At 39.6% G+C, this 72,089-nt stretch overlaps 2 protein-coding genes across 2 annotated transcripts; one reads left to right on the forward strand and one right to left on the reverse strand.

Annotated features, from left to right (window-relative positions):
• On the forward strand, positions 17,124-17,765 carry LOC109225922. The gene is made up of 2 exons (XM_019390728.1): positions 17,124-17,446; positions 17,597-17,765. The coding sequence occupies exons 1-2, from the start codon at positions 17,124-17,126 to the stop codon at positions 17,763-17,765; spliced, it is 492 nt and encodes a 163-aa protein (XP_019246273.1).
• LOC109225205 (dehydration-responsive element-binding protein 2A-like) lies at positions 28,318-30,606 on the reverse strand. Its single transcript, XM_019389796.1, has 2 exons — positions 30,372-30,606; positions 28,318-29,820 (listed from the first exon to the last, which is right to left on the reverse strand). The coding sequence occupies exon 2, from the start codon at positions 29,814-29,816 to the stop codon at positions 28,728-28,730; it is 1,089 nt and encodes a 362-aa protein (XP_019245341.1). The 5' UTR covers positions 29,817-29,820; positions 30,372-30,606; the 3' UTR covers positions 28,318-28,727.

Here is a 72,089-nt window from a genome sequence, read left to right on the forward strand (position 1 = left end):
CCCCGCTCACAATGTTTTGCACTTCTCAGATTTTGAGCTTACTACCTTGGAAGAAATGGCGGGCTATGCCCGGAGTACGGAGGGATTAAGACAGAAGTATCTGATATCTCCAAGGACCGTTACTCCCCACAAGTTTCTAGACCTACTGAAAATAAACAAGAAGATCAAGACTGAAAGTCTAGCAGGTGGAGCTTCCACTTTTCACTTTCTATACCAGCGGTACGGGCACTTAAGGGGATTTGAAAACCAAGAAAATGGACTCTATAGTAAAGTAAACCGGTCAAAGTGGGAGACGCATAGATGCTTTGCCTTCATGGTGGTATGTTTAGGCCTTTTAGTGTTTCCGAGGGAGGATGGGTGCATTGGTTTGCGTGTAGCCGGAGTTGTCCATGTTTTGACTACCCGGGCCAATAGTACCCTCGCACCCATGATCGTATCAGATATATTCCGAGCTCTCACGTCTTGTAAGGCCAAATTCAGGTTTTTTGAGGGGTGCAATCTATTGCAAATATGGATGATCGAGCACCTTTGTCACTATCCCCGATACATGAACTACGGGTCTACGGGGAAAAACTGCATCGAAGAGTTTCGTACACGAGTGATAGGATTCGAAATGCCGGAAGGGGTCAAAGATTGGATTACCCACCTTCGTTCTACAACCGCAGATTAGATAGAGTGGACATTGGGTTGGCATCCCTTTAGTGAGATCGTTTATATGCCTACCATCGGCCCCTACTTCCTTCTAATGGGTCTCCGAAGCATCCAGCCCTATATCGGGTTTTGAGACAACTTGGGAGATGCCAGATAGTTCCTACAGATGAAGATCTTAGTACTTATGTAGTCGAGATCCACTCCAATGGCCAATTTCCCAAAGAAGTGGTTCGCCAACTTGGAGTGATGTCAGTATTTGAGAGCAAACACCCGAGTACGTGATTTGTCTAGGGGCGAGACATTACCTGGTTATGCCGCTTGGTATGGAAAGAGAGTCGTAACGAATGATGAATCTGAAAGGCTGACTAAAAGGCATCATATCTAAGAATTTGTCGAAGCATCGCAGGAACAATGAGCTTGGTTAGCCAAAGAGAATGATTACCGGACTACCATAAGAAAACTAGAAGATCAAATCAGAAACATCAAATTTGATAGTGGTTTGCAGGCAATGTGGATGAAAGAGAAAAGAAAAGGTTGGCCCAAGAAAACAAATCCCTTCGAGCTCAGATTCAGAAGATGAAAATAGCCGCTGAAACCCCGGTAAGAAGCGAAAAAGATGAAAAACTCATAAGCAATCCAAGGCAAAAAGTGCATGATTATGGGTTTGATCTGGCAAAGGCCGAGGATGAATTGGCAATAGCTCGGGCAAATTTGGCAAAAAATGTGGAAGAACGGACAAGGTTTGCTCAGCAGTTAAGGCAAAATTATGACAAAGGAGTCACGTTCTTAAAGAAGAAGCTGACTACTCTTGAAAATGAAATGGTCCAGCAAATAAAAGCTTTCAAAGCGGAAAGAGAGTATTGCTATACATTGATTTCTCGATTGGAAGAAGACGTACAACAATCGTAATACCAAAACCATACTGCCACGCAGGTGTTGGAGGCCCGATCTCAGCAAATTGGATGCCTGCTTCAAGAAAAGGGTGTCATTAGAATGAGGATTTAAGAAATTGCTGATTATGTTGTAATGAAGTGCCATGAATGCGAAGTTATGACCAGGTCCATGTTCTTTGCTGCTGTGATGACCTTTGTCCGTTAGGTGATGGCTGACTTAGAGTACCTTCAAGAAGAGATTGCACGCAGGCCCGCGTCGAGATCGACTGATGCCCCGCGGGCTCCGAAGTAGCGTTGGAGGCTCTTATGTATTCCTAATTTTTGGCTTTGAGTCTGTATTTTACCTTTTTGAGTCTCTTTATCTTTTTCAAGTCTGTTTGTTTTTTCTATTTTGAGTCTGTATTTTTTTTAGTCGTCAGTATTTTCAAGCCTTTAAAATAGAAAAACCCAAAAAGATTTTTTTTAATGAAATATTGAATAAACCCAAAAATTTTCTTTTCTTTTATTCCGCATTTATTCCCTGAACTACCTAATGATCTGATTCGTGCGGCATCATGATACGTAGGCAATCCCTATCGGATTCGATCATAGCTATAGACAATCTGAGTGAAAAATAAACCAAAAAAGAGGGGAAAAAAGAGAGAGAAAGAAAAGGGAAAATTGAGTGAAAAAGAAAGAAAAGAGTGAAGAAAGAAAAGAGCGAAAAACAGCAAAAAAGGAAGAAAAAGAATCAGGATTGGAAATTTGAGAAAAGAGATAGTAAAATCCAGGATGAAGCACACAGCTGTTGCAAAAACATTTAGAAACGTTTAACTGTTCAGGTGCATTGCATCCACAATATACGATTCCCTATATGTTAAATGTCTCAAACTAACCAGTTTGTTGTGTGTGCAAATAAGACATGTCCTGTTTCAGGTGGTTGGTTGTGTGATAATCTGGCTTCCCATCCTTACTTCACAAGATCCAAAGGCAGTGTTACTATGGTGTCCGAAAGTCATCTACCAATTATTAATCCTTCTGAAGATAGCCCGGTATCGGTTATCCCACAGTCAGAATCAGCAGATGCTGAAGAAAATAGAAGGTTGCGGTGCCGTATGTTAGAGATGTGGGACGCTTGGTTCAATGGCAAAGAACCGCCCAGTACAATCCCTGGATTTTTTGAACTGCTTCTCAAGACAAGCAGAACCTCCAACGTTCCCATTCCCGTAACCAACCCATTCATCCCGTTTGGGTACCCCACTATATCAGCTAATTTCACCGGTATACCTTCTAAGGTTCGCCTACAGGCACCACTTTCGGGAATATCTTCTACAGTATTCGCCGCACCACCATTCTATACTACGGCACAGCCAATAGCGCCTAGGCCATGCTTCGAACCGTCAGCTTTCACTTTAAAAGTACCACTTTCAGCTAGACACAACTCATGTCACCCCAAACTCCTACCCTTAGCACCCGCAATACGAGTCTCCAGTAGAATAGGAAAGAACGGCAAGAAACCCCGAGCAAGAAGAAATGGCTCGGAAGATGAAAATTCTCGAACAAAGTCTTAAGAACATGCAAGGCCTGAGTTGCCAAAAGAGTGTTTCGTACTGCGATCTGTGCATGTTTCCTCATGTTCATTTTCCCGTTGGCTTTAAATTGCCAAAATTCGAAAAATATGACGGGCACGGAGACCCGATCGCTCATTTGAAAAGATATTGCAATCAGCTGAGAGGGGCGGGTGGAAAAGAAGAACTTTTGATGTCCTATTTTGGGGAGAGCTTGACGGGAATTGTGTCAGAATGGTACATGACCAGGACATCTCCCATTGGCATATATGGGACGATTTGGCCTGAGATTTTGTCAGGCAATTTCAATACTATGTTGATATAGCTCTAGATAGGAATTCCCTGACTAATTTCAAGAAGAAAACCGCTGAAAGCTTCCATGAATACGCTATCAAGTGGCATGAGCAAGCAGCCAGAGTGAAACCGCCTATGGATGAGACAGAAATGGTCAATATTTTCTTGCAGGCCCAAGAGGCCGTTCAAAACATGATGTCTGCCATGGGCAAACCTTTTGTAGAGGCTATAAAAATCGGAGAAATGGTAGAAAATTGCCTGAAAACTGGTCAAATCATAAGTCAATCTGCTTTGAGAGCCACCTCCCAAGCCATCCAAAACGGCTTGGGAGGTTTAGCAAATCAAAAGAAGAGGGAAGAAGGAGCCATGATGGCTTCAAGTTCGAGAGGCCCCCGTCTATCCCAGGATCATTCTTACCTACCTTCAAGAACCCCACAACACTACTACCCCCATCAAGATGCAGCATATGCCGTGGCACCGCCTCCCTCTGCGGTGATGAATGCCCAACATTATACATGGCCATAACAATACTACAACCAAAACCGAGCCCCACCTCCCAGAAATAATCATCCTCACCAAGCTCCATATAACCCCCGTCCACCACAAACAATTACCAACATAATACATGCCCCCGTGAGCCTCCCAGGAGAAACGACTTCATCCCTATTAGTGAGTCCTACTCTAGCATGTTTTCGAAATTAATCCAGATGGGTCTACTGTAATCTGTGCCTCCAAACCGGCAATATTCAGAATCTCCATCATATCGGCCCGGTACTAGGTGTGCCTATGAATTGGGGGCAGGGGGTCGTGATACGAAGGATTGTTGGACTCTCAAGAGGGCAGTTGAGTATTTGATAGAACGAAAACAAGTGGTGCTGAGGGACGAGGAAGTCCCCAATGTGACTAACAATCCATTACTGGCTCACAATAACGGGCCGGTCATTAGAATGATCTGTGATGATAAAGAGTTTGATCCCGCCTTGAAATCTATCATCGCTATTTCTGATTCAGAGGCAAGACCTAAAGCGGAGGCAAAACAAGCCAGAAATGAGAAGAAAATCACTCAAATCCCTCTAGTTGCAGAAAAAGCTGTAGAAACAAATACTGGGGCAGCACTTGCTAGGGACGCAATTCTCTATGTTCCTAGGGCCCTAAAGAAAGAACAGCTCATGTTGAACACTCCCAAAAGATTTGAGCAGAGGAAAGTTGTGCTAAATGTGCCAAAGTTGTATGTGCCAAAAGGGGCTTATGTGGCGCGGGGGCCGGTAATTTCACCAAGGCTGACTGAGCCCGTGGTTATCAGCCGCGCACCACATAGCCCTATGAGAGACCCACTGTAGTTTCCTTGAATTACAACAAAATAGTGGTTACTTACAAGGGGAAAGAGATTATGGGAGAGGTGAACGAAATGAACCAATCTGGGAAGTACCACAACCCGGAAGAGTTAAAGAAATCAAAACTGAACAAGGAGAAACGGTTTCCACCCAAGAAGCTTGTGAGTGCTGAAGAAGCAGAAGAGTTCTTCTGAAAAATGAAAACTTCGGAATATGCCATAGTTGATTAACTCCAGAAGACTCCTTCCCAGGTTTCGCTTTTATCCCTACTACTGAGCTCAAATGAACATCAGAAGGTACTCTTGAAAACATTGAATGAGGCATATGTCCCGGTTGAAACTTCAGTCGAACAATTGGAAAGAATAGCTGAACGTTTTTTCGAAGTCAACATGATTTCTTTCAGCCGTGATGACTTGCCCCTAGAGGGATCCGCCCACAACAAAGCCCTTCACTTCACTGTCAAATGCGAAGGTTATTATGTGAAGAGGGTCATGTTGGATGGTGGGTCCGGGGTCAACATTTGCCCTCTCTCAACGCTTCAGAGGATAGAAATTGGAACAGAAAGAATTCGACCAAACAATGTCTGTGTGCGCGCTTTTGATAGTGTCAAGCGAGATACAATAGGGGAAATCGATTTGATTTTGACTATCGGCCCCGTGGATTTCGAAGTGACTTTTTAGGTTCTAGACATGGATACGTCATGTAATTTTCTCCTCGGAAGGCCATGGATTCATGCTGCAGGAGCTGTGCCATCCACTCTCCACCAAATGGTCAAGTTTGAACATGAAAACCAAGAAATTGATGCCCATGGGGAGGATGAACAGTCCATTTACAGGGATCCTTCAGTCTCATGTCTCGAAGCTAGGAAGGGAAGTGAGCACATTATCTATCAAGCCTTCGAAATTATGCTCGCTGACCAATGCGAAGAAGGGGCCCCGTCCCTCAACCTTGCTTATCTAATGCATCGTTCATGGTTGCCAGTGAAATGATTAAACATGGGTACAAGCCCGGAAAGGGGCTCGGGATATCTCTACAAGGCATCACATAGCCCATCACTTCGACCGCCAATGAGAAGTTCTTCGCCGTAGGTTTCCAAGACACAAATTACCGATATAAGATGGGCTGATGAGCGCAAGAAAAATGGATGGGTCCTGCCCTAGCCCGTTCCGCATCTCGCCAAGTCATTTGTTAAACCCAAGTATGTAGAAGAAGAGGAAGAAGTGGCCTTCACGGCCGAGGAGATTGAGGATATTTGTGAAGCCATAAAATAAATGTTGTACGAGTCCCACATGGTCCAGCCTGGGGAAGGCCCGAGCATTGCTGAGGTGTTGTACATGGGACCAAATTCCAAACTTCAGAATTGGAAGGCTACCCCATTCCCTGTTAGGCGAGGATCCCGGTAGTCCAGTCTTGCCATCTCTTCTACATTACGAGTTATTTCAGGGTGTAACTCGTATGTTTTGATTTTATTGTCTTTTGATTTCGGTGTAAACCCTCCTGTCTTCAATTCAATTCAATGAAATCAATATCTCATCGTCAATGGATGTCTCTTTTTTTTTTCTTTATTCTAATTTTGCTATTTTTCTTATCTTCTTCTTTTCAGTTCTAATAATGCGGAGTTAAATAACATGACATGCTTGCGAACTTCATGCCCAGATCCTAAAATGCTGTCTAATTGTGAAATAATGAATCAAGAACCAGAATATGATGAAGATGAGGCTTTTAGGGAAATAAATCGAGAACTGGAACAATTTGAGAATAAGCCTAAGCCAAACTTAAATGAAACCAAACCACTTAATTTGGGTAGTCCAGAGGAGGTCCGGGAAACCATGATAAGCATTCACGCCGATGAAAGAACTAGAGATGCATTGATCCAACTTTTGTTTGAATTCAAAGACGTATTTGCATGGTCCTATGATGATATGCCAGGAGTGAGTGTTGATTTGGTAGTGCATAAATTGCCAACTTATCCCGATTATCCGCCTGTCCAACAAAAGTAGAGAAAGTTTAAGACAGACATCAGTGATAAGATCAAAGAAGAAGTCACCAAACAATTGAAAGCTGGTGTGATCCGAGTAGTCCGATACACCGCATGGTTGGCTAATGTTCCCAGTGCTAAAGAAAGACGGGAAAACCCAAGTGTGTGTTGATTATCGGGATTTGAACAAAGCAAGCCCCAAGGACAATTTTCCATTGCCAAACATCCACATCCTTGTCAACAACTGTGCTAAACATGAGATACAATTTTTCGTGGATTGTTATGCTAGGTATCACCAGGTTCTGATGGATGAAGAAGACGTAGAAAAGACGGCTTTCACCACACCTTGGGGCACTTACTGTTACAGGGTCATGCCATTTGGTTTGATGAACGCCAGGGCGACTTACATGAGAGCTATGACTGCCATCTTCCATGACATGATGCACCAGGAAATCGAGGTGTATGTGGATGATGTGATCATTAAATCCGTAACGCAAGAAGACCATGTGCGGGATTTGAGAAAGTTCTTTGAGCGCCCACGCAGGTATGATTTGAAATTGAATCCAGCTAAATGTGCATTCGGAGTCCATCTGGAAAACTTCTGGGGTTCATAGTCAGCCGGAAGGGTATCGAGTTAGATCCCACAAAGATAAAGTCTATTCGGAATTTACCACCTCCGAGAACCAAGAAAGAGGTCATGAGTCTGCTAGGAAGGTTGACTTACATCAGCAGGTTCATTGCTCAGCTTACTACCACGTGCGAGCCCATATTTAAGTTGCTGAAGAAAGATGCGGCAATCAAATGGACAGATGAATATCAAGAAGCTTTTGATAAAATCAAAGAATATCTATCGAATCCGCTAGTGTTGGTTCCGCCTGAGCCAGGAAGACCATTGTGTTGTACCTGACGGTCTTGGAAAATTCTTTCGGCTGTGTCCTGGGGCAACATGATGTGACCAGGAAGAGAGAGAAAGCCATAACTGAGCAAGAAGTTTACTAGTTATGAAACCAAGTATACTTTGTTGGAAAGAACTTGCTACGCTCTAACTCGGGTCACCCAGAAGCTCAGACATAATCTTTTGGCCTACACAACATACCTCATAACCAGAATGGATCCTCTGAAGTACATTGTCACGCCCCGAACCATGGCCTGGGCGTAACACGGCACTCGGTGCCTAACTACATGTGACCTAGCGAACCAACTGGGTGGCTAGATCAACATGTGGTATAACTGTCAGATGAATAGAAACATTCAACATGTTGATCTACTAACGAGTCTAAGTGAAATATCATAAATGCAGAAAGTACTGAAAAGTCTGCAAATATAAACGAGTAGCGGACAAGGCTAACATATAAAAGCCTGCTAATAGCTGACTGACTGGCTATAGTCTACGAAGCCTCTAAAGAATACTGAAATGCTAACTGTTTACTGAGACAACGTCCCCGGTATACCTTATTAACTAAAATATTATAATGACTGAAAAAGGAAGGGATAATGCCCCGAAAGACTTGGGCTCACCAATAGCTGATACGAGATGTCCTAGCAAGCAGAATCGTCAACCTGTAAATCGTTACCTGCATCGCGAGATGCAAGCCCTAGGCAAAAAGGGACGTCAGTACATTTGAATTGCACGGTATGTAAAACAACTGAAGGAAAGAATTGTAAATACTGAAACTGAAACTGATAACTGATAAGTGATAACTGAACTAAACATAGGAAGTAAGGTTGTGAATACTCCCTCTTCTGAATGATGAACCAACTGTTTATCTGAATAAATAGACTGCGGCCTCAGGCCCAATATATATATATATATATATATANNNATATATATATATATATATATATATATATATATATATATATATATATATATATATATATATATATATATATGTGTGTGTGTGTGTGTGTGTGTGTGCTCGCGCGCGCGCGCGCGCGCACGAACTGCGGCCTCGGGTCCAAGTATACGTATACATAACTGCGGCTTCAGGCCCAAAAATGCATAATGCATAAACTGCAGCCTCGGGCCCAAATACAGGTGTTCAACATTCAGGAACTTAGAATCAGGAATTGAGAATCATAATGTAATACATCATACTGAAATACTGAATCATACGGAGTTACATGATACCGGAATAATGAATAGGGCTAGACTGAGATGTGTATTCATAATAAGTTAATTTGTCATAACTGAAACTCATAGAATATTGAATGACTATGAAACTATGCCATCTATAGAATAGAAGTTCTACAACTATTCATGGAACTAAGGCATAATTACTTTCTGAGGAAACTAGTAATAGTCATAATTAATGGGACGTAGGGAGAATCATAGACATTCCCAAACGTAAAGAGTTAGCCTCACATACCTTAACTTCCTGCTCTTGAGCGTAATACAACGTTTTTCAACCCTTTCAACTTTAATCTATAGCAATACAAGTCAAAAGGATTCCATATTAGCTATGATACTCATGTTTTGGTCACTTAAGCATTTTATCAAACAATTGGTGAGAATAAAGCTTCATAGTCCTTATTAATGGTGTCTCTACACCCAATAACCCATTCTTTTGCTCCAAGATAAATTCTAAAGTCTCAAATGGATATAATCAACATCATTCTTTATCACCCATAAGGTAAACAACACCCTTAACCAATAATCAACAATCAACACCCCAAACCTATAACAGTTCATGCTTTTCTATCAAACCCATCAACTCATATCTCATGAACTAGAGTCTATAATCATTAATCCAATGCTAGAATCAATTAGAGGGTGAAGACATTACCTTTTTGAAGTTCAATCCCCTTGAATTTGAGTTCTAGGGTTCCTTCTCCCAACAATGATGTCCCAATCGAATATCTAATGATATGGAGGGTTTACCCATATTAATAAGATGTTGGGAAATTAAAATTAACTTAGAATCACCATTAGAACTTACCTTGGATGGTGGAGGGACCCTTAAGGAGTTAGGTTTTTGAGAGCTCCCTTTTCTAGAGAAAGTTTTTGTGTTTTGGGGGGTGTGGGGGACGAAGTAGGGATTTAAAATGACCCCCACCCCAAGTGCGCCCCCCATGCACCTGAAGGCCTGACCGCGCACCTGGCCGCGCAAAATGTCAGTAACACTGCCACAAGTGCGCGGCCGCGCACGGGGCACGCACTGGGCGTGCATATTGTGCATTGTTCTATAAAAGGCACATAACGTTTTGCACAGAGATCCGTTTGGGCTCCACAATATATCGTTCGAAAGCTATTTCAAATTCCTACAACTTTCATGTTTGGGTTTTCCCAAAGACCTTACATATTTTCACTAAATCCTGCTGCAAGACTGACCTTTTGTAAACTTAGTAGATTTTATCGAATCTTGTACACCTCACTCTTCGTCTTGATTCTAAAATAACTATTTCCACACATATTCATACCAATAGAACTTTACATGTCCAAAATATAATATTACTACTCTTTTAACACATTCATACCTAAGACAAATTTACGGGGTGTTACATTATCTCCCCCTTGGAATCATTCATCCTCGAATGATGGTCCTAGATGCAACAACGACTATCTATGGACATTAAATGGGTGTGATGGTGACATGCGAATACTGAAATATCATGAATACATGTATATCAAACTGAACGAGTATGTGATCACTGAATACTAAGCTGAGTAAATACTGAAAGACATGGAGGTTATAATATAAGGTCTAAATGGAAAGGTTAATTACCTTCCACGTTTGTTTGCTCTTCAAAGAGATGGGGATATCTGGACTTCATGTCCTCTTCGGCTTCCCACGTAGCCTCTTCAATCTTTTGATTCCTCCAAAGCACTTTTACTGAAGCAATTTCCTTAGTTTTGAGCTTACGGATTTGACAATCAAGAATAGCCACTGGAATTTCTTCGTAAGTCAGGCTATCTTTAACCCCTATAATCTTTGTAGGAACCACAAGTGATGGGTCTCCCATGAATTTCTTCAACATGGACACATGAAACACTGGGTGTACAACAACTAATTCTTGTCGCAATTCTAACTCATAAGCTACCTGCCCGATCCTTCGCAGGATTCTATATGGCCCAATACAGCAGGGACTAAGCTTCCCCTTCTTCCCAAATCTCATAACGCTTTTCATAGGCGAAACTTTCAGAATTATCCAATCATCAACTTGGAACTCTAAGTCTCTACGCCGCACGTCCGAATAGGACTTTTGGCAACTTTGAGCCGTCTTCAAATGCTTTTATATCAAGTTGACTTTTTATAGCCTGATAGACCAAATCAGGTCCTAACAACTCCACTTCTCCAACTTTGAACCAACCAATTGGTGATCCACACCTCCCATACAGAGCTTCGTACGGTGCCATCTTGATACTAGAGTGATAGTTGTTATTATAAGAAAACTCAATGAGAGGTAGATGATCATCCCAATTACCTTTAAAATCGATAACACACGCCCTCAACATATCCTCAAGAGTCTGAATGGTGCATTTTGACTGGCTATCTATCTGAGGATGAAAAATGGTGCTGAGGTACACCCTTGTGCCCAATCCCTTCTGAACGGATTTCCAAAAGTTCGATGTGAACTGAGCACCACAATCAGAGATGATTAACAAAGGAGTCCCATGCAATCGGACAATTTCTTGGATATACAACTTGGCGTAATCCTCGTCCGAATCTGTAGTCTTCACTGGCAAGAAGTGAGCTGACTTGGTAAGTCGGTCTACAATCACCCAAATCAAATCATGCTTCCGAAACGAGCGAGGTAGACCTGTTATGAAGTCCATGTTTATCATCTCCTATGTTTAGCCACGAAATCTGCTATATTCTTTTTCATATCGTTCCACCAATAAATCTCCTTAAGATCATGATACATCTTTGTGGAACCTGGGTGAATAGAATACCTGGAATTGTGGGCTTCTGACATAATCCGCTCTTTGAGCCCATCTACGTCTGGAACGCATAGTATGCCTCTGTACCTCAAAGTACCATCATCTCCCCTTGTTCAAAAGCCGTAGTCTTGTGATTGTGAATTCCCTCCATCAGCTACAATAAGTAGGATCAGTGAACTGTTTTCCTTCACTTTGGCTACTAAGGAGGATTCAGCCCTGTTGTGGAGAACAACGACACCATCTTCAGAGTCCAAAAGTCGAACTCCTAGACTTGCTAAGCGGTGGACTTCCTTCATCATAGTTCGCTTGTCTTCCTCAACATGAGCTAAGCTTCCTATAGAACGCCGACTGAGAGCATCAGCTACAACATTTGCTTTGCCCGGATGATAGAGGATATCAACATCATAATATTTAAGTAATTTTAGCCACCTCCTCTAACGTAGATTCAATTCTCTTTGCTTGAAGATGTACTGGAGACTCTTGTGATCTGTAAAAATGTCAACATGTACCCCATATAAATAATAGCGCCAGATCTTAAGCGCAAATACCACAACTGCTAATTCAAGATCATGAGTCGGGTGATTCTTCTCGTGAGCCTTAAGTTGTCGATCCGTAGGCTATGACTTTACCGTGCTGCATTAATACACACCAAGACCAACCCCTGAAGCATCACAATAAACAACGAACCCTTTGGTTCCTTCCGATAGTGTCAAGACCGGAGATGAAGTCAACCTCTTCTTTAACACCTCAAAACTTTTCTCGCAAGCATCCGACCATTGAAACTTGACTTTCTTCTGAGTTAATCTAGTCAAAGGGGACGAGATAGAAGAAAATCCCTCTACGAAACGCCTATAATAGCCTGCTAGACCCAAGAAACTTCTTATATCGGATGCTGAGGCGGGTCTAGGCCAATTCTTCACTGCCTCTATTTTCTTAGAGTCCACCTTCACGCCCTCCTCTGAGATGACATGGCCCAAAAACGCTACTGATTTCAACCAGAATTCAAACTTAGAAAATTTTGCATATAGCTTGTGATCCTGCAGTGTCTGCAACACAATTATGAGATGTTCTGCATGGTCAGTCTCGCTACGGGAATAAATCAAGATGTCTTCAATAAACACCATAACAAACAAATCAAGAAAAGGCTTGAAGACCCTATTCATAAGTTCCATGAAAGCTGCTGGTGCATTTGTTAAACCAAATGACATTACCAAAAATTTGAAATGCCCATATCGAGTTCTGAAAGCTGTTTTTGGAATATCAACTTCCTTAACCTTCAACTGATGACATCCCGATCTGAGGTCAACCTTGGAATAACACTGGGCACCCTGAAGTTGATCAAATAAATCATCTATTTTGGGAAGATGGTACTTGTTCTTGATGGTGACTTGATTCAACTGACGATAGTCAATGCACATGCACAAAGACCCATCCTTCTTTCGGACAAACAAGACCGGTGCACCCCAATGTGAGATACTTGGCCTAATAAATCCCTTATCTAGAAGATCTTTCAATTGGACTTTTAGCTCTTTCAACTCTGCTGGAGCCATTCTATAAGGCAGGATAGATATCGGCTTAGTGCCTAGAAGTAGATCAATTCAAAAGTCAATCTCTCTTTCGGGAGGGATTCCAAGAAGATCTTCGGGAAACACTTCTAGGAATTCATTTACAATTGGTACCGACTGGAGAGCGGGAATCTGAGCATCTGCATCCTTAACTCGAACCAGGTAATAGATATACCCTTTGGAGATCATCTTTCTGGATTTAAGATAGGAAATAAACCTACCCCTAGGTGTTACTGCATCACCCTTCGATTCTAAGACTGGTTCACCGGGAAATTCTAAACTTACTATTTTGGTTCTACAACCCACTGTGGCATAACAAGACTCTAACCAATCCATGCCCATGATTACATCGAAGTCTACCATCTCCAATTCTACTAAGTCTGCCACAGTAAGACGATGATACACTTTGACTGGACATCCCCTATAGATACAACTTGCTATAACTGATTCTATAACTGGAGTGGACACTTCAAAGGGTTCACACAACTTTTCTGGTTCTATCCCAAATTTCTTAGCAATATATGGGGTTACATAAGATAGGGTGGATCCCGGATCTATTAGAGCGTAGACATCAAAAGTGAATATTTTTAGCATACCTGTGACAACATCTCCACGAGCCTCTGTATCCTGACGGCCTGCCAGTGCATACAAGCGGTTTCGACCACCGCCTACATTACTAGACTTTGCCGCACCACGCCCTTGTTGGTCCTGAGAGTTATGAGGGGCTGCCGAATTAGTGGACTGAGCTACATTGCCTCCATTGTTATGCTTTGCTAATGGACAATCCCTAAAGAAGTGGCCCTGCTGACCGCACCCAAAGCAACTATTTGTGCCCGAACGACACAACCCTGGGTGCCTCTTACCACACGTGTTGCAAATAGGGTAACCAGGGACTCTGTAGCCCATACTAGCCTGTGACTGTCAGTCTGCTGCTCTGAAGTTCTGGTTTTTCTTGTTAAACTTTGACCTATGAACTGGTGCACTAGCTGGAGATAGAGCAGGTGCTGATTTTGATTTCTTGAAGAACTGGCGATTGCCTCCTACTTGAGATCCCCCATGGCTAAAATTTCCTGCAGACTTAGCTCTCTTACTGAATTCCCTCTCCTTCTCTCTCTGTAGCCGCTCTTCTTCCTTCAACCTGTCTTCGTTCCCTTGAACAAAGGCAACCATCTTAGTGATGGTCATGTCATTATTCTGAGCAGCTATACTAGCATCAACAAACAAATCATCTGAAAGCCCTAACACAAACTGTCTAACTCTGGCCCTCATATCACGTACCATTTCGGGAGCATACTTGGCCAGAGAGACGAACTTGAGGTAGTACTCATTCACACTCATATCATTCTGTCTGAGTCACTCAAACTTCAAAGCCTTAGCTTCCAAGACCTCAATGGGTAGAAATTGCTCAGGGAATGCACCTGCAAACTCCTTCCAAGTCGTAGGAGCCGCATCCTTCCCATGTTTCATACCAAGTGTTAGCAACATCTTTCAGCTGGTACGCAGCAAGCTCTACTGCCTTAGTGTTTGTAGCATGCATCACTCGAAATATCTTCTAAACCTCATCAATGAAGTTTTGCGGATCCTCATCCTTTATGGACCCTGTGAAAATCGGAGGTTTCATGTTGAGGAATTCCCTGGACCTGGAACTAGCTGTCTTATGAACAACACTTGTTACCTGCCTTTGAGCCTGAGTAGCAACAATCTGGGTGAGCAACCAGATAGCTCCCCTGACATCCAAGTCTGAAGCACTGGGCACGGAGCCCAATGCAACCCCCTGGGTTGGAGTGTCCTCCTCCTGAGCAGCATTAGTCGTAGCCCCCTGGCTAGTAGCTGAGGCCCTCCTGGTGTACTTTCTTTTTGCAGGAATTTTTTTGAAATACGTAATTCGTATGAGTTAGAAGGATTCCTGAAATCATAGCTCTAACTGCATGATCTAGAGTATGAAAGAAATGCAACAATCCTAAATGTCTTGGTGGTCAACTGTTTACATATGTGGCGTGCACACACACATAAAAATGACCCCACTAGACACGGCTTCATAGACTCCCTAGGACTCATGAACCTAGAGCTCTGATACCAAGCTTTGTCACGCCCCGAACCATGGCCTGGGCGTGACACGGCACTCGGTGCCTAACTACATGTGACCGAGTGAACCAACTGGGTGGCTGGATCAACATGTGGTATAACTGTAAGTTGAATAGAAACATTCAACATGTTGATCTACTAACGAGTCTAAGTGAAATATCATAAATGCGGAAAGTACTGAAAAGTCTGCAAATATAAACGAGTAGCCGACAAGGCTAACACATAAAAGTCTGCTAATAGCTGACTGACTGGCCATAGTCTACGAAGCCTCTAAAGAATACTGAATTGCTAACTGATTACCGAGACAAGGTCCCCGGTATACCTTACTAACTGAAATACTATAATGACTGAAAAAGGGAGGGATAATGCCCTGAAAGACTGGGGCTCACCAATAGCTGATACGAGATGTCCTAGAAAACTGAACAAAACATAGGAAGTACATTTGAATTGCACTGGTATGTAAAACAACTGAAGGAAAGAACTGTAAATACTGAAACCGAACTGATAACTGAACAAAACATAGGAAGTAAGGTTGTGAATACTCTCTCTTCTGAATGATGAACCAACTGTTTATCTGAATAAATAGACTGCAGCCGCAGGCCCTATATATATATATATATATATATATATATATATATATATATATATATATATATATATATATATATATATATATATATATCTGTGTGTGTGTGTGTGTGCGCACAAACTGCGACCTCGGGCCCAAGTATACGTATACATAACTGCAGTCTCAGGCCCAAAAATGCATAAAGCATAAACTGCGGCCCCGGGCCCAAATACAAGTGTTCAACATTCAGGAACTTAGAATCAGGAACTGAGAATCATACTGCAATACATCATACTGAAATACTGAGTTACATGATACCGGAATAATGAATAGGGCTAGACTGAGATGTGTATTCATAATAAGTTAATTTGTCATAACTGAAACTCATAGAATATTGAATGACTATGAAACTATGTCATCTAGAGAATAGAAGTTCTACGACTATTCTTGGAACTAAGGCATAATCTTTTTGAGGAAACTAGTAATAGTCATAAGTAATGGGACGTAGGGAGAATCATAGACATTCCCAAATGTAAAGAGTTAGCCTCACATACCTTAACTTCCTGCTCTTGAGCGTAATACAATATTTTTCAACCCTTTCAACTTTAATCTATAGCAATACAAGTCAAACGGATACAATATATGCTATGATACTCATGTTTTGGTTACTTAAGCATTTTATCAAACGTACAATCAACATCATTCTTTATCACCCATATGGTAAACAACACCCTTAACCAATAATCAACAATCAACACCCCAAAACTATAATCGTTCATGCTTTTCTATCAAACCCATCAACTCATCTCATGAACTAGAGTCTATAATCTTAATCCAATGCTAGAATCAATTAGAGGGTGAAGACATTACCTTTTTAAAGTTCAATCCCCTTGAATTCGAGTTCTAGGGTTCCTTCTCCCAACAATGATGTCCCAATAGAATATCTAATGATATGGAGGGTTTACCCATGTTAATAAGATGTTGGGAAACTGAAATTAACTTAGAATCACCATTAGAACTTACCTTGGATGGTGGAGGGACCCTTAAGGAGTTAGGTTTTTGAGAGCTCCCCTTTCTGGAGCAAGTTTTTGTGTTTTGGGGGTGTGGGGGACGAAGTAGGGCTTTAAAATGAGCCCCACCCCAAGTAATTCCTGAAGACACCATTGCTTGGAAAATGTTCTTTGATGGAGCTGTAAAAGCAAAAGGTGTCGGAATTGGGGAAATTTTGATTTCGCCCACCGGTCAGCACTATCCGACCACAGCCCAGCTTCGGTTCTTCTGTACAATCAACACTGCCAAGTATGAAGCTTGCATTTGGGCAAGAATATGGCAGTTGATCTGGATGTTGGGGAGTTGTTAATCATGGGAGATTCTGACTTGATTATCCGGCAAGCTCAGGGCGAGTGGGAAACTCGAGATATCAAACTCATCCCGTACAGACAACATGTGAAAGATCTCAGCAAACGGTTCAAGTCCGTCGAATTCAGGTATATTCCTCGATTCCACAATGAGTTAGCTGATGCACTAGCTACCTTGGCTTCAATGCTGCCGTATCCAGGTAATGTCCATATTGACCTGTCGGAGATCCAAATTCGAGAAAGACATGGATATTGCAATGCAGTTGAAATAGAACCCGATGTTCAGCCATGGTATCATGATATCAAAAGGTTTTTGAAAACAAAGGAATATCCCGAGCAAGCCAGTGGAGAGCAAAAGAGAACCATTAGAAGGCTTGCCAGTAGTTTCTTCTTGAGCGGAGAAGTCTTGTACAAAAGAACTCTTGATTTGAATCTTTTGAGGTGTGTAGATGCCCAAGAAGCTGAAAAGAAACGAAGTGCTATGTGGGCCCCACATGAACGGATATGTCCTTGCAAAGATAATCCTGCGGGCAGGTTATTACTGGATGACCATGGAAAAGGATTGCTTCATTTTTTTCCGGAAGTGCCATCAATGTCAGATACACGGTGACCTGACTCATGCACCGCCTTCAGAGTTGCATCCTATGTCAGCACCTTGGCCATTCGTTTCTTGGGGTATGGATGTCATTGGGCCAATCGAGCCGAAAGCTTCAAATGGGCACAGATTCATCTTGGTTGCCATTGATTATTTTACAAAGTGGGTTGAAGCAGTTACTTTCAAAGCCGTCACCAAGAAAGCGGTGGTGGACTTCGTGCATTCCAACATTATTTGTTGTTTTGGTATTCCTAAAACTATTAATACAGACAATGCTGAAAATCTGAACAGCCACTTGATGAGGGAGGTATGTGAAAAATTTAAGATTACGCATCGTAACTCTACCCCTTATCGGCCAAAAGCTAATGGCATCGTTGAAGCTGCAAACAAGAATATCAAGAAGATCCTCAGAAAAATAATTCAAAGTTCTAGATTGTGGCATGAAAAGCTACCTTTTGCATTATTGGGATATCACACAACCATCCGCACATCAGTTGGAGCCACGCCCTATTTATTGGTTTACGACACTGAAGCTGTAATACCCGCAGAAGTTGAGATTCTCTCTCTTCGAATCATTGTTGAAGCTGAGATCGAGGATGATGAATGGATCAAGACCCGGTTGGAACAATTAACTATGATTGATGAAATGGATGGCCGCAGTTTGCCACGGGCGGTTGTACCAACAAAGAATGGCCTGTGCCTACAACAAGAAAGTGCGGCCTAGAAACTTTGAAGTGGGGCAACTCGTTCTGAGGCGTATTCTCCCGCATCATGAGGAAGCAAAAGGAAAATTTCTCCAAATTGGAAAGGTCTGTACATTATAAGAAAATTGTTGCCGAAAGGAGTGCTGTCAATGCAGATGGTATTATGTTTGACCCTTTTACGCAATTTTAATGCTCTCTGATTGGGATGACGAAGGGTTTCATTCCCGCTACCCAAACACTACCAACCCTTGCAAACCCTTTGAGCAGGTTCCCTTTTTCTTTGATTACCCTCTTTGGAACCTGAAAATTATGTTTAAAAAAATATGAGAAAAAAAAGATGAAAAGAAAGAAAACAAAAGAAATAAAAAAAAAGTTCCTTGAACTACGTTCGACTTGATTCCGAAAGGATACGTAGGAAGCCTCTCTCTAGGGTTCAGTCACACCAAAATAAAAATCCACATTCCCCAATTTTTAAACTGGGGAAGACGTTATAATGGTTCGACGATGGTTTCGCCTGAGGGGTTCCAAAGTTGTAATTCAATCCAAATCTTTTTTACCCAAATCCTTTACAAGTCCTTCTGATCAATCGGTGAGAATGTTCAAGGATCGGAGAAAACAGCTAACTGGATCCGATGCAACCAAAATGAGAGAAGTAAAATGAGAGAGTCTTATCGGTGAAAACCCTCACGGGCACCATAAGGCGATGGTAAGCAGAGAAATTGAGAATGAGAGAGTCTTGTTAGCAAAAACTCGCGAAGAGCACTATAAGGCGACGTTGAGAAAAGGAATGAGAGAGGTCAGGCGACGTTGAGAAAAGGAATGAGAGAGGTCAGCTGGTGAAAACCCGCAAAGGGCGCCATTGATCGAAGAGAGGATCCTTACAGCCATCGGCATCGACAGAGTCTTGGCAAGGTTTCTCGATTTTGAGGCAAAAGTTGTGATGAATTTCTGAAAGTTGAATAGTTTACACAGATCAGGCATCCAGTCCAAGAGGCATGTTATGTTCATTGAAGTCCGCATGCACTCTAGATAAGTCCTTCTTTCTTTTCCCTGAAAGGGATACCTCTCGTCTATATTCATTTATCCATTCCATTGTTTGCTTTTCTTACCTCTCGTCTATATTCATTTATCCATTCCATTGTTTGCTTCTCTTTGAATCCCTTTCAGTCTAACTTATTTCGAAACTAAGACAAAGAAGGGATAGCAAGACTAATTTACAGGGTTCTCACTTGATACAAGACAATATGCAAAAAAAGGCACCCAACCTCGGCATGGGCATCAAGTCGACTACGACTGGCCATGATGGCTGATGTTTCAAAATAAAAATTGTTGAAAGAGGAAATTCAAAGTCCCACAAGTGCAAAATAAAGTTGAAAAGGTTAAGTCCCACGTGACTGACCGTCATGTCTAAGTTTGGAAAAAGCCAGAGGTTCTCCAAGGTTAGAAATGCAATCGGTATTCAGGAAACAACCAGTTGCAGCTGAAAGGGCCGAGATCAAGTGACTGAAACAATCAAGTCCACAAAACCAACCAGCATTTCCAACTGACAAATTGTTCTTTGTTTGAAAAACAGGAAACAGGTGTAATCCAAAGCAACCTTGCAAGAAGCAGGTGCAACCAAAAGAAACCGCACGGAGACTAAAATAGCTCTGCAAGTAATAATCACCCCAAAAAGGAAAGTCTTCTCCAAATTCTTTCCTGCATTTTACTCATTATCTTAATAAATAAATAAATAAAAAGAAAGAAAAGGAAGAAAAAGTTCAAAATCATGGTAGTATAGGGTCTCCAATCCCTAGCTGCATTTTTCAAGATAGGGTCTCCACTCCCTAGTTGATTTTATTTTTAGACATAGGGTCTCCACTCCCTAGTCGCTTTTCCAACATAGGGTCTCCACTCCCTAGTTGATGATTTTTAGACATAGGGTCTCCACTCCCTAGTCGCTTTTCCAACATAGGGTCTCCACTCCCTAGTTGACGATTTTTAGACATAGGGTCTCCACTCCCTAGTCGCTTTTCCAACATAGGGTCTCCACTCCCTAGTTGATGATTTTTAGACATAGGATCTCCACTCCCTAGTCGTTTTTCCAACATAGGGTCTCCACTCCCTAGTTGATCATTTTGAGACATAGGGTCTCCACTCCCTAGTCGCTTTTCTAACATAGGGTCTCCACTCCCTAGTTGATGATTTTTAGACATAGGGTCTCCACACCCTAGTCGCTTTTCCAGCATAGGGTCTCCAATCCCTAGTTGATGATTTTTAGACATAGGGTCTCCATTCCCTAGTCGCTTTTCCAACATAGGGTCTCCAATCCCTAGTTGATGATTTTTAGACATAGGGTCTCCACTCCCTAGTCGCTTTTCCAAAATAGGGTCTCCACTTTTAGACATAGGGTCTCCACTCCCTAGTCGCTTTTCCAACATAGGTCCTCCACTCCCTAGTTGATGATTTTTAGACATAGGGTCTCCACTCCCTAGTCACTTTTCCAATATAGGCTTCCACTCCCTAGTTGATCTTTATTTTTAGACATAGGGTCTCCACTCCCTAGTCGCTTTTCCAACATAGGGTCTCCACTCCCTAGTAGATGATTTTTAGACATAGGGTCTCCACTCTCTAGTCGGTTTCCCAACATAGGGTCTCCACTCCCTAGTTGATAATTTTGTAGACATAGGGTCTCCACTCCCTAGTCATTTTTCCAACATAGGGTTTCCACTCCCTAGTTGATCTTTATTTTTAGACATAGGGTCTCCACTCCCTAGTTGCTTTCATTTTAGACATAGGGTCACCATTCCCTAGTCTCTATTTTTTCCAGGGTACACCAATCCCGACTTCTATTGCTTTCAATAATAAAATAGTATAGAGTTTTGTTACAAATAACTCACAAAATTTTCTTAGTAAATGGGGCAGAAAATTTTGTTCGTTCATTTGTTTTGGTGTTAGAGCAGGTTTTTACCTCGAGGCACAGGGTTCGAGATGACCAAAAGAAAATGTCTCAGTCCAAAATAAAGAAAACAAAAGTAAAGAAGTGAATCCAAAGTGCAGAAGCGGAGAAAAGATGTGGGCTGCTCAAGATATGACTGAAGTCGCAAGCTTTGCATGTCCCGTTTTGATCCGAAAAAGATGAAGAAGAATGAACTAACACCTGCAGCTAACAGGCATCAAGATTCAGATCAGAGTCTGGGTGAAGAACCAGCCAAGACTCAAGATCAAGCTTCAGAAGAACTATAGACAGGAATCTTGTAGCTCGTAGCTGATAGGCTTAGTTAGTCTTTTTCATTTTGATTTTGGTGTAATAAGGAGTTCAGCAAGCAGCAACAACAGTGAACTCACAACTTTTCGGTAGTCCCAGCTACCAAAAAATTCCAGAACTACACCGACCTGGTTCCTGTACAGCCAAGGATATGTAGGCAACCTCGGAAGCAAGGTTCGGTCAAACTTTTTCAGAACGCTTCCCATGGAATATCCAAACGGGCAAAAATTGCTCGTATTTGCTCACTTTATCTTTGCCCGAAAAATCTTCGTGTTTCTGAGCAAAGAGAGGCAGCTGTGAGCACGTAATTTTTGCCCGACGAAAAATACTCCTACTAATTCACAAACAATAAATTTGTTTTAATTATTTTAATTCTTATAGAATTTTTAGGAATTTCTTGTTAATTCTTATTTGAATTTAAGTTGCATATTTAATATTTTAAAATTATAGGTAAACATCAAAAAATGTTCAATGCCTCATTTCATAGCACGTAGATTTTAATTGCATTTAGGATTTAATTATTAAGTGCATTATTAATTGAAAATCAAAAAAATATATATATAATTGTCTTGCCTACATTTTAGCTTTTAGTGTTAAATTGATTAGTGTTAAATTAGTAAAATTAAGTAAGATTAATTCTACAAAATAGATTAATCAAATTTAGGATTTTAGTTAATTTAAGGATTTTAATTAATTCAATCATATTTTTAAAATCAAAACAAAAGAAGCAAAGAAAGAGAATTAAAGAAATGATAATCTTGTTTAAGCTGGGCCAAAAGCTTCTCTACGAGGCCCAAATCCTTAAAAATCCACCCCAAGCCCAAGCCCTATACCCCCCCCCCTGTCCGGTTTAGTTTTAATAAAACCAAACGACGCTGTTTGGGTGTCAAGTATTCCCAGCCGTTGATCATTTTAATCTTACGGCTCCTAACTAGTTCCGCAATTATAATAAAACTGTCCTAAGTTCCCCTACTCCCCCCCCCCCCCCCCCCCCCAAACCCCGAATCCTCTCAAACGGTCATTCTCTCTCTCAGATCCCTCCCCCACACCCTGTCTCTCACCACCATCCGCCGCCCACCGAAAATTGCCTGCGGCGGCGGTTGACCTCCAAATCACCCCAAATTTACACCACATAGTCCCCAACCCCTCCTTAATCCTAACACCTTACCAATTTTCCCAAAATTCTCACCGATTTCCTTCAGTGTCGGATCCAAAAAGAGAAGAAAAACAGAAACCCTAGTTTACTTGCCTCTTTGTGATCTTATGAGTTTCAAAACTCGATTTGAGCCAAAATTTACACTAGTTGATTGTTCTTAGCCAGAACAATTGATTAGTGTTTGGCCCATTTCGATGGCGTTCGGAGTAGATGTTCGATCAATTATGTTGGAGGATCTTTCGTGCTATGCCTAGGTGATTTTTCTATTTCCCTTGCTTCATAAGCTTTAATCTTTTCTTCTTACTCTTAGCATATTAGGATTTAATTCTGTGTGTGCATGATTTAATTAGTAGGTAATTACATCATTTTGTCTGAATAATTGATTTAGGATTAATACCTCCTTCTTTTATCATTTTTGTTTGCTTTTCTGTTTTAACCGGACTAATACCTAAAGTCTTCATCTCAATTGCATGCTTAATTAGTTTAATTAATAAGAAGTTAGCATTCAATAAAATCCCTGATTATAATTAGATTTCAAAATATGGCATTTTGTTGTGTGTTGGATTTTTCCTTTTTGAAGCCAGATTGGGCCTGGTCTTGGGCCATTTGGCCATGGCACTTGGCCCAGACCTAAGCAGAGAGTCTGCTTCTAGAAAGTAATAGCTGGCAATTTTAGTTACAAAATATTCCCTCCCCTCTCTCATTTTCCCTAAATTCACGCTGAATTATTCCCTGCCAAACTCTCTCTTATTCACTATCCTGACCACATGCTCACATTCTATAAAAGGGACTCTACACTCCTCACACACACACACGTTAAGACTGCATGTTTTCAAATATCTTTCATTCTTCTTCACTCTCATTTTTTGGAGAAGTTTCTGAAACTCCAGTCCCAAAGGTTCTAAAACAAAAAACTAAAAGAAAAGGTTCAAGGTTTTGTTTTGAGTTCAAATCTTCTGCTACAAGTTCTGGGTTTATAGCTGTTGAAGTTAGAGAAGAGTCACTGTCTTGTTGCTATATTCATTCTCCTGGATTAAGCTGTAAATTTGAGTTTCAGGTTGTTCCTTGTTTTCTGTTGCTATTTCACTGCCAATAGGTGCGTTTATCCATCTTGTTGGTTTCTACTTGGACTATAAATGAAATTAGATTGTTTATGCCGCACTCTTGCAAATTTATCATAATTTCAGCAGTGTAAAGTCTAAATCTGTTGTGGTTTCATCCTTGCTAATCTGTGCAAATGTTGGAATCTTAAGATCATGTGATGCTTTGTTGAATGTCAATAGTTGATTTAACATATGTTAGAATGTCATTTTGTTCCTTTCTTTTTCTTTCCTTTCTTTCTGAAATGTGTGTGAGTTTTCTTTATGTTTACTTCATTGTGAAATGATGCAGGAATTGGTTCATGTTTTCTTTCAATTTGCTCATCATAGTATTTTTAACAAGTGGGGATAGCTCTGTAGCTATTCTGTCACAAAGCTTTAACAAGCCAAAAGATCATGAGATGTGGCGATTACAGAAAACTATTTGTTCATTTGAACGTGTAAGTAGCTTAAAGCATCATCTTAATGTATATCTTGCAACAAATTTTCAGATGTATAAATTAATTGTCAATCGTGTTTAAATCTAGCATCAGTTCAGTTTATTGAAAGTGCTTAATCATAGTTCAGTCAGTTTAGTAGATTAATAATGCATATTATCATTTTTGACCAATCATGTGCTTGTGAACAAACGTGTAACGGATTAGGTGCAGCAAAACAAATTTTCCTTAGGTAAGCTTATGGTATTTTTTTCTTCGTTCATTTGGGCCTTTGCTCGAGGGCTAGACTTCAAAAGAAGTGAGCAGTGGAAGGTCTCGCAGTTGGGCTTCATTTGAAAGCCTATTTGGACGTCAGTCACTTCATGATCGACTTAGAGGGTGTTTGGCTAAGCTTATAAGCTGGTCAAACTGACTTATAAGCACTTTTTGACTTATCTACGCGTTTGGTAAAATTAAAAGTGCTTATAAGCCAAAAGTCATAAGTTGGTCTCCCCCAGCTTATCAAATTTCAGCTTATAAGCACTTTAGGTTTGACCAAAATATTTACTATTCTATCCCTAAAATACTTCTTTTTAAAACAAAACTCTTCGTATACCCAGTTATTCAACTGCTTATTATTAATTTCAGCACTTTTAACCAAACACGTAACTGCTTATTTTTTAAATCAGCTTCAGCACTTAAAAGTGCTTTTCAGCACTTAATGCTTATCAGCTACTCTAAATCAGCTAAGCCAAACGGGCTCTTAGTCTCTTTAAATAAATGTGATCGGCTTTTTTTTTCTTACGATCAATTCATTTGACCTCCTTTCATTTAGTCAAGTAGATGAACCTTCTAATCAATCCAATAGTTAATTTCACAAGGAATTTTTCATAAATTGTGACTTCACAACAAATTTCAAAGTAGTTTAGGAAAACAATTCGTGAATAATCGTAGTTTTGCTTTAGGCACGTAATTAAATCATTACAACTACGGGTACGGTTCCCGTGACGTAGTTGTGATACATAAATTCCAATTCGAGTGTGCGTTACGCGTGACCCGTTCATAACTTCAAACAATAATAAAATAGACATGTTGTAGATCGCTGGTACGGTTCACATGACGCGATTCGTAATGTGTACAAAAATAAACGAGTGCACGATATCGCGACTTGTTCAAACAAACACCATACATAATTAAAAGCGATTCTAAAAAGTCAAAAATGCACAATAGGTTTTTGATATGTATTAATCAAATAATTAGGCCAATTATTAATAGTTGAGCGACCGTGCTAAAATCACGAAACTCGAAAATGCCTAACACCTTCTCCCGGGTTAACAGAATTCCTTACCCGGCCTTCTGGTTTCGCAGACTTTAAAACAGAGTCAAATTTTCTCGATTTGGGATTTAAAATAAACCGGTGATTTGGGACACCATCAAATTATTCTAAGTGACGACTCTGAATTAAATAAATAATCTCATTTCGGTTAATGATACTTTAATTAGAAAAACTCCCTATCCCCTCGGAAAAAAGAAGGTGTGACAGATATAATAACAATAACAATAACAAAGACAATGCAAGTTGATAATAACGATAATTAAAGCATATAAAGAAGGCACAAATTTAACGTGGTTCGGTCAAAATGACCTACATCCACAAGCGGAGAGGAGTAATTTCACTATAACAATCGGTACACAAAAGAGAGTACAAAATTAGAGATGAAACTCTAATCATCCCAAAATATATCTCAAGAGAATAACCTCGCAATAATCACTCACAAAGAAGAGGTTCACTCAAAGTGTTTCCCAACACTAACTCTATGGAATATAATAAAACTCTCTATTACAAGAATACTCAAAATGAGTTTCTAATCAAAATATGGGAGGATTCAAATGAAGTAAGATGGCCTATATTTATAGGGCAAAGTTCTTGGTCCCCAGGGAAAGAAAAAAGAATTAAAAAAAATACTTTTATTCTTTGGCTCCAAGATTGAATACTTTGGCTCCAAGATTGAATATTTTGGCTCCAAGATTAGCCATGAACAAATTTAGTTCATGTCTTACAAATCTCCATATTTGCCTAAATTGGATGATATAGTTATTTTAGTCCACCTCCAAAAAAGCCCCAATGGGCTTATGTCAAAATTTAATGCAATCAAAATCATACAAGTTGTCTGATATCGAAACTGTAGTAGTGCCCATAACAGTAGATCCCAATAAAGTATACAATGAACCAGATCTGTGTGCTTTCATGATCACAAGAGCACGCTGAAAAATTTCCAGAACTCCACCTTCACCAGTGAATTTGCACCCAAGAGATTCTAAAGTGCCCAAAGAGATGAGATTTTTCTTTAACTCAGGAACATATCTAACATTGGTGAGAGTTCTCACCACACCATCGTGCATTTTGATCTGAATTGTACCTTTGCCAATAACGTTACAAGTAGCATTGTTATCCAATTGGACAACTCCACCTTCAACTGAATCATATGTAGAAAACAAGTCCCTGTTGGGACACATATGGTACGAACAACCGGAATCTAAAATTCACTCATTGTCCAATTTGAAACTAATTTCAGTTGCTAAAAATATAGTTCTCTCAATCTCATCAGTTGCTAAACTAGCTTCGGTGGTGTCAGTATCTTTGTGCTCGTTTTTTCTTTCCTTATGCTTTTCTTTATTTTTCAACTTATAGCATTCGGAGATAATGTAACCTTTCTTATGACAATAGCGAAACTCTAAATTATTATATCTGGATGTTGAGTCGGATTTACCCCTAACGAACAAGCCAACTTTCGCTTAAGTTCCGCTAGCTTCCCCAGTAATATCACTATCTATCTGTTCTTTTGATTTTAAGATAGATTTAATATCCTTATAAGAGATATTATCTTTTGCATAAAGCATAGTATCTCTCTTATATGCTTAAAAAATGGGGGTAGAGAACAAAGCAGTAATACGGCTTGATCCTCATCTTTAATTTCAGCATCTATATTATTCAAATCCATAAGAAATGAAGATGTCAAGATGAGAGAGATAGAGGTACCTTTACCCATAGGAGTTGTATAAAGCTTTTGCTTCAGGTAAAGTCTATTTTCCACCATTCTCTTCATATACAAGGTTTTTAATTTTTCCATGCCTTTGGTTGTGGTTTCTACAGAAACTTCACGTAAAACCTCATTTGAGAGATTTAAGATAATATCTGATTTTGCCTTTTTGTCTATGGTAGCAAATTCTTCGTCCGTCATTTTATCCGGCTTTTTCTCCTTTCCTTGCAACCCCAAATCTAAGCCATCCTGAATTAGGATAGCTTCCTTCTTTAATGATCACATTCCGAAATTTGCACTTCAGTCAAATTTCTCAACATAAATCTTTGTTTAGAGTCATATATTGACCACTGAAACAAACCTACCGGCTCTGATACCAATTTGTTAGGATCGAAAATTCGGATAGTGTAGAATTTAGCCAAACAACGATATAATGGCAATAACAAAGACAATGCAAGTTAATAATAAAGACAATAAAAACATATGAAGAAGGCACAAATTCAACGTGATTCGATCAAAATGACCCACATCCACAAGCGACAGGAATAATTTCAACAACGGATACACGAAAGAGAGTATAAAATTAGAGATAAAACTCCAATTATCTCAAAATACATCCCAAGAGGATAATCTCGCAATAATCACTCACAAAGAAAGTATTTCCCAACGCTAAGTCTATGGAATATAATAAAATTTTCTGTTACAAGAATGCTAAAAGTAAGTTTTTAATCAAAATATGAAATGATTCAAATGAAGTAAGACGACCTATATTTATAGGGCAAAGTTCTTGATCCCCAAGTAAAAAAAAAAAAAAAAAAAATTTTCTTTGACTCCAAGATCGAATACTTCGACTCCAACATTAGCCATAAACAAATTTAGACCATGTCTCACAGTATATGACAATTACAGAAAGGTGATTTTCTCTTTTATTATCATAATAATAGGAACACCAACACCTTGCAAATGTTAGCAAACTAACTACTCAGTGTTAGAACTGTACAGCAGAATTTTGTTTTGATTAAAGAGCAACCGGATTCTCTGATCCAAAAAACTTATCAAGAATCAGCTATCTTTTGGCAAAAAGAAAAGGGACAGCCATTGTCCTATTTTTTTTCCTTTACCTAGAATCTCAAAAAAAACCTCGCTAAACTAACATAGTAAACATTCAAAAACTCTGACCATTGCATAAATCCAGTAATCAACGAATAATACTAAATCCATCTGATCAAAGCAGGAGTACATCATCTTGCTAGCCTGCGCGGAAGGTCTCAGTAGAACCCATTGATTATACTCATTACTGAACTAACAGAATTTTATTGGAAGTCAAAGAAACTCAGGTCATCCAAGCTGAAGTTGAAGTCCTCCGGCCGTCCTGGCTTTAGAAAATCAAAATTATAATCATCCACGATAGGTGCTTGCTGCTGCATTTGCTGCGAATCATCCAATGTCTTACCATCTGTATTTTGCAACTGATATGACAGATTCGAAAACTGATTGTTGTCATAAGCAGCACTCTGCAGTCGATACGAAGGATCATAGACATACTGATCTTGATTGACAGGAACAGAACCAGAAACTTGGTTGGGAGCCGAGGCATCCAGTGGAGTCGAATCTAGCACGCCTAATAGCTCATCCACATCAAACATCTCATCATCAAAACATAAGTTGTCAAGATTATTATCCTGTCCACTCTTCACTGAATCGTAATCAAAGGCAACAGGCTCTTCTTTAGTTTCAACAATCTCTCTATTACCCAACTCCCCCTTAGCCTCATCTTTCGCTTCCTCTTTCACTGAGCTTGAAGGTGTTCCAGCTTCATAAAAAGCACTCCTCGCGCCATCACTTCTCGATTCACATTCGAGGTCCTCAAATTTAATCTTAGGAATGTTGGTCTCAGTGAGACTTGAGGCTGTTGTAGAATCAGACTGAGACATTGTAGGCAACGAGGAATCATCCTTATTAGACTCATTCGACGAAGGGTAATTCGGAAGATTAAGCCTAGCACAAGTACCATACATTGCTCTAGCAGCTTCATCATAAGCTAAAGCAGCTTCAATCGCAGTCTCAAAAGTACCTAACCAAAGCCTACTCCCTCTATGTGGTTCCCGAATCTCAGCAACCCATTTACCCCATGTCCTTTGCCTAACACCTCTGTATTTACACCGCCCGTTTTCGGGTCCTCCTTTACCTTTCATACATCCTTTCTTTGATCCTTTAGCAGGAACTTTACGCACCGGTTTCTTCCCATCATCACTAGACTCTAGCTTTTCATTGACCTCTTTCCACTTCGCTAGTGTCTCTGCTACATTCTTTGGTGCATCTTTTCTACTCCTTGATTTCCTCTTTCTTGTATAATCCAATGGTAAAGACATCATATTTGAAGCCTGATCAAGTATAGCCATATCTCTGTTCACGTACATAAAGAGGAAAATTATTATCAGATATAATACTATCTATAGACTAGGTAAGTAAACATCAGCCTTTAATAAAAAAAACATTTCCTTCCTCAGCAAGAAACCCAAAAATAAAAATAACACCTTTTCTTCGCGACCAAGAAAACCAGTTGCATTCGGCCAAAAAAAGAGAAGTCGCAAAATTACAGATTCAATATGAAAAATAAAACGACGGTCCAAAATTACACCAATTTATTTTAACCGTATTCAGCAATAACTCTCAGAGACTATCCACAAACACTCACAATTTTAGCAAAAATATCCAACACGAAACCGGGGCGGATGCAGGCTTGAATATACGAGTTCAAAAAACCCAAAAATTTTAACCCCAAAAAATTTACTAAATACGAAAAAAGCGTAATTAGTCAATTACTAACACATTATGTCGTTTCAGTCCTAAAATCCTTCAAATTTAAATTCGCCTCTAACACGAAGAACATATTAACCAAATATGACAAATTGTGATTTGATACAAGTACATATAAAGGATGAAAATCAACCTACCTTGATATATTATCAGAAAACTGCAGCAAATTCACCTCCTCTTGAACAATCTCCGCAAATCGTTCAATTCGCTTCACAAAACCTTCGCTTTTTTACTTTTCTTCTGCTTTAAATGGAAATTAAACAGAATTGGGCAACAGATCGGAATAGTTTGGTTTGATTTAATACTATTTTGAGAGTGATTTTTTCTTGGACAAGTTTCTTACACGAAGAGAATCAGAAAACCAAGGGAGAGGAAATTCCGAAAGGGTATTTATAGACTTCACCAGATATTTTTAAATTGAGTTTTTTCTTTTTATTTTTTATAATTAATAATTAAATATCTAGTGTTTGTAAATGTGGTGACGTGGCAAGTGCTCGATTGAGTCGTGGCTCTTTGACTGCCGCGGGATATGACACGTGTCAGTAGAAAGTTCACGAATTTCTCGTTTTTCACTTTTCTTTGTGCTGAAGAAATCCTGTTTTGCTTTATATAATTGACCTTAATTTTGAAATATATTTCAATTATGCCATTGGGTTCGAGATTTATCTGATTTCTTCACTAGGGGGTTTCAGAGACTGCCAACTTCCAGGAGACAACCATTACAAGTTGACAAAGTTAGTGGCTAATTATATGACATGTTTAAGGCTTGTTTGTCACAGGTATTTATTAGTTGTGCACACAATTAAAAGACGAGGTAAATATTTTATTGGAAAATATCATTATAAAGTACATATTATTATTTAAAGTTTATTATATCACAGGAAGAATTATCAAAAACTCTTTCCATTTTAATTTATGTAAATTTATGTCCTTTTTAATCCGTGCTAAAAAAATAATTTCCTCTTTTATTTGAAAATAATTTACTTTTATGCATGACCCCTATTTTACGGAAAGAATTACAAGAATACACATGACTTCACATCATAAGAAAAAATAGCCCATGTTTTTAAGTTTTACCCGACCTAGCCCATATATTGTACATATTTTGAAAGCACTAGCAAATTCAAAGTTTGTGTTCTTACAACCGTTGCTTCTAAGAGCTATGGAGTTAAATCTCTGTTCTCACAACTATTGTTTTCACTCTCTCTTCTTCTCACATCTTCTATATATGCTTCAAGGAAGCCGTGTATTTTCTGCTTCTCCCCCCGTATCACCTGGTTGCAATGTAAGAAAAGTGAAGAGTAGAAGTCCACTATTGAAAGCCATTCAAAGCTTTGCTTTCGAGAATATAATTTTTTGAGTTTGTTAGTTGTTTGGATTGGGTATTATTCCAATTGATTGAAAATATCAAAAGGAGTTCAAAATTTAAATTTGAAGTGATTTGGAGTAGATTTGAGCAAGATTTGAGTTAAATTTTAGAAAAGACGCAAGGAAGAACACGAAGTCAGTTTTTTGTATAATTACGTATAATCTTGTATAATAGTGTATATGAGTGTATAAACACATCTTATACACTATTATATAATTTTATGCACCTTTATACAAACGTCTTTAGACGAACTTCTTCTACGATTTTCAGTTGCAATTCTTGTTCAAAACCAGTCCAAATCTCCATTAAATGACTTCAAATTTTATATACAACATCCTTATACTATTTCTAACAAGTCTAAATAACATCCACTCTAGATCTCGCACAAAATCAAACTCGGAATTTAAACCCACATATTAAGCTTGTTAAAAATTTAATTTTCACCACCGAAATGGATTTGGTTTGTTGAATTAATATTTGAGTCACAGTTACTGATTCGAAAATTAACTTAAAAGCTTGAGCAATCTTTTTAAAAATTAAATAGTAATTTCGAGAACCTATTGGAATTGAATGTTGAGTATTAGCTTATTTTTTGGATTAATTAGTTATAAATTAAAATATAGGCTATAAAATTGAGGAGTAAGGAACCCAATTATTCTTATGTCAAATTTTCCTATTTTACGACTTATCCGTAATTCTTAAGTAACATGATAGCTCCACCACATTCTTTTTCTTTTTCTTTGTATGTATTCTTCCTTTTTTTTTTTAAATTTATAAGCTTATATGATTGTCTAATTCAAGTTAACTAATACTATCCCGTGTTCGGAATATACAAAGCTAATTAATCTTTATCCATGCCGTAAAAAGTCTATTTTAAATAATTAAAAATAAATGAATACTTACTATTTCATCTTTATTGTTTGATAATGTAAACAGACTTTTCAACCTATTACTTTAATATTTTTACAGTCATCACTAGCATAGAAATCAAATTGACGCGTGATATCATATCACAAGTGTACATGTACTTTTGCATTTTTTTTAAATCTTTTGTTAACATTTTTTTATTTCATCACTAAATCTCAAACTAATACTTAACCTTTTAACTCAATCAATAACCTATCTATTGGATTGGCTAGCTTATTAATTTTCGATTCCCAATCTCATAATTCTCGTCAAGGGCGGAACTAGAGTATTGGGAGCCGGTTCGGCCGAACTCACTAGCTTTAATACAAATCTCGTATTCGTCTTTAAAAATCTATTGAAGATGTACAAATTATTAATTTAGACTCCAGTAACTAAAAAGGATTAGAATTTCGAACCCATAAGATTGAAATCCTAGCTCCGCCTCTTATTCTCATCCCCATTCTTCATACCCTCCCCTAAAGTATGATAAAATTTCTTGAAAGAAAAAAAAAAGCGAAGTGAATAAAGGAAAATATAATAAAAACGAAAGTTGAGAAATTAACCACTGATACTTGTATTAGGATAGATTGTCTGCATCGTATTTTTTCGGATATGATTCTTTCTCGGACCTTGTATGAATTGTTATCCTACTTTATTGTTACGTAGCAATAGAAGCCTGCTTATGCTGCTTCGGCGGCGCTTTTTCGCCTTCTCTTCGCTCTGGACAGGAGTGCTAGTGGACACAGGGAGGGAGCAGGCGAAGCGTGTCGTTCGTAATAGAAAGAAAGATACCAGTACTTTGCCTCTTTGTTGGACCGCCGGCGCGAACACAGTGGTCTTTGACTGGAGATGCTCTGTGCACTGAACTGCTTGTTTTTTATACTTTTTTCTGTGTTAATTTAAATGATATACTTCCCTTATTAGGTCGTTCCACAAAAAATAATATATTTATATATTTGAAAATAATTTAATTTTAAACTTTTTATTTTACTTACTTTATGCCCCTTAAGTTTATAGGATTATATGTCTCAAATTTTTGTTTTTTAATTTGCGTCAAATCAAACAACATCATCCAAATTAAAATGAAGATAATAAAGATCAAAGCCGCCAGTGTGATTCTCCAAAAAAAAAAAAATAACTGGGGACAATAAGATACCGTTTTGATATTGCATGGCTGACACTTATCAATTTACAAAATGTAACTCGTGGGAAATGGATTGGTTTGACGCGTTGGATAGGCCGATGTCATCAGTGACATCGTTTTCTCTTTTCACGTCTTTTTTTTTTTTTTTTTTTTTTTTTGTCTTTTTTGTTTTTTAAAGAGTTCGTCAACAGTAAGCTGATTGCTCAACCTTGCGGCTCTATGGATAACGACTTTTCCCCTTGCCTACGGTTCCTTTTTTCACGTCACATGGGGTAGCGTACGTGATGGCTGATGCATATCCTCATTTTTAGGGAAAATACACAAATAGTCGTTCTTAGGGTTGTTATTGATGAATTCTTCCGTACTTATTTTATTCTGAAAATTTTAATTAAAAATTTTTATTATAGGACAAACGAAATTTTAATCCCGAAAATTAAATTGAAAAATTATATTCATGACATATTTTTTAATTCTTAAATAGCAATTCTTTAGAGTGGCAACCTAATATCATTTTTGATGGGGATTATCATGTGATAATAGCAATGGCTAGTTAGTTTTCGAACTGACAACCGAAAAATAACCAGCATTTGCAAAGTTATTGAAAAATAGCTATTGTTTTGCTGAAACACTAAAAGTTGCTGCATAATATGGGGGATTATGGAGCTCATGCGTATAAATTTCCAGCATATTATGTTGGAACACCAGCACACGAAAAGTTGCAGCATAATATGCGGGATTATGAAGCTACTACATATAACTTCCCGCATGTTATGTTGGAACTCCAGCACATTATACTGGAAGGTCATATATAAAAAATTCGAACTCCCGCATACTACGCTGGAATATTTCTGGATTTTTAAGGGTGTTTTTGTTCATATTTTATATTTACATGAAAAAGTGGCTAAATTTTGATTACTTTTAAAATTGTGGCTTCAATTATTAATTGTACGTAAAAATTATGTGGGGTAGCCACTTTTTAAAGTGGTATTTACTTTTTATCCAGCAGTTTTAATGCTTAGCAATAGTAGCTACTAGTCTATAAAAAGACAATGTTAACCTTTCCTTCCCAAACGGAAATACACCATTTTCCTTGTCCGGTCTGTAAACATGTCATTCACCACTGTCGGCGAGAACTCACTCTATAACTTGGTTGATCTCTTCCTCCTTCTGCTCTTTTCTGTTTTTTGTTTTATCAGTCTTAATTTCAAGTTTTTGTTTTGTTTTGTTTTTGCTTGTGATTATGATTTTAAAGTTTACGTGGAATAAAAGAAGAATTCTGTTATGATTTTAAAGTTTATGTGGACATGTAGTCCTGAAGTCCAGAACTTAGGGTTACAAGTTCAAAAGTTAAGGACATGTAGTCCTGAAGTCCTGAAGTTAAGTTCAAAAGTCAAGGACATGTAGTCCTGAAGTCCTGAAGTTAAGTTCAAAAGTTAAACATGTAGTCCTGAAGTCCTGAACTTAGTGTTACAAGTTCAAAAGTTAAGGACATGTAGTCCTGAAGTCCTAAAGTTAAGTTCAAAAGTTAAGGACATGTAGGACTTCAAATGTAGTCCTGAAGTCCTGAAGTTAAGTTCAAAATTTGATCACGCCCAACTATGCCTTATAAAAAGGACAATGCAGACGTTGCAAATATAACCTGAGTATTGTGCCCAGAGTCGAATCCACAGAGAATTAACCTATCAATCACTATCTTTAGACCTACTAAACTCTTTAGAATCAATTTCCCAAACGTTGAGAATCACAGTTGATGGTATTTTTAATAACTAAGATCAACAGTAACTAATAGCTACAAATTAAAGATGCTAAGCTGTAAACAATAATGAGAAAGTGCTAAGGTAATGATTTCCCCTATTGATGGAATTCCTTCTGTTTATGCTTCATACAAATTTACCAACACATCTCTATCAATCATAAACGCTCATCTTACCGTAAATCTCTCCCGAGTAATCACAGTAATATACTAATTGCACTCTCCCGAGATACACTAGCTTACTTTATTTAGCACAATTCACTTTAGATTACACCCAAGGCTTCGTTATCCCTAATCCCGCCTTTAAACCCTCGATTATAGATTCCTCTTATACTTTGGGAGTGGTGTTGTTCAACAATAACCTAAATATGCACTCTTTTCCTAGTTATGCACACTAAATAGGCACAGCTAATTGAGGATCCTGTCAATTAACTACAACAAGCACAGAGTTGAACAAATAGAGATTGAAACTAGCAATTTGTATTCACATAAACAAGATGTTCATCCCCCAGTAGGTTCCATCAAAGCCTTAGACAAAGGATTTAGCTACTCATGACTATGGGAAAACAAACTAAGATAGAATTCATCATAACTAGCAATAAAAATCAAAGAAAAGAAGAACTATGTTTTTGGGTATTCTCTCACAATAGTTTTTCTTGCCAAGATACTCTAAAATTCAATACATGCCTCTCTTGGGCGAAGTCTCGTATTTAAACTAGGGTTTAAGTCTAAAAATCCCGTGTTTTACACTTTAGTCCCTGAAGTTTTCTGCTTCCGCCGCGGTTCTGCCGCGGTCGCGGTAAACCGCGGCCAAATGCCTTCTCTGAATCTCATTTTATCTGCAGCTCTCTTCCACCGCAGTTCTACCGCGGTCGCGGTGGAACCGCGGTCAACACAGTTCTCTGAATCTTCAGGCCTGTTCTGCGTGGTTTACTTGGGGAATTTCACAGTTGGCCTCTTTTTCTTCATTTTTGACTCCAAAAGTACTCCCTAGCCTTCCCTGGTCATATATCACCTGCAAATCATGAAAAGCACTAATAAGTGCATTTTGTTATCACTTTTATTATCAAAACTATACAAGAAGGTGGTTATTTAAGGCGTGATTATAGTTAAATTCACCTATTATCAACACCCCACACTTAAACCTTTGCTCGTCCTCGAGCAAGTTAAACCACACTTCTAGGCCTAACCGTTGGATGCATTGCCCAAAAGTTTATGCCACACCCGCCATTATGAAAGAATAACCTAATCAGTGCAACAGTCACACTCAGATGCAGACTCTAATGCCATGACACACTCGTGCTTACTCTAGTTACTCTAACAGAGGTGAAAACTCACTTTTTCTTCCTGAGTCACATGCCCTCACATCACAAATCTGAGAGAAGTTCCACACACAATAAATTAAGCAACAAGGAACCATAGAAAGACAGAATTCACTCACTCTCAGCAAAGAACATTCACATGCCACACAGATACACCATAGGCTTGCCCCTCGTGTAATACTCTACTAATCGAGCTGTTCAGTCAAAGATCAAAAGGTCTTTATTTGGTTGTAATGTCGGCTAAGGGACGGGTAGGATATATTTGGATATAGTGACTAACCTCCCTAAGCACTTTTAATACAAACTTCCTTTTGTTTCAATTTCCATGTTCAGCCCAATCGTTCTTCCACATTTTGTTTCATATTTGCCCCCCACTTTTCTTTAGGTGCACTGGCCTTTTTCGCTTTTCTTTTCTTTTCTTTTCTTTTTTTTTCGTTTTGTTTTGTTTCGTTTTCTTCATCTCTCTCTTTTTTTTAACAGCCATTTCACCATTCAAGTATTTCTTTCCTGATTCCCCTTTTTCCACTCCCCTACTACCCCACACTTTGACTTTTGTATGTTCTTTAATAATTCACGTGCTTCTAGGAGGTACAGGTTCAAACAGTCAAACTACTCAAACACAGGGATGTAGGTTATTATAGGGTTATCAAAGAACAGGCTTCAGGATCAAAGGGATTAACTATGGCAATATGTACAGGTGGATTCATAATTATACAGGCTATACAAAGAAATGCCTCAATCATCTCTAAAACCAGACAACTTCTATTTCGCTTTGCAAACACACAGGGCAAGTTCTAGGTATCGCATGCAAGCACATAATGCAAGTAATAGCTCACACACACATGGCATGTAACTCATTCCGAATCAGCTTATCAACACACTCATACAAGCGTTCAAGCAAGACAAGATGTGCAAAATTAAGGCATCAAAGTATGAGTCTACAAACGAGCCTAGATGTCGCACCCTCAGTTTGTTTTTGTTATTCTCAGGTGTGTACATCTAGGGTTGCATTCTAGCCTTCACCCATCTTGGTCCTAAAACTACAAAAGAAAAATCTACCTAACCCGGTTCAAGAAAAGCCCTTGGAAAGAACCGTGGTCAAAAGAAAAACCAAGGGAGAATTACTACACTACCTAAAAAATAAAATAAAATAAAGAAAAATCTACCTGGACTACTTCCCTCAAGAGTACTGTCCAAGTGGTCCGTCCTCAGGAAGAATCCTTTACAATTTTTTTTTATATATCTGACTTTGACCCTCAAGAGACCCGTCGATAAGTGTCCGTCGTTGGGCCAAGTCAGTTACTTCTAATGTGAGTACAGTCAATTATACACAACAACATCAATCTAGTATTACAACATACTCAATGTCTATATACACTACAATACACTACCAGAGCAAGTCTCCCACCCCACACTTAAAATTATGGCATGTCCTCATGTCATATCAAAAATAAGAGGGTAAAAGAAACTCCCTGGTAGGCCAAAGGCCGAAGCACTAGCAGCTCATGGGGTACTCAGGCTTCTCCCAAGCTTGGTCCTTCGTGTGGGTACCTCACACTTAGTTCCAACCATTTGGTTTGTTGTTGCATCCTTCCACTACCTTTGCTTTCCATGCTCCTAGAAGAAAAAAAAATTGACACACTTTTCTCGCCACTTGGATGATATGAACTGGGTACCTAGCTTGGAATCAAGCTTGTGACCTCGAGTGATCGGGGGTGGTACGTTGATGATCGAGCCAAGCTTTAAGTACTTCATTTTGCACTTCTTGGCTTTCATGTGAGGAATGTAATTTTGCCTCCTTGTTCCCTCAAATTGTAAGATGAATGGTTGTTGCCTTTCCTCCTTGCAATCCCTTATTGAGTCGTGTAGATCAATTCCCATATCACCACACAAGTCGAATGTTGAAAAATGCTTGAAATGCGACTTCAAACCTTCATTTTGCACTTCTTCTCGGATTTTGACATCCTCGTTTTCCCCCGGGTTAGAGTCAATCTCAACCAAATTTTTATTCACACCGATTGACTCTAATCCTATTTTTTTCTCGGCATCATTAACACTCATGAAGTCAGTTGGCGGATGTTCAATTCTTGAATCCTCAAAGTAACGCTCACTTTCTTCCTCGAAATTGGATTCTTCTTGATTTTGATCAAGTGCCAAGAAAAGATTTTCGGCTTCCACATCTAAGGAGAGTTCTTGGCTCTCATTAACTTCCGAGGCTTTTTGGACCTCTAAAGCTTCAAGCATTTCTCCCATTTGTGAGTGACACCTTTCAAGTGCCAAGTCATTTCGGAGACTATTTTCCAAAAGCTCCTCCAAGGCACTTTGTTCTTTGTTTCCTCCTTCAAGTAAACATTCCAACATGAGCTTGAACTCTCCATTTCGGCCATGCTCAACTTCTTCAACTCCCATGGCCCTATAATTTTCATCACAAAAAGTAGAATCATCATAGTGGGGGCTTGGGGAAGGGAAGGACAAATAAGCGCAATCATCCCAATGACCATTTTGAAAACCACACTTATCACAAATACTCCACTCATGGGTTTGAGATTGTGCGCACAATCCACCCCTGGGAGAATTTAGACAATTTTGCCCCGAGTGTGGTCCTCCACAATAAGGACAAGGGTCATCAAAGTATGAACAACTACCATCCGACCAATTTTCATTACATGATGCCATTTTTCAAAACTAAGAAAATAAACATGAATAACAATAAAAATAGACCAAGGTAAGAAAAATTAATTACACAAATATTCACAAGTTGGGTATAGAGAAAACTGACTACACTAAGAATTTTTGTACTTCTATCAATGGTAATTGATAATTCCGTTAATTCCCCGGCAACGACGCCAAAATTTGATCACGCCCAACTATGCCTTATAAAAAGGACAATGCGGACGTTGCAAATATAACCTGAGTATTGTGCCCAGAGTCGAATCCACAGAGAATTAACCTATCAATCACTATCTTTAGACCTACTAAACTCTTTAGAATCAATTTCCCAAACGTTGAGAATCACAGTTGATGGTGTTTTTAATAACTAAGATCAACAGTAACTAATAGCTACAAATTAAAGATGCTAAGCTGTAAACAATAATGAGAAAGTGCTAAGGTAATGATTTCCCCTATTGATGGAATTCCTTCTGTTTATGCTTCATACAAATTTACCAACACATCTCTATCAATCATGAACGCTCATCTTACAGTAAATCTCTCCCGAGTAATCACAGTAATATACTAATTGCACTCTCTCGAGATACACTAGCTTACTTTATTTAGCACAATTCACTTTAGATTACACCCAAGGCTTCGTTATCCCTAATCCCGCCTTTAAACCCTCGATTATAGATTCCTCTTATACTTTGGGAGTGGTGTTGTTCAACAATAACCTAAATATGCACTCTTTTCCAAGTTATGCACACTAAATAGGCACACCTAATTGAGGATCCTGTCAATTAACTACAACAAGCACAAAGTTGAACAAATAGATATTGAAACTAGCAATTTGTATTCACATAAACAAGATGTTCATCCCCCAATAGGTTCCATCAAAGCCTTAGACAAAGGATTTAGCTACTCATGACTATGGGAAAACAAACTAAGATAGAATTCATCATAACTAGCAATAAAAATCAAAGAAAAGAAGAACTATGTTTTTGGGTATTCTCTCACAATAGTTTTTCTTGCCAAGATACTCTAAAATTCAATACATGCCTCTCTTCGGCGAAGTCTCGTATTTAAACTAGGGTTTAGGTCTAAAAATCCCGTGTTTTACACTTTAGTCCCTGAAGTTTTCTGCTTCCGCCGCGGTCGCGGTCAAACCACGGCCAAATGCCTTCTCTGAATCTCATTTTATCTGCAGCTCTCTTCCACCACGGTTCTACCGCGGTCGCGGTGGAACCGCGGTCAACACAGTTCTCTGAATCTTCATGCCTGTTTTGCGTGGTTTACTTGGGGAATTTCACAGTTGGCCTCTTTTTCTTCATTTTTGACTCCAAAAGTACTCCCTAGCCTTCCCTGGTCATATATCACCTGCAAATCATGAAAAGCACTAATAAGAGCATTTTGTTATCACTTTTACCATCAAAACTATACAAGAAGGTGGTTATTTAAGGCGTGATTATAGTTAAATTCACCTATTATCAAAAGTTAAGGACATGTAGTCCTGAAGTCCTGAACTTAGTGCTACAAGTTCAAAAGTTAAGGACATGTAGTCCTGAAGTCCTGAAGTTAAGTTCAAAAGTTAAGGACATGAGCAGAAGGGTATTTTTGTCCGGGCAGTTAAAGTTTATTAAAGCAGTGGCTAAAGACTAGAAATATTTTAAACAGTGGCTTAAAAGTAAATACATGTGTTATTAGTGGCTAACCGTGCACTTCCCCCTAATTGTACATCTGGCTATTTTTAATTTTTTTGCCCGATTATCATCCTTGTTATTGGGCTACATATGGCTCAAATAAACTAGGCCCATAAATGGCACAACTTAGTCCATAACACCAATTGATGGAAATGTTTTCAAAAATAGACATTTTCCAGATTTGTACTTGAGCGCCAGAGATTCTAAAGTTATTTAAAAATAATTAATTTTTGAGCGACTTAAAAATGTGAAACTCCATAACAATATCCTGAATAAAATTATGGATACTATCATGGGTTTTATTTTTTTAAAGTTCGAAATTCATGACACCATAATTGATTTCAGCATCAGGATAATAACTTGGATTTTCACTTGTTTAAACTCGAAATCCATGATGCTGTCATGGTATTTCCATATTAAAAATTACTAGACACCAACAATTTTTGAGTCTGGAACCGAAATATGATTTATTTGAACTTAAAGAACCAAAATGTGTGGGAAAATTGGGCACCATAATATGTATAACGCCTTACTTCACTGCGCTATACCTTAACGGCCGTTTGTCCGTTAAGGTATAGCGCGGTGAAGTAAGGCGCTATATTTGAACTCAAATGGGCGAGAAGGTATAGCGCCCTTATGTACCGCGCTATACTATAGCGCGGTAAATAAGGGCGCTATACCTACATAAATAAACGGGCCCTTCTCCTTCCCCACCAAAACAGAACGTCCCCTACCCCCCCCCCCCCCCCCCAATTAAAATACTCCAAACAACGGTCCCCCCTCCCCCTATTTTTAACCAAAAAAAATTCGAGTGGAGCCCACCTGTCCCGCAAAAAGTGTAGATTCTCGGTCCCACATCGTATCTATGGCGTTATCTCGTAGTGGGTTGCTTGTTTCGGCTCCAAATCACCAAATCTTCAACTTTCCAAAAACTTTAAATCAAGGTATTCTGACTTATTTTTTCTTAAAACTCATGTATAAAAAATGCCTATTAGTTGTTTTTACTATGTTCTATGTTATTTCGTGATTGTTTTGCGATTTAATTAATTTATTGTTTTTTATCCGTATTATATTATTAGTGTGATAAAAAAATTAGTAAAATAGAGAAATTGTTATTAGTTGTTAAAAAAAAATGTTAATTAGTTAATTTTTACTTTGGTATATATTTTTTCGTGATTGTTTTGTGATTAAATTAATTTATTGTTTTTATCCGATTTAGATTAGTTATTTGCTAAATGATTAGTAAAATAGATAAATTGTTATTTTAGGAATAATTAATCTTATTAAGATGTTATTGTTGTACATATATGAATATGTGACTTTAGTTCCCTCTAGTGGTATCTTGTGCCCGTAATTTTAATGTAGTGCTCATATTTGTAATGTGGTGCCCTTTTAGTGTAGTAAAATGTAGTGCCCTTTACCGTAGTATCTTTGTAGCTATTGAAATTAATCATTTAATTATCTGTTAAACCCGAAATATCTGAAAAAAGTTGATAGTTCAAATACAAACTCTCTCAAATTTTAGTCAACAAACGTAAGAAAATAACATTAAAAAATAACAATATTTGTCAAACTAAGTATAGTTACATGAATATTTAATAATTAAATCTTGTATAATTATAAAAATTAATTATTTAATTTTATTATAGTCAAAAATAGGTGAGTAAAATACTAACATATAAAATAATAAACTAACATATAAAATATTAAATTTTAATATAAAATAATAAACTAACATATAAAATAAGAAACAAACATATTAAATAAGAAACAAACATATAAAATAATAAACTAACATATAAAATATTAAAGTAACATATAAAATATAAAATTATAATATAGAAAATGTACAACCAATTAACAATATAGTAAGAATATCGAATAAATTTAATATTAAAGATATTGGAATATATTTAAAGATGTTAAGCAATAAAAAAGAAAAATACTTTAATTAATATTGTTCAATTTACAGTAGTCGTCATGGAGGTTCCGCCTGTGCATCCCGAACGTGCATCGCTCGAGCTACTGTTGCTATAGGCCGAGCATAGGTCTTCGTACATATGGGAGGGGCAGTTATTGGCCCAGACGTTCCGCGCTAGACGAGTAGACGATATGTGGGACTTTCTTAGGGCCCACCATCTCCATCCCCGTATAGTTAGACGCCTTCAGGATACAGGTTTCTATAGGATCATAGAGATCGGCCGGTTGCAGTTGGACTAGTCGTTGATCACGACTTTGATAGAGCGGTGGCGATCGGGGACGCACACTTTTCATTTACCCATTGGTGAGATTACTATCACACTTTAGGACGTCGAGGTTCTGTATGGGCTGCCGGTTGATGGACATCCTATAGCATACCCGCATGCTCTCAGAGATTATACGAGATTGCAATACTTGGAGATGTTGCAGCGGCTCATCGATTTTTAGCCAGCGGAGGAGGCTTCATTGAGTGGGGCTAGTTGTCTGCAGTTGACGCTCGTCCGACTGCATTTGGAGGCGATGGAGGCGGACATTACAGATGATACACCGGAACTTCATATTAACCGGTACACGAGATTGTTGACGCTGCTTATGTTTGGAGGAGTATCGTTCCCAAACACTTCGGGAAACCTAGTCAGCTTGAGATTTCTTTATCATCTTGAGCGGCTAGATGATTTACTTGGTTACAGCTGGGGTGCAGCTGTTCTAGGTCACTTGTATAGGTAGATGCGCCGGGCGAGCATGGGCACCCAGCGAGACGTTGCCGGATTTTTGCTGCTGCTGCAGGTGAAAACCTAGTCAATTATATTTATGATTATAACATACATAGTAAAATATACCTTAAATTTTACGTCCACAATGTACATTAGGTTTGGGCCTGGGAGCGGTTCCTACAGTTCCAGCCACCTTTACCACCCATCGCTCAGGATGCACCACCTCCACCGTTTCTCACTTTATCTAGGAGGTGGATTGATAGGCGAGGTCACAGACGCAAGGTCGAGGCTCGACATAATCTCCCCTATTACAAGGATTTGTTGGATTTGCTTGAGGGCGCGCAGGTACATGTATACTTAAGTTTACTTGGCCTGTCTTTATATGTGTTGCGTATACTCACGATTCCTGTTTTTACTTAATAGTTCATATGGAGGCCATATAGCGATGAGCTAATAGCTGGTTTGCCCGATTATTGCTCGACCGGCCAACTTATGTGGAGCTCTTCCGTACCGTTGATGTGTCTCGATATTGTCGAGCATCATGCCACCGAGCGAGTCCTTCGCCAGTTTGGTCGACCGCAGCTTGTACTTACTCCGCCCGCTTGGCTTAGGACATATTACCAGCAGATAATCGTTCCAGAGTTGACCAGGCATATGTGGCCTAGCTAGAGGCGCAGATTGAGATTTGGGACCTGATAAGTAAGGAGTTTGACCGCTTATTTGCTCTCTTTTACTTGCGTTTTAGCTCAAAAATGCTTAAAGATATTCCCGAGAACTAATTAAATGTGCTTTCGTGCAGGAATATTGGGAAACGAGCCAAAGAAGTCAAAATCAACTCATAAAGGAGTCGAAATTGGACAAGAACCAAAAGAAGGCTACAAGGGGCACAGTGCGGACCGCACAAAAGTGAGTGCGGCCGCAGAACCTAAGGGCGGCCTTTGACAGAATTTCAAGGCAAAATGTGGACCGCACAATTCTAGAGCGGCCACATAAGACGGAGTTCAGAGACTTGTATTTTTGGGCCATGAAGATGTGCGGACCGCACCATAATTGTGTGGCCGCACTCATAATTGTGCGATCCGCAGAAGAGAAGAATCAGAGAGCCATGTTCCAATCCAAGTTCAAGTATCTGGCCGCACTAAAAAATATGCGGTCCGCAGTGAAATTGTGCAGTCCGTACTGATGAATGATCAAAGAACCTAGTATTCTGAACCTGGAGCTGTGCGACTGCACTCAAAATTATGCGGTCCGCACTTTTGGTTGTGCTGCCACACTCACTTTTGTGCGGTCCGCACTTGGCAGTCTGCGGCCTCACTCACTTTTGAGCGTCTACACTGCCTCTTCTGAGACTCTTTGCACAGCTGGCCTGCAACTTCCATGCATGTATTTGTGTCCTTTGAACCTGAACTCTAATTGATTCTTATTATTATGAATTGCAGGCAATGGTTAGATCACGTGGTAGAGGAGATACATCAAAAGGGAGGGCAGAACCCTCCCGAGGCCGAGGCAAGAGTAACCTACCACTTGCCATTCAGAGAACCATAGGAAAGAAACCAACCGCCAACAGAGTTCTTGAACCCTCCGAGACCAGTGAGTATCTCCCATCTGGGGAAGCCTCTGAGGGTAACTCCGTGCAAGCACAGTCGAAAGCCCAATCACAACAAGTCTCGGATAGATTCCACTTGGTGGATGAGTCATCTTCCGCTTCTAGTTCTTCTGAAGGTTCGGAAGAGGTTAGCCAAGATTCTGAGCCCTCTTTCTCACATGCCCCGGCTACACCAATCAATATTGATGATGATGATGATGTCCCTAAAGATGGTAGAGGGGGTGATGCTACAGTGGGGGGTTTAGAGAGGTCGAGGAGAAGGGAGATGTGGGAAGACAGATTCGTCAGCTTGACTGCCTTCAACAGATTTAGAGAGTGGTGGCCCTAGAGATCGCTCACTCCTGAGCGACAATTCTTGATGAAGGATTTGGACAAGCACAACCCAAATGTCCTCAGGTAGTTCCAGGAGAGAAAATGATGGAAATGGTTCACCCAAAGCGTCCTCGATGCAAATAGCACTTGGTTAAGGAATTTTACGCCAATGTGGCTCACATTAAGAAGGGTACCAAGGTGACAAAAGTGTGAAATCTGAAAATCCGATTCGACTCCTGTGCTTTGAACTCTTATGTGGGATTTGAAGAAGTGGAGGCAGTCTAATACTTGGAAAAGCTAGCTATGGGTGATGCAGCTCACCCGTGGCTAGCTGAGATTTTGGCTATTCGAGGATCAATACCTCCGTGGCTTACAGCAGGGGTTCCCATAGTCTGGGACACCTTAAACTTTGAAGCAAAAAGGTGGGAGACGTTCGTATGCAGCCGCATTGATCCGTGCCTCAATGAGAACAACCTCCTAATGCCCCATATAGTCTTGGTGGCCTCAATTATGGCTGGGTACCCGATTAATGTGGGTGCTATATCATGTCCACCAACATCACTCTTGCTGTCCAAAAAGATAAAAGATCCTACCTGTACCAAACTTCCTCACAGAATACTTCAAAGATCAAAAAGTGGAGCCGAGGCAATATGACACAGAAGTTAAGGCCAAGAAGCCTTTCTCATGGTACCACCTACAAGGTAGTGACAACCCGGAGTTTAAGGGTAAGGCAACTACCTCCGCTGGCCAACCTGAGGAGCCAACGGTAGTAGTTACTGACACAGCTGCCATGCCTTCCACAGCAGCCGGTCCTTCCACCGGGAAAGCAACCATGCCACCTTCATCTTCTAGACCACCAAATTCATTATCAGTATGATTATCAGTGCTAGCTTTATCCACTTATCCATAGACTGCGCTGCGAGTCTCCCAAACATTAGTCTTAACAACTGGATGCAGGCAGCTACTTCAAAGTTGTCTGAGATATCCACTGCTGTTACAACACAGTCAGCAGCCCCAACAGAGCCACGGGTACCTCCGTCAGTGGAGAAAACATTGAAGAAGATTCTGGACAACCAGAAGACCATTATGGAGACTCTAGTGGCGCATGGAGAGGTCATTGAGGAGTTGGGGATGCAAACAAAGAAGATGCGGAAGACTCAGGCATCGAAGAGGTTAGTGGACAAGTTGAGAAAAGTGGTTACCAAGATTGCATCTGCCGGAGATCTACCGGTGGACTTACTTATGGAGGGAGCACCTTCAGACCCAGCAGCACAGGTAGCACCAGCAGTACCAGAGGCATCACATATAGGCCAGTCTGAGGAGCCGGTTGCGATTGCCCACACCGGTGAGGAGATGATCCTGATGCTCAGCAACCCTGTTGTCCCACAGCCAGGTGATGATGAGATATAGCTAGAGGAGACAGAGGGTGCTGCGGATCCCATGCAGACTGAGACCACATAGGGAGTTCTCTTAACTCTCTACCCTTCCGTGATCTTATTTTTGTTAAGCATTGGGGACAATGCTTATTTTTATTCGGGGAGTGGTTGTCGTGCCTTTTTTTCTCACGAAATCGGGTTTCGACACATGACAACTCTTTTAAGGAAGGGTTTTAAAATAAAGAGTCTCCACCTAACGGATTAAGGTACGTTAGGGCACCTATTTGCAGATAACTCTGTCTAACCAATTTGCGTCACCAAAGATCGGGTAAGGGCTCGAAATTACCTCGAAGAGAAGGTGTTAGGCACTCTTCGAGGTTCACAACTGTGGGTCCCGACCGAACTCAATTATATGAATTAGTCTATGTGATCAAATATAAGAAAACAAAGGGATTTGGGGAGTTAATTATTAAACACAAATAATTGATTGAAAGGCAAGGGGGGGGGGTCCTAAGTTCTTTAGCCTAAAGGATCACCCCGTGCAACATAAATAATACTTTGTAACTCCCTCGGGATGGGGTGTTACTCATATTATTCAGCGGGCACACACTATCATCTCCTGCTACCCAACTACTATCTTTAAGTTGTTTACCTAAAGCGCACTAGTCGGTTCTAAGTTGTATCCTACGCGTGCACTACCCGTCCCATGCCTATGGTCTAGGAGACATTTGGACCTCTATCTCAGGTGGTTCTAGACTTTAACTTAGGCTGCTCAAAAATGAAAAAATACTAGGCGGCATACAAAAACACTTTGGACTTTCACTTATAAGTAAATAGGGCTCAAGTTGGCCTCCGCACTTAGAAAACAAATGCATGCAAGTCAGATTAACAAAGCCAGTTGCTGATTTTAATAAATTGAAGTTGTAGAAACCAATAGGCAGGATCTCTACATGAATCTGGATTTAATGAGCGGACGGTTTACAATCTCTGAAACCTACATAGTTGCCTATTGATTACATGTATAAGAGATTAAACCTACAGGCATGATATCTAGGCATTTTATGCAGGAACTGATAATGGTGATCACTGGATTATGTTCAGAATTGGTTAACTGAGTCCTATAGGCATGATCTCTATAATTAAAACTGATTTTAGATCCAATAAGTATGAATTCTATTAAAACTGATTTTATATCCTATAAGCATGATTTCTATGATTAAAACTAATTTTAGATCCTATAGGCATGATTTCTATAATTAAAACTGATTTTAGATCCTATAGGCATGATTTCTACAATAACTGGAAAGTAGCACGTTTTGAGCAAAGATAGAATACTTATAGGCATGATTTCTAGCACATGATAGCTGGACATGTCTGAACATAATAGCATATTTTAACCAGGCAATGGACCTATAAGCAGGATCTCTACCTATTTCAGTGCAAGTATAGGATAAAAGCCCTTTCCCAATTTCACTAATACCACAAAATGTTATTACAAGAATTATTACAGACCCAGAATGAATAGAGTAAATTGTGGAAATAAGTAACTATAGGGAGCCTACAGCAGGCCCAAAATACACATGTCCAGGACAGGCCTTTATTCTCACAATTCACCATAGCACCAAAGTTACATACTCATAAACATAAAGCAGCCAGGAATTAAATGATTCCCCAGTAGCCTTAAAACGGAATTGAGCATATAGAACCAAGACCTAGTGTGTCAGAGTTTCCAAGGGCTTCAAGAACCCTGGGCAGTGCTCACACTAGGGAGGTTAGATGATAGAACCTAAATAGCCTTGGCTTTCAGCCAGCTAAGAATGAGAACTCAAAAAACCCAAGCAACAGGTGAAAGAGAAAGGACTAAGGTCGAGGGATATGAATTGAGGGATTTAAATAGACACGACCAATTTGAATAGTTGAACGAATCACAGAACTTAAAAAGCAAGCTTAATGTAAACTAAGAAATAGGTTCAACACTTAGCACAGAAGCAGTCATATGCTAAAAAGAGAAACTGAAAAGAAAATATTTGCAGGATTGACTGGGGTATCATACACAGATGCACATTACTAGACACGTTGAAATATGATTGGAAATTATGCTAAGTGTATAAGAAACAGGGCAGCATTGTGATAAGCGAAGTAATCACAGAAGGAACAGGGCATCATGTTAGCAAAAGGGCACGATCACAGACACATAACATATGCCAGAACATTTCTACAGAGATTCTGGACAGAATGAAAGGTAAACTCATGTCAAATAGCAGATATGGGCATTCCAGCATTGTTATAGAGGTCCAATTTACAGAAGATAATCCAGTTTGTACCAAAAGTTCAGCCTAACACCTTAAAGTTACAGTTCAAAACATGCTGAGATAACTGTTTTAAATCACAAGCAAACACTAAAGGGGTGTGGGATCAAGTGAGCATGATGAGTGACATAATGATAGAGAGGCAAATTATGACTAACATTGAAAGTCTTAACACAGATTACTACAGGGATTCAGGGGGTAAGTGAATAAGATGTTCATAAGCATTCAAGAGTCAATACACTAATTGCATTGGCCCTAAAGAAGATTCAGATTACCCAATTAGGCATAGATAGTCTCAAAACTAGTAACATTAAGAGTGATTAAATGCAGAAGTCAACAGAGTGACGCTTAAAAGTAAACTAGGAACGTATTAAGCCAGAGATTCAGAGGTAAGAACACATATGGATGAAATTACGAAAGTCAAGTAACTCACCAGTTAAACAAAAAATGCAAGAAAGAACAAAACCCATATAACGTCAATGAGGCAGAACCCAGAATTTAATGGCCTTGGCTTTCAGCCAGCCAAAACCAAAGTATAAAACGAAATAACAGAGTAAAGTTTTAGATCTAGTGAGGTTATAGTGATTCCAAAGTCTGTCTTAAAGGGGAATGGGGGAGGGGTTTATATAGTGTAGAAATCGAGCAAGTAAACACGGCAAACAAATTATTCAGACACAATAAGGAAAAATATTCTGGAATCAATTAGAATCGATTTTAGGGCACAAATCAAGGGGTTCAGTAAATCAACAGGAAAACACACAAATAATACCAAAAATCATTTTTAAGACGAAGAATAAAGTAGAAAAAGGAAAACATAAGGAAAAGAGTAGTCAAACACAGAAAAGGAAAAGTATCGGTTGAGAATCGGTAGGGAACAAAGGGTGATTCAAACCCTAGTTGACAGAAGTCGAAGATTGGCTAAAAATCTCGGCTAATCGGACCCATATAGCCATGATCGTGAAGTATATGGACGAGATTCATGTCTAGATTCAAGCGGTCAAAAGGGAAATGGCCGGAATCTGGGATAGGGTACTTGCCATGTTTAGGCAAGTACTAGGAGATAGTATATATTCGTAGGAGATGGCGGTATAACACACAAAGGGTAAGAAAATCATGGAAAATCCATGTTTGAGACGAATTCGGCGAGGTTTTTGAGAGGCGGCTAGGGTTTCTGTGAGAGGGAGGGTTTGAGAGAATATGAGGGCGGCGTCTGAGATGGAATGGGTTAGGGTTTGGAGGTTTTGGGTTAATTAGAAGAGGGAGAAGGGATGTGGGATGTTGATATTAAAAGATCAACGTCTGGGATTTAAAGGTGAACTGGGCGGATTTAATAAACGGGTACCGACCGGGTTATTGGGTTTGGGGTCGTTTGGTTTGGGCTGAGGTATTGGACTAGTGTATTGGGTAGTTTTAGGTCCGAATTTGGGTAGGAATTTAGGCTAGGTTTTAAATACCCAATATTTAATAAATAAATAATTTATAAAAGTTATTAATAAATATCAAAAATATCATTTGTGTACTAAAATGATTAAAAGTAATTACTTAAAAATATAAAAATATAAAAGTCATTTTGTCACGACCCAACCCCGGTCGTGATGGCGCCCAACATACTGCTAGGCAAGCCCGACCATTTAATCAACCTTAACCGATTAATCACAGTGAATAAGTAAATTTTCACAACTAGAATACCAAGTTAAATGTGAAATCCTGAATTAGGTGCTAACATTCGAAAAATCCAAAATATAAAATACTAACCAGCCCACAGAATCTGGCGTCACAAGTCTGAGCCTCTAATGCATGAGTATTAACCTACTACATAATGTTTTTCTAGAAATGTGAAAAATAAATAAATAAAATAGAAGGAAGATCAGGACTGCGAACGCCAATTTGCAGCTACCTTGAATCTCCCGAATGTGATGCTAGGCGAAGAAGATCTCACTCAGCCTCAGTGGTTGCACCTGAATCTGCACACAAGGTGCATGGAGTATTGTGAGTACTTCCAACTCAGAAAGTAATAAATATAAATAAAGTCTGAGGATAAGAAATCCTAAATAAACACAAAGCAAAGCTATGAATACAACAACGTGACAGAAGTCGAAGATTGGCCTAAAATCTCGGCTAATTGGACCCATATAGCCATGATCTTGAAGTATATGGACAAGATTCATGTCCAGGTTCAAGCGATCAAAAGGGAAATGGCCGAAATATGGGATACGATACTTGCCATGTTTAGGCAACTACTAGGAGATAGTATAGATTTGTAGGAGATGGCGGTATAACACACAAAAGGTAAGAAAATCATGGATAAGTCCATGGTTGAGACGGACTCGACGAGGTTTTTGAGAGGCGGCTAGGGTTTCTGTGAGAGGGATGTGGGCCGTTGATCTTGAAAGATCAACGGCTGGGATTTAAAGGTGAACGGGGCAGATTTAATAAACGGGTACCGACCGGGTTATTGGGTTAGGGGTCGTTTGGTTTGGGCTGAGGTATTGGGCTGGTGTATTGGGTAGTTTTAGGTCCGAATTTGGGTAGGAATTTAGGCTAGATTTTAAATACCCAATATTTAATAAATAAAAAATTTATAAAAGTAATTAATAAATATCAAAAATATCATTTGTGTACTAAAATGATTAAAAGTAATTACTTAACATTATACAAATATAAAAGTTATTTTCTGCGTAAATAATGTAATTATACATGCATATGGGCTATTATTGTAAAAATATGCAATTTAGCCTTAAAAATGTAAATGTAATTATAAAAATGCAGTAAAAAAATATTTAAATATTTTACTAGTATAAATGATAAGTTTGGATGGTTAACTCATCATAAAAATAATCTGGAGGATAATTATTGGAAATTTATATAATAAAATGCAGAAATAAATTGATTTAAACTCTTTAAAAATTATGAAGAATTGTAAAAATTCTTGTGTGTGCTCATAAATTAAAATGATGATGCATATGCACTATTTTGAATGTATATGTATATATAGTTAAAAGGGAGGGAAAAATTGGGTACCAATAGCTGTCCCTCTTTACCCGGGAAGGATGAAAGAGTTGACGGGTAAAGAAATGATGGCTGATTTTGACCGAATTGAGTGGTTTTGAAAATATAGGCCGAACCCTGGTTTCTGAGTTGCCCACATATCCCTGGTTTTACAGGAATCAGGCCATGTGTAGTTCTGGATCCAACGGTGAATGAAACCGATAGAGTTGTTATAGGAATGGTCGTGTGTTTCGGAAAGGGTTCTTTTGAGTAGGATAATATCGGATGAATTTATGTGAAGTCATGAATGTGAATTTGAGATGTTATGGATGTACCACAGAGCAGATATTTGAGCGTTCATAGAGTAAAAGCGAGTAATTGATGGGAGTCGATTACGTTTGAAATAATTGCAGGGTGTGAACATTATGAACGGAAAATCGGAGCGAAGGTTGATCCCGTTTGAACAACAGTTACCTCCTGAATTACTTGAAAAACTTAAAACACGATGCATGCAAAATATATATGGGTTATTGCGAGAATTTAAACATGATGCAAATTCCCTTTGGACCGTGAAGATTGTCTTCGGACGCTGAGGATGTTGTCCTTAGACCATGACGTCCCGGGCCATGAATCATGTGATAAGGGATTCGCAAGCCATGAAATGATGTTCTCGGGCCATGAAAATGATGCCTCTGAACCATGATGCCTTTGAATAATGATGTGCAGTATTGAGAGATCGTCAGGCCATGACATGGTGTCTTCAGGCTACGAGGATGATGCCTTCGGACTATGACACCAGCCTACAAAAGGCAGAGACATGCTGATGGATCATATGAGCGAAACAAGACAGAGCTTAGTCTTGCATGAGATTGGGACAGAGCTTAGCCCCGGGACGGCAAAATAGTGCTAGTTTTCAAGTAGCGCAGCGTTCGGTATTAGGCAAGGAAAGGCAGAGCTTAGCCTTATGCAGTTGGGGAGGCAATGCTTAGCCTCATGCAAGAAAGGGAGACAGTGCTTAGTCTCATGCAATGAAAGGCAATGCTTAGCTTATGCAGTTGAGGGAGGCAGGGCTTAGCCTCATGCAAAGTGGAGACAATGCTTAGTCTCATGCAGGGGAAGGCATTACTTAGCCTTATGCAGTTAGGGAGGCAGGACATAGCCTCATGCGAGAAAGGGAGACAGGGATTAGTCTCATGCAATGGAAGGTAATGCTTAGCCTTATGCAGTTGATGAGGCAGGGCTCAGCCTCATGCAAGAAGAGGAGACTGGGCTTAGTCTCATACAATGGAAGGCAATGCTTAGCCTTATGCAGATAGGGAGGCAGGGCTTAACCTCATGCAAGAAGAGGAGACAGGACTTAGTCTCATGCAACATAAGGCAATTCTTAGCCTTATGCAATTAGGGAGGCAGTGCTTAGCCTCATGCAAGAAAGGGAGACAGTGCTTAGTCTCATGCAAGGAAAGGCAGTGCTTAGCCTTATGCAATTAGGGGGCAATGTTTAGCCTCATGCAAAAAAAATGCTTAATCCCGTGCGGGGAAAGGCGTTACTTAGCCTTATGCAATTGGGAGGCAATGCTTAGCCTCATGCAAAGAGGAGACAATGCTTAGTCTCATGCGGGGAAAGGCAGTGCTTAGCCTTATGCAATTAGGGAGGCAATGCTTATCCTCATGCGAAGAATAGGAGACAAATGGAGAAGTAAAGTATTTATTAGATGAAGGTGTCCGCGCTAGATAATTTTCTATCTTGAAGGCAGTGTCTTGATGTATCTACGAGTATCGTTGTCTTATTATACCTGCATTCAAAGAAAAATTGTGAGTTCTGTGGGGGAACGTTGGTTCGCATTTTTGTCTTCTGCCTCGCCTGTGCTCCTATCTTGAGATCCTGCTTGAGTTATCCTGGGTAACACCTGACTTCCATAGAAATAAAGTTTTCGAAAGATATGCATGCATTTGATAAATATAGTTGTTTAAAACATAGTAGTTTACAATATCAAGTAAATTAAATGAATCCATGACTGTGACACTTTAGAGACATTGCGACTTCTTTGCATTAGAATTTTGAGGGTCCTCCTCAAAATTCTGCCCCAGCTTAATAAACGATTCTCTTACCGTTATGCATATGACGAAATTGGCTGGACTTGCTCCAGAATTTTGAGGGTCCTCCTCAAAATTCCGCCCCAGTTACTTAGCCGATTCGCTAACTGTTCTGCATATGATGACGTCGGTTGGACTTGCTCCGGAATTTTGAGGGTCCTCCTCGAAATTCTACCCTAGTTTCTAGTTGTGAGAAAATGAAAATTTTATTGAGATGTGACCGAACCCACATGGCTGCCTATGTATCCCCTCTTAAATGGGAATCAGGTCAAGCGTAGTTTGGTTACAACAGATGAAGAAATGTAAACAATTTAAATATAGTATCTCTTGACTGCGTCCGAATTGATAGGCTTTGGACAAACTTCTCCGTCCATTTCTGCGAGTATGAGTGCTCCTCCTGTTAGTACCCTATGAACCATGTAGGGCCACTGCCAATTAGGTGAAAATTTCCATTTGGCTTCATCTTGATGCGGGAAGATCCGCTTCAGCACCAATTGCCCCGTGTGAACTGCTAGGTTTGACCCTTGTTAAAAGCTCTGGACATTATGTTCTGATAAAGTGGACCATGGTATACCACATTCTTTCTTTTCCAGTCAATAAGAGTCAATTGTTCATAGCGACTCCGTATCCATTCTACATCACTGAGTTCTACTTCTTGTATAATTCTCAAAGAAGGAATTTCGACTTCGGCGGGAATGAAAGCTTTAGTACCGTAGACCAACATATAGGGAGTCGCTCCGGTTGATGTGCGAACTGTGGTACAGTATCCCAATGAGGCAAATGGTAATTTCTCGTGCCATTGCTTGTGGTTGTCTACCATTTTCCTTAGAATTTTCTTGATGTTCTTATTGGCGGCTTCCATGGCTCCATTCATTTGAGGTCTGTATATTGTGGAATTCTTATGCTTGATTTTAAAGGTTTCACACATAGCTTTCATTAAGTCGCTATTGAGGTTGGCAGCATTATCGGTGATGATGGATTGTGGCACCCTGAATCGGCAAACAATACGATCCCTAACAAAATCTGTGACGTCTTTCTTGGTTACAGCCTTGTAAGATGCAGCTCAGCCCATTTTGTGAAGTAGTCTATGGCCAGTAAAATGAACCTGTGCCCGTTCGAAGCGGCAGGCTCGATCGGACCGATGACATCCACTCCCCAAGCGGCAAAAGGCCAAGGTGCACTTGTTGCATTAAGTTCATTTGGTGGTACCCTTATCATATCTGCATGCACCTGACACTGTGACACTTTTGGACATATTAGATGCAGTCTATTTCCATAGTCATCCAAAAGTATCCTGCTCTTAGTATCTTCTTGGATAAAACGAAACCATTCATGTGTGGTCCACAGGTTCCAGCGTGTATTTCCTCGAGCAGTTTGGAAGCTTCTCTAGCGTCAACGCACCGTAGTAATCCTAGGTCTGGAGTTGTTCTGTACAGGATTCCTCTGCTTTGGAAGAAATGATTGGATAATCTTTGGAGTGTGCATTTTTTAGTATGATTTGCATGCTCTGGGTATTCGCCTTTTGCAAAATATTCCTTGATATCGTGAAACCATGGATTCCCATCTGTTTCTTCTTCAACATGAGCGCAATAAGCTAGTTGATTATGGGTTCTCACTGGAATAGGGTCAATGAAATTCTTATCTGGATGTTGTATCATGGAAGACAAGGTAGCCAGTGCATCTGCGAACTCGTTCTGGATTCTCGAAACATGTTTGAATTCTATCTTTGTGAACCTCTTCATCAACTCTTGTACGTAATACAAATATGGTAATATTTTGTTATTCTTGGTAGCCCACTCTCCTAGAACCTGATGTACCAGAAGATCTGAATCACCAATTACCAGCAACTCCTGAATATTCATATTGATGGCCAAATTGAGCCCCATGATGCAAGCCTCGTATTCTGCCATATTATTGGTGCACGAAAACCTGAGCTTCGCGGATATTGGATAATATTGACCTGTCTATGACACCTAAACTGCTCCAATACCCAATCCTTTGAAATTTGCAGCCCTGTCGAAGAACATTCTCCAGCCATAAGTTTCGGTGATATCTTCTCCTACAAATGATACTTCTTCATCGGGAAATACATTTTCAGTGGTTCGTATTCTCCTCCTACAGGATTTTCTGCGAGATGATCCGCTAACGCCTGTCCCTTGACCGCCTTCTGAGTCACATAGACGATATCAAATCACTCAACAATATCTGCCATTTTGCTAGTTTCCATGTAGACATTGGTTTCTGAAAGATGTATTTCAGGGGATCCATCCTTGATATGAGATATGTAGTGTAGGCACAGAAGTAGTGCCTCAATTTTCGAGCTATCCACGTCAGGGCACAACAGATGCGTTCCAGCAAAGAATACCGTGCCTCATAGGTGTGAACTTCTTACTCAGATAGTATATGGCATGTTCCTTTTGGCGGGATAATTCACCAAGGCATTGCCGATCTCAATATTAGAGAAGTTGTTATACAAGCTTAGAATTCGTCGTCTCCGAGAAATAAAGTGATATTTTCACCAAGGGGAGGCAAATACGTGTTGTACTCTTTTTTCCTTAGCTAAGGTTTTATCCCATTAGGTTTTTTTGGCAAGGCTTTTAATGAGGCAGCAAGTAATGCATATAAGATACGTGTACTCTTTTTCCTTCACCATAATTTTTTCCCATAGGGTTTTTTCCTAGTAAGGTTTTAACGAGGCACATTACTTTTGGACATCCAAGGGGGAGTGTTATGAAAAACTTGATTATGGTGGATGTCCATAACTCCTAAGGGAGTAACACCCACTACTCTTCTCCATTAACCTCCCACTACTTCTTACCATTATGGATGTAACTCCTACACCTCCATGTTCTTCTCTCATGTTCTCAATAGTTAATAACATGTTCATGGTATCCCTTTGTATTACCTATATCATCCTATAAATAAGGGTTTGGGCATCACATTGTACACACTTGAATACATGGAAGAAATAAGATTTCTCCTCTCTTTATCTCTACATTCTTGTCTATTTGCTTGTTTTATGTTATTATTTTGAGCTAAGTTTCTTAACAATTTATAATTTATTATTTGCGCCCGAAAAGATTGTAGTAGCTTCTATGCGGAGAGAATAATGAAGGAAAGTAAAACGAAAGTGATTTAATTATGCCATGATAGGGAATAGGGAATTGGAAATGTTGGTCGTAAGCACGACTGTTAACTTTTTAAATGACATTCCAAAGCATATCCAAATATGTAGATAGTGTTTGAAACGTGTTAATATAGTTGTGCTTTGATTGTCCATTTTTTTTCTTTTTCTCCTCTAGGCAAGTTGTCATTCTACCTAATTATTGCAATCCACTCAATAAAATCTTCCCGTCTCGTCGTGTTTTCCCAAGACACAACCGAAAGCTCCATCTAGCACAGACAAATAGAGTAGCAGAGGTCTACCAGGTTCCGGCGAGACCAAGACTGGTGGTGTGGATAGGTACTCTTTGACTCTGTCAAAGGCTTTTTGACATTCTTCAGTCCATGTTGTTGCAGCATCTTTCTTCAGGATTTTGAAAATTGGCTCACAGATCACGGCCGATTGTGCTATGAATCGGCTGATGTAATTGAGACGCCCCAAGAAGCTCATTATATCTTTCTTGATCTTCGGAGGTGGCAAATCTTGGATAGCTTTGACCTTTGAAGGGTCCAACTCAATCCCTCGGCGAATGACGATGAAACCTAGCAATTTTCCAGTAGGGATTCCAAAGGCACACTTTGCAGGATTCGATTTCAGATTGTACCTTCGAAGCCGATTGAAGAATTTCCTTTAGTCTGCTATATGATCTGCGCTTCTTCTGGATTTGATGATGACATCATCCACGTACACCTCTATTTCTTTGTGAATAATATCATGGAAAATAGTCGTCATGGCTCTCATATAAGTGGCTATGGCATTCTTCAGGCCAAGCGTCATCATTTTATAACAATACATCCCCCACAGAGTGATAAAGGTTGTTTTCTCGGCATCTTCCTCATCCATCCAGATCCGATAGTATCCCGCGAAGCAATCCACAAAGGATTGGAGTTCATTCTTGGCATAGTTGTCGATCAGTATGTGTATATTGGGTAACAGGAAATCATCTTTGGGACATGCTTTGTTTAAATCTCGATAGTCGACACATACTCTGACCTTCCCATCCTTTTTCGGAACTGGCACGATGTTAGCCAACCAAGTAGGATATTTGACCACTCTGAGAACTTTAGCTTGATTTGCTTGGTGACTTCCTCTTTGATTTTCAGACTCATATCAGGCTTGAACTTTCTGAGTTTCTGTTTTACAGGCGGACACATTGGATTGGTAGGTAGTTTTTGAGCTACGATAGATGTGCTCAACCTGGTCATATCGTCATAAGACCATGCAAAGATATCTTCTTATTCTTTTAGGAAACGGGTGTACTCTTCTCTTTCTGACGGTGACAGGTGGATGCTTATGCGGGTTTCTCTGATTGTTTCAGAATCTCCCAAGTTGACTATCTCGGTTTCGTCCAAATTTGACTTGGGCTTATTCTCAAAATTTTCCACTTCTCTGACAATTTCCTCAGGTATTATATTTTCTTCTTCTATTTCCTCTGAATCACTATCCTTATGTTGTGTTGTCTCACTACATGTCACAATCGTCGGTTCATCAGGATAAGTAATAATAATGCTGTAGAGAGAAAAATGTAAAAGATAATAATAAATACTAAAATACCAATGCATTAAATAAATCTTGAAAACATTAAAACAAGTACGACTCAATGACTCGAGCAATTATTTCAAAACAAAATACGTCCAAACAAAATACTGAAAATGTCTTAAATGCTTAAAATTGCTTTTAGAAATAGATCATGCTAATTGCAAGGCTACCCAGGAACTCGACACGCCCGGAATGGTGTAGCAATCCAATTCTTGAGAACGACTCCTTTCTCCATGGTCTGAATGGTAAGGTCTTCCTCCTCCTCCTCCTCCTCAACTATTGCATTGCAGTCCATTTCTTCATCGTCCATAAACATATTCCTTAGGCCAGTTAAAGCCTCATCTTCTTCAGATCCCCATATCATGTCAGTCTGGTGAAATGTCTGGCACAGATGCGATATTGGCTGTTCAAGAGGGTAATAGGGACCGCGCTATGGCGGCGACCAATCATCGTACTCCTGCCAGGTGTACTGATATCAAGGTCCAAAGGTTGTACCGTGACGTTTTGGTTGTATTGGCTTAGTGATACCCTGGAGATTCTTGCCGAGACCTTTACAGGGTTCATACCCTGTCCATAATAGTATGCTTTCAATCTTATTACTCCACCGCTTGTCTTTCTCGATTGCATTGACGCGCTCGATGCGATGGTACGTTTCTCCACCCAACTTCCTTCTATTCTCGACAATCGGAACAGTTTGATTGGTGTAAATGGGATTACTTCCATCTCCATGAATGATCACTTCCTGATGATTCCATTTAAACTTCACGGCCCGGTGTAGCGTGGAAGCTACGGCCCCAGCATTATGTAACCAAGGTCATCCCAACAGCAGATTGTATATGGAGGATATGTCCAATTCTTGAAACTCAACATCAAACCAAGTTGGACCCATCTGCAATAAGATTGATTTTCCTGATCGTGGCCCTTTGGGACCCATCGAATGCTTTCACGTTCATAGTTCCTGCTCATATCTCATGCAAGCCTTTACCCAACCTCTTCAAAGTAGTCAATGGACAAATGTTGAGGCTTGAACCCCCATCTATCAGGACCCTAGCGATGAATTTGTCCTCAAATTGTACTGTGATGTGCAGTGCCCCGTTGTGACTCAGTCCTTCTGGTGGCAACTCGTCCTCGTGAAAAGTGATCTTGTGGCTTTCCAGCACTTGCCTTACCATGTTGGCCATTTCTCCACTAGTGATGTTGTTGGGTACGTAAGCTTCGTTCAACACTTTCATCAATGTGTTCCTATGCGTCTCAGAATTCTGTAGTAGCGATAGAATGGATATCTAAGCGAGGTTTTTGTTCAGGTGATCAACCACGGAGTACTCTTTTGCTTGCACCTTTCTCCAAAGAATGTTTGGGACTGTTTCAATGATAGGCTGCTTGGGAGCGGCTTCTTTACTTGTTCCTCCCAAATGCTCGGGTGTGTAAACCCTGCCGGTCCTGGTCATGCCTTGTGCGACACCTATTTTTTCTATTTTTACTTTTCCTTTCCTTCTCGCCTCTGTATCATAGTCCCATGGTATAGCATTGGAATTAAAGGACGGTGTGGGTGCTACCGTCACAGTGAAGGGTGTGGTTACTTCCACCTCAAACGGAGCTGGTGTGGCTAAGGGCGTTGTTTCTTTAACCTCAAGTGGAGTTGGCGTGGCTATTTCAACCTCGATTGGCGACTGAATCTGCACTATAATAGGTGTGAGAGTGACTGGAGGTATTTTGGGTTCATCCCCTTCACGAATGAGTCCAATTGATCTTTCCGGATCCCATTTTTCATCAGTTTCGATTACATTTACCCCTTTGCCTCTGTGGTCCGGGAGGGGGGGTATTACGGAGATTTGGTGCAGCCTCTTTTGCTTGTATAATCTTGGTGTCAATCAAGGTTTGGATCTTGTCCTTCAAAGTGTGACATTCATCATTAGTATGTCCCTTCATGCCCGAGTGATAGGCACATGTCTTATTCGGATTAACCTATTGGGAAGAGTTTTCTATAGTTATAGCGGGAATGTGGGTGACATAACCGGCAGCTTTCAATCTCTCATACAACTGATCGATGGGTTCAGCAATAGGAGTGTATTGTCTATGTGGTTTATAGTCGAAATTCAGTCTGGGTTTTTGGTAGTTTTGGCGGGCTGATGGCGGTGAGTGGTAATATGCAGGTTGTGTGTTATAAGTATGGTAGGTGGCGGCGGGTTGTTGGTATCTGGGAGGTGAAGGCTGATATGTGGGTAGAGGTGTTTGGTATGTGAGAGAAGATTTTGGTCCTTAGGCTACCATCACGACCCCTACTTCCTTCTTCTTGGATATGCCTCCTGACTACAAGGCCTTGTTTGTAGCTTGGAGTGCCTCAAAGTTTGTCACCACCTTGCTTTTAATTCCCTCTTCTATTCTTTCTCCTAATTTGATGATGTCAGAAAATTTATGGTTTTCAATAACCATCAACCTCTCATAGTATTGCGTATCCTGGGCCCGAACAAAGAATTTGTTCATTTGCTCTTCCTCTAATGCCGGCCTTACTTTCGCAGCTTCCGATCTCCACCGAGTAGCATACTCGTGGAAAGTCTCTGTTGGCTTTTTCTTGAGATTCTAGATATAGAAGACATCTAATGTATTCTCTATGTTGAATCTGAACCGATCCATGAAACCATGCTTACCCAGTTAACCCACTTCTTTGGATTTTGGATGATATACCAAGACAAGGCGTCTCCAGTGAGGCTCCTCATGAATAACTTCATGCGGATTCTTTCATCCTTACCAACTCCTATGAGCTTGTTGTAGTACGTCCTTAGATGCACCTTTGGTTCACCTGTTCCGTCAAACATTTTGAACTTGGGATATTTGTAATCCTCCGGCAGTTCTACGTCCGGCTGAATACACAAATCTCAATAGTTCAAACCTTCGATGCCTTTACCGCCTTCAACACCCTAGACTCGACTAGTAAGCTTCTTGAGCTGCTCTGCCATATTCTTGATGAGCAGGTCCTTTTCGGTGGATTGGTATGTATAAGGTTTGTTGTGGAATGTGGGGTAAGGTTTCGACGTATATGGGGTTGCTTTGATGGACTCCAGGAATTTAGGTATAGTGGTGGTCGTTGGTTGAGTTTTGAGTATCGGGGTAGGTTGTGGTGCGTACTGAGGAGTGTGATAGGTAGTGTTTTGTGATATTGGGTTGGCTGATGATGATGTTGTGGAGGAGTCAGTACTGGTGGAGGATTGGGATTTTGAGGTGGTGTGGCATATTGGTGGGGTGCGGGAGGATTTTGTTGGTTTTGTGTGTTCTATGGAGGTGCTGGGTTTTTGATGTTCTGTTGGTTGACGTCGGGGACGTTAAGGGTAAGGGAAAGGTTTGCCAAGTTCCGAACCTGCTCAAGTTCCCCTTGTAACTCCAGTATCTTTTGTTCCAGTCGTAAAACCAAATCATTCTATGCCGGAATGCTTCGACCATCTGAAGTTTCGACATTCTCTTCATGCGTAGCATTGTCTTTCCTGATATTGTTTGTATCATCTATTTTGTCTTTTCCTTTGCTTTTAGGATCGTTCGGAGGAGGAGGAGGTGGAGGACCTCTTGATCTGGTATGATATGCTGATGATGCCAGTATGCACGAACCAACCTTAGGGTGTGGGAATAAACAAATCAAGAAAAGAAGAAAACAAAAAGGTAAACAAGTCAGTGAGGAGTATTGAAAGGACATATGCAGTATTTTAAACAGGTATTGCGGAATTATAAATTCGCATCCTAGTTTGGGGGACCTCATTGTGCCCGAGGTAGGCCTAGCGACATATAGATTTGGAGAAAATTGATGCCAATAACAGCGCCATTTCACTAATATAATAAATAGACCAAATCTCTACTAAAACGACAATAATGATAAAGAGTCACTAATGGCATTCGCCTTATTACAACCAAAGCCTAAAACGAGTCTAGAAAGTAAGTAAAATATAATTCTTAATCTATTTGGTCCCAGAGGACCTTCTCCATGCTTGACCTTCTTTGTTCCATCGATCAAGTTCCCCAGGTCGCACATGTCCGCAGGAGATACGCCCTTGCTAGGAGCCCTCCTTCATTGCCATCCATGTTTTGACAGCCTGCAACCATGTTTCTCATCTTCCCTTCAAGCTCCATTAACCCCTGCTCCAAATATTCCAACATCTCTGTTGACTTAGTAGCGATTTCTCTCCACTCGTTGATTGCTTCCATGTCCGCTTTATGTTGTTCCAAATGCCTGGCTTCAGACTTGAAAATCCTTTTGTGTAACCTCCTATATTTGATTTGTTCCTTGGCAGCGTCGTCTATGACCCTATTTCCCAATCGATCCCTGGCTTAATTCTCCTGCTATGTCATCGACCAACCATGATGGGTAGAAACATACATGGTCGGCGTGGTACCGATCTGGCTCGATGGTATCCTTTTCCACAATGATTTCAGATGCCACATGTGTTGTGCCTCATACTTGAATGGAATAACATCACCTTGAAAATCTGCTTTGTAGTGATCCATCTTTGAAACTCGGGGTATAGCTTGTTTCCTCCCAGCTTGCCTCATGACTCTGATAGGAGCATAAGGATAAATACCCCTTAAACCGATTAGCACTAGATGAGGAACATATGTTGACCTGATGATGAATTCGCTAGTAGGGAACCATTCGAACATCTAATGGACCTTGTTGTCAGTCAAATTTCTAAAGAAGTGTACCCATCCCACAGCGTTTCCTAGTTGTGCAAACCTATCTAGGATAAAGTCATTTTTTTCGGATGGTGAAAAGCTATGTGGTCATTCCACGGTCGCCGCGGAAATTCTTGCATGTATTGTCCCCTTTGAAGATGTTCCAACAGCCATATTTTTGTAGTAGCAAATTACAACCCTCAAAATTCCTATATCCTTTCTTGCAGTGGTCCAAAGCTCAGTATATCTCTGTTACGATCATTGGGACTATGATGTAGGTCTGTCCCTTAATTCCTTCCATTAGGGTCTTGGTAACCATAGCTAAACGAGTGTGAATCCTTTCTCCTTGCATTGGGAATACCAGCATCCCTAGAAAACAGACAATGAACACAAAAACCCGATGGTGGGTCCAACCCAGAGAAGTAATGGCAAACTCATCATGGTAAAGGCGGTAGGACTTGCTGTGCCCATAACGTTCGTAAAGAAAGTCGAAGGGTATATAAGACTTCTTCAGGCAGACCAACTTATCATTCTTTCTAAAACCCATCATTTTCAGAAATCCTCGAGAAGTGCGGTTTTCCGGTTCCAATAGACCAGGGCTATCCCAGGGAAGTCCAGCAAAGCCTCCTATTTCCTCTAGAAGAGGAGTCATTTCTATATCACCGAAACAAAAAACAACCCTCTTTTCATCCCAAAACATAGTAGCGGCCTTGATCAGTACATTGTTTGGCTGGATATCTAGCAAAGAAGGTAAATTTCCAAGAACTCTTTTCACATGGTTTTTGTCACTTGGTGCGAGATTTTCCCACCAATTGAGCAGCAAAGGTGGGATATTCCGAACCATGCCGAACCTGGGAACCTCGTGCCTCATTTCTGCAAAACAGATAAAGTTAGCCCTTTCCCCCCTTCATATCAACTATTTAAACATTAATGATTAGCATATCGACACGTTTTCTCCAAATAATGCACAAAACATGATTGTGCCCATTGGAATTACGGAAATCCCAGAGGACTTTGGACAAGGCTTGTCTTAGCGAGTTGTTACGCGGATAGCATTTTAATCCGTACTAGGTTTAGACATGATGCATGCATAGTTAACATCAGAGTGGGGTTTCTATAAGATTCTAGACTGGTACCCTCAAGCGGACAACTTGAGAGGGAAAGGAACGGAACCATCGATTGCAACGCTGATCAACTAGTTTTACCGTAAATAAACCTTTCTAAATTTAAAGGATGATTTAGGAAGAGCGCGGACACTCATCAAGTGCTGCTATGGTATTAGTTACACACGAGTGGAATATGATGTAGAGCATTCTTTATGCAAAGATAAAATAATATGTTGTCAAGTATTTTTGCATGTTGAAAGTAGTAAATGCAGTATTGAATAAACATAAAGACATGAAAGAAAGAAAAACAGGGAAGAAGTTGGTTCACGTAATGAGAGAATAAAGCAAATAAAGGGGTAAGGATTGGGGAGAGACATGATATAGCAAATTTAAAAGATTTGGAGCAAGTGAACATGATCAGGAAATAAGGGGAAATGCAAGTTGTAATCGAATTAGGCGAAGAGTTGCATATGAGTTCATGCAAAAGGGAAATAAGGAAGAGGATGTGCATGTAGCAATAAAAGGGAAAATGGGAGCGGGATATTCAAGTAACAACGAAATAGCAAAGACAAGCTTATCGAGAGAGACTAATTCATGTAGACAAGTTCGCAATGGTAAGAGCCTAAAAATATCCCCAACAGAGCCGCCATGCTGTCGCGCCCCTTTTTCTTGCAAAATCGGGTTTCAACACGTGACAACTCTTTTAAGGAAAGATTTTAAAAGAGAGAGTCGCCACCTAACAGATTAAGGTGCGTTAAGGCACCTATTTGCAGATAACTCTGTCTAACCAATTTGCGTCACCAAAGATCGGGTAAGGGCTCAAAATTACCTCGAAGAGAAGGTGTTAGGTACTCTTCAAGGTCCACAACTGTGGGTCCTGGCTGTTACGCCCCGCAATATTACGTTAATATTACGTCCCGCAGTATTATATTACAACGATATTATGCTCTGCAGTAATATGTTACGATGGTATTACCCTTTGCAGTAATATATTACGATTGATGTTACGTCTTGCAGTATTAAGTTACGACAATGTTGTACCCGACAGTATTACATTACGGTGATATTACGCTTCGCAGTAATAAGTTACGACAGTATTGCACCCTATAGTATTACATTACGGTGATGTTACGCTTCGCAGTAATAAGTTACGACGATGTTGCACCCTGCAGTATTTTACATTAAATTTGTCGTAAGGTAATTGACATCAGTCCAAGGAAAAGATTATTTGGGGATTATAAGGATTATGCTATTTCACAAGTGATTGGTAAATTCATGAAGGTGAAAGGGGGAGCAAGTCTAAGAAAACAAATTTTGTCAAAGTTTGGCATTTTGGGATAAAATACGGCCCGAGCTAAAATACCCGGCATTTATGGACTAGTGCCATACAAGGTACTACATGGCCATGATAGTAAGATGTATAAGGTATGTTAAAAGAGAATAGTATTTAATTAAGTTGAGATAATTATTAAATTATGCGGGTAATAGATTAATTACCGGGTAACAAAACATTACCCAGTTAACTAATAAGTGGATAAAAAAAATTAACTAATATCCCACCTCCACCCCACGTGGCAAGAAGCCACAAAGTTTGAACTGACTAAGTAGTCACTTGGCCAGGTGTCTAGTGTGTAATTATCAAAGTAATAACTCAAGTCTTGATAAGATTTCTATATCTTATCCATAACCTTTAGCAAGAATGCCTTGAAATGGCTTAAAAAAAGACCAAGATCTGCCTTTGGCATTAAAAGCCAAGGAAGTTGAAAACGTTCCATTTTAAATCAAAGAAGCAGAACCTTATTCTTTCCAAGGAACCAAAAACGCAATTCTTCCAAAATTTCAAGAAACCAGAGACGTATTCCTTTCAAAAATCCAAGGAACAAAAAAACGTTATTTCATTCCAAAACTTTTAAGAACCAGAAGCAATTTCGTCTGTGAATTTCTAAGAAGCAGGGGCAAATTTTGCTCAATCAACGAAGGTTTTCTAACGGAATATTATACGGAGCTTTCCCTACTCCAGGTATGTTAAGGTCCTCCCTTCTTTCTTTTGGCATGGTCCATATGACACTGAAAAAATGAGCAAACACACAGTTTCAATAAATTACGCTATTCATAGAAATAGTAGGGGTGTCTATATTCTTGATTCCCTATGAAAAATATTATTATCTTCTGCTCGTGGGTCTCCAAATAATACGCAGTTGAAAAAATTTATCTGGAAGGAATATTGAGATTATTACGTATTTTTCATACATTTCATACATGTGCATTGACCCATGACCAGATGGCGTTATATACGTGTATATATGTAAATATATGTATATGGGATATGGGAAAAGGTTACGGCGTTATATACGCACCACCACCTGATCAGCTGGTATATGTTGATGATGTTGCCCACAGTGGCTGAAATATGATTCAAACGGCGTTATATACGCGTATATATATATGGGATATGGGAAAGGTTATGGCGTTATATACGCACCACCACCTGATCAGCTGGTATACGATGATGATTTTGCCCACAGTGGCCGATATGATATGATGGGATGCCCTAAGAGGCTGATGATGTTATGAAACATGTACCTATGCACGACATGACATTCATACGCATATGCATGACGCTAAAAGTAATTTATGATTTACAAAGTTATTTAGACTTATAGGTTGAGTCATGTACTCTATATTTCTTCCACGTCTCTTATGTATTTATTTATGTACCTTACATATTCGGTACATTATTCGTACTGACGTCCCTTTTGCCTGGGGACGTTGCGTTTCATGCCCGCAGGTCCGGATAGATAGGTCGAGAGCCCTCCAAGTAGGCTATCAGCTCAGCGGGAAATGTTGGTGCGCTCCATTTGCTTCGGAGTTGCGTGTTTGGTTAGTATGATTTAGACGTGTATTGTTTGGTGTGGCGGGACTCTGTCCCGACCTTTATGATATTTATGTACTCTTAGAGGCTTGTAGACATATGTCGTATATATAAAAGATTGTACGGCCTGGCCGGCCTATGTTTTGAGTTTATAAAGGATCATGTTGTCCTATTAGGCCCGTATGTCATGTGTATATAATGATATAATAAGAAAGATACGTTACGTTGGTACTCGGTTGAATAAGGTACCGGGTGCCCGTCGCGGCCCATCGGTTTGGGTCGTGACACCGGCCGAACTCAATTATATAAATTAGTCTATGTGATCAAAGATAAGAAAACAAAGGGATTTGGGGAGTTCATTATTAAACACAAATAATTGATTGAAAGGCAAGGTGGGGGGGGGGGTCCTAAGTTTTTAGCCTAAAGGATCACCTCGTGCAACATAAATAATACTTCGTAACTCCCTTGGGACGGGTTGTTAATCATATTAGTCAGCGGGCACAGACTATCATCTCCTACTACCCAATTACTATCATTAAGTTGTTTACCTAAAGCGCACTAGTCGATTCTAAGTCGTATCCTACGCGCGCACTACCGTCCCATGCCTATGGTCCAGGAGGCGTTTGGACCTCTATCTCAGGTGGTTCTAGACTTTAACTTAGGCTGCTCAAAAATGAAAAATACTAGGCGGCATACAAAAACACTTTGTACTTTCACTTATAAGCAGATTGGGCTCAAGTTGGCCTCCGCACATAGACAACAAATGGACACAAGTCAGATTAACAAAGCGAGTTGCTGATTTTAATAAATTGAAGTTGCCGAAACCTATAGGCTAGACCTCTACATGAATCTGGATTTAATGAGCGAGCATTTTACAATCTCTGAAACCTACATAGTTGCCTATTGATTACAGGTATAAGAGATTAAACCTACAGGCATGATATCTAGGCATTTTATGCAATAATTGATAATGGTGATCACTGATTATGTTCAGAATTAGTTATTTAAGTCCTATAGGCATGGTCTGTATAATTAAAACTGATTTTAGATCTTATAAGCATGGTTTCTATTAAAACTGATTTTAGATCCTATAAGCATGATTTCTATAATTAAAACCGATTTTAGATCCTATAGGCATGATTTCTATAACTAAAACTGATTTTTTTCCTATAGGCATGATTTCTAACAAGCAGGCATAGAACATATTTGAACCACGTGAAGAACCTATAGGCAGGATTTCTACAATGACTGAAAAATAACACGTTTTGAGCAAGGATAAAATACCAATAGGCATGATTTCTACAATAACTGGAAAGTAGCACGTTTTGAGAAAAGATAGAATACCTATAGGCATAATTTTTAACACATGATAGCTGGACATGTCTGAACATAATAGCATATATTAAACAGGTAATAGACCTATAAGCAGGATCTTTACCCATTTCAGTGCAAGTATAGGATAAAAGCCCTTTCCGCAATTTCACTAATACCCCAAAATATTATTACAAGAATTATTACATACCCAAAATGAATAGAGTAAATTGTAGAAATAAGTTACTATAGGGAGCCTACAGCAGGCCCAAAATATACCTGGCCAGGCCAGGCCTTTATTCTCACAATTCACCGCAGCACCAAAGTTACATACTCATAGACATAAAGCAACCAGGAATTGAATGATTCCCCCAGTAGCTTAAAACGGAATTGAGCATATAGAACCAAGACCCCAGTGTGTCAGAGTTCCCAAGGGCTCCAAGAACCCAGGGCAATGCTCACGCTAGGGAGATTAGATGATAGAACCTGAATAGCCTTGGCTTTCAGCCGGCTAAGAATAAGAACTCAAAAAACCCAAACAACAGGTGAAAGAGAAAGGACTAAGGTTGAGGGATAGGAATTGAGGGATTTAAACAGACACGACCAATTTGAACAGTTGAACAAATCACAGAACTTAAAAAGCAAGCTTAATGTAAACTAAGAAATAGGTTCAACACTTAGCAAAGAAGCAGTCATATGCTAAAAAGAGAAAGTGAAAAGAATATATTTGCAGGATTGACTGGGGTATCATACATAGATGCACATTACTAGACACGTTGAAATACGGTTGGAAATTATGCTAAGTGTATAAGAAACAGGGCAGCATTGTGATAAGACAAGTAATCACAGAAGGAACAGGGCATCATGTTAGCAAAAGGGCAAGATCACAAACACATAACATATGCTAGAACATTTCTACAGAGATTCTGGACAGAATGAAAGGTAGACTCATGTCAAATAGCAGATATGGGCATTCCAGCATTGTTATAGAGGTCTAATTAACAGAAGATAATCCAGTTTGTACCAAAAGTTCAGCCTAACACCTTAAAGTAACAATTCAAAACATGCTGAGATAATTGTATTAAATCACAAGCAAACACTAAAGGGGTGGGTGATCAAGTGAGCATGCAGAGTGACATAATGATAGAGAGGCAAATTATGACTAACACTGAAAGTCTTGACACAGATTACTACAGGGATTCAGGGGGTAAGTGAATAAACATGTTCATAGGCATTCAAGAGTCAATACACTAACTGCATAGGCCATAAAGAAGATTAAGATTACCCAATTAGGCATAGATAGACTCAAAACTAGTAGCATTAAGAGTGATTAAGTGTAGAAGTCAACAGAGTGAAGCTTAAAAGTAAACTAAGAACGTATTAGGCTAGAGATTCAGAGGTAAGAACACATAAGGATGAAATTACGAAAGTCAAGTAACTCACCAATTAAACGAAAAATGCAAGAAAGAACAAACCCATAGTGTTCTGAACGTCAATGAGGAAAAACCCAGAATTTAATAGCCTTGGCTTTTTGCCGATCAAAACCGAAGTATAGAACAAAATAACAGAGTAAAGTTTTAGATCTAGTGAGGTTATAGTGATTCCAAAGTCTGTATTAAAGGGGAATGGGTAAGGGGTTTATATAGTGTAGAAATCGAGCAAGTAAACTTGGCAAATAAATTATTCTGGCACAAATAAGGAAAAAATATTCTGGAATCAATTAGAATTGATTTTAAGGCACAAATCAAGGGATTCAGTAAATCAATAGGAAAACACACAAATAATACCAAAAATCATTTTTAAGGCAAAGAATAAAGTGGAAAAAGGAAAACATAAGGAAAAGAGTAGTCAAACACAGAAAAGGAAAAGTATCGGTTGAGAATCGGTAGGGAACAAAGGGTGATTCAAACCCTAGTTGACAGAAGTCGAAGATTGGCTAAAAATCTCGGCTAATCGGACCCATATAGCCATGATCGTGAAGTATATGGACGAGATTCATGTCTAGATTCAAGCGGTCAAAAGGGAAATGGCCGGAATCTGGGATAGGGTACTTGCCATGTTTAGGCAAGTACTAGGAGATAGTATATATTCGTAGGAGATGGCGGTATAACACACAAAGGGTAAGAAAATCATGGAAAATCCATGTTTGAGACGAATTCGGCGAGGTTTTTGAGAGGCGGCTAGGGTTTCTGTGAGAGGGAGGGTTTGAGAGAATATGAGGGCGGCGTCTGAGATGGAATGGGTTAGGGTTTGGAGGTTTTGGGTTAATTAGAAGAGGGAGAAGGGATGTGGGATGTTGATATTAAAAGATCAACGTCTGGGATTTAAAGGTGAACTGGGCGGATTTAATAAACGGGTACCGACCGGGTTATTGGGTTTGGGGTCGTTTGGTTTGGGCTGAGGTATTGGACTAGTGTATTGGGTAGTTTTAGGTCCGAATTTGGGTAGGAATTTAGGCTAGGTTTTAAATACCCAATATTTAATAAATAAATAATTTATAAAAGTTATTAATAAATATCAAAAATATCATTTGTGTACTAAAATGATTAAAAGTAATTACTTAAAAATATAAAAATATAAAAGTCATTTTGTCACGACCCAACCCCGGTCGTGATGGCGCCCAACATACTGCTAGGCAAGCCCGACCATTTAATCAACCTTAACCGATTAATCACAGTGAATAAGTAAATTTTCACAACTAGAATACCAAGTTAAATGTGAAATCCTGAATTAGGTGCTAACATTCGAAAAATCCAAAATATAAAATACTAACCAGCCCACAGAATCTGGCGTCACAAGTCTGAGCCTCTAATGCATGAGTATTAACCTACTACATAATGTTTTTCTAGAAATGTGAAAAATAAATAAATAAAATAGAAGGAAGATCAGGACTGCGAACGCCAATTTGCAGCTACCTTGAATCTCCCGAATGTGATGCTAGGCGAAGAAGATCTCACTCAGCCTCAGTGGTTGCACCTGAATCT

The sequence above is a fragment of the Nicotiana attenuata genome, chromosome 5 (genome assembly GCF_001879085.1).
Source record: "Nicotiana attenuata strain UT chromosome 5, NIATTr2, whole genome shotgun sequence".
Taxonomy (NCBI): Eukaryota; Viridiplantae; Streptophyta; class Magnoliopsida; order Solanales; family Solanaceae; genus Nicotiana; species Nicotiana attenuata.

Coding starts and splice junctions, on each gene's coding strand:
- LOC109225922 (XM_019390728.1), top strand. CDS start 17,124: ATGGCAGTTGATCTGGATGTTGGGGAGTTGTTAATCATGGGAGATTCT. Junction 17,447..17,596: donor GAACCCGATGTTCAGCCATG/GTATCATGATAT, acceptor GAATCTTTTGAG/GTGTGTAGATGCCCAAGAAG.
- LOC109225205 (XM_019389796.1), bottom strand. CDS start 29,816: ATGGCTATACTTGATCAGGCTTCAAATATGATGTCTTTACCATTGGAT.